This window comes from Humulus lupulus, chromosome X (assembly GCF_963169125.1).
Source record: "Humulus lupulus chromosome X, drHumLupu1.1, whole genome shotgun sequence".
Taxonomy (NCBI): domain Eukaryota; kingdom Viridiplantae; phylum Streptophyta; class Magnoliopsida; order Rosales; family Cannabaceae; genus Humulus; species Humulus lupulus.
Window position 1 is genome coordinate 58,632,249 of NC_084802.1, and position 72,089 is coordinate 58,704,337.

Below are 72,089 nucleotides of genomic sequence, written 5' to 3' on the forward strand. Positions count from 1 at the left end.
AACTTTGTTAGAATTTTGTGTGAACAGAGGTGAATTTAGTGTGAACTATGTCTGAATTTGGTGTGAATTATGTGTGAGGTTGGTGTGAATTTGGGTGAGCTATGCGTGAACCATGTGTGAATAATGTGTGAACCATACAAAGTGTGAATAATGTGTGATTTTATGGAGTGAACCATGTGTGATTTTAGTGTGAACCATGTGTGATTTTAGTGTGAATCGTATGTGAAAAAAGTGTGAATATACACTACTACAAAAAAGGTATTTCTCTGCGGTTTTTTTACTCAATACACTGCGGTTTTCGAGAGTATTGAAAAGCGCAGTGTATTCGACCGCAGATAAAAGTGTTACACAAACCACGGAGAAAAGCTACACTTTTCTCTGCGGTTGTAGTAAGCCAACCGCGGAGAAAAGAGAGCTTTCTATGCGGTTCTAATAAGCAAACCGCGGAGAAAAGAGAGCTTTCTCTGCGGTTTGTTTATTAGAACCGTAGAGAAAGCTCTCTTTTCTCCGCGGTTTGCTTATTAGAACCGCAGAGAAAAGGGCTTTCTCAATAAAAAAAAAATTTAATTTCGGTTGATAACCGAGCATTTTTAATAAAAAAAAAATTAATTTTCAATTTTAATAAATAATTATTTTCAATAGTATAACTAATTTGTTAAATTATTATATATACATTTCATATCTAATACAAAATAAATGGCTAGTAATGAATCAAAGCCTTTAATCATTCTAACCAATATAAGTTAGCACTTTAATCTTACATACATACAAAAATTTAGATTTCATAAACAAATGGCATTAATCTAGCTAACCAATCACTTTGTAGTGGTAGTAGATCATCTTTGACATTGAATTATTTTTTGTCAAACCACTGCAAAATTGAAAAGTTAATATAGATTAGATAATTAAATACAATATCTAGTTTTTCTTAAGCAAAAAAGAGTTTAAAATATAACATACTTTCTTCTTGATAACTTCTGCTGGATTCGGTGCATTTACAAGATCATAGATGTATCTTATTACATAATAACCACATTCATGACTTTCAGGTTGTTTTGGACAAGAACCTCTCACCAATTTTATAAATGTGCCGATGTATTCATTTTCCAAACATTGTGCGTATGCTCTACAAAAATTAAAATTAATTAAATACATATTATGCTCTCAACTTTTAAAAATTAATAATGCATACATTACAAATGAAGAACTTACTTTTCCATAACCTCCGTAAGTATTGGTGGAGATTTATGATTTTTTAAAGGGTCCAAAATTATGGTCATCCCCCGCATCATCACGAGCACCACATCCAATATCGACTAAAATAATAATAAAATATGATTATTATAAAATTAAAATTCAACCATAGTAGTGATAATGTTTAAGTAGTTCGTTCTTACTCAACAATCCAAGGAATGAAATATATTTGGCCTCGTCTATCCATAGTCATCATTCATTTGGCTATAAGATCCACCGTATAGTTTTTACTTTCATCATTGCCAATAGAAAGATGTTCGGTGTCAAAAAATTTATATAATTGTCGTGAATTTGGGTGCATGCTTTCCCAAATGCATCTGTAGAGAATCAATCATTCATATTACATTTTCAATTAATAAATTAATATCGTCAAAATAAATTTGGGCAGAGTTTCCTCTGTTTCTATAGCATATCCAAAATTATTAGAACCTATAAATTCAATTCAGACAAAGCATACAACAAACAACATGCATGTTCTCAACCATAAGCCACCGCAGCACACAAAATTCATAGAACCTACTTCACTAAGACACACATGTTCTCAACCTTCTGTTATCTTCGCAGCACACAATTTCATCTCAGAACTTACTTCACTACGGATGAATATCTAATATATTCAAACTCCTCTAATAGTTTGTAATGACATAACGGATTGATACATACCTCATACCAAACAGCATAGCTGAGGATCCAATATTATCCATGGAGGCTGCTTGATAAACGTCTTCCGAAGTGATGAAGATAGCCTCGCGTTCTCCTATAAACTCCGGGTCAACGGGAACTTGTACAACCCCATCTATTCCTTTATTGGAATAATACTCCTTCACTATAAATTTTAGACTCAGATCAATTTTGTCCCATTGGTTATCTGTTAACCAATTTGAAGGTTCTGGTTGAGTTATTTCAGCGGGGATACTACGTGAGATCCAACTGTTCAGGTGCTAAATCAGTTCGTATACCCATATCAACAAGATCTAAACGACTAGTTAAACCATCCTTAGTTTTACCGGGAATATCAAGTAATGTACCTATAATACTTTCGCACACATTTTTTTCTATATGCATGACATCCAAACAATGTCGAACAAGTAAATCTTTCCAGTAAGGGAGACGAAAAAAAATTGATTTCCTTTGGAAACATCCACTTACTTTCTTATTTTTCTGCATTTTTCCATACTTGAAATCAATTTTCTCTACTTCTTTAAGAATTTGTTGCCCCGAAAGTGGCAAAGGAGCAACACCTTGTTCTTTATCACCATCAAATGTTTTTTTTTGTGTCTATAATGATGATTTAGGGGCAAATATCGTCTATGACCCATATAACAAATTTTGTGCCCATTAGACAGACGAATAGCCTTTGTGTTAGTGCAACATATTGGACATCCCTGGTAACCTTTTGTGCTTAACCCTGATAGATTACCATAAGCTGGGAAATCATTAACAGTCCACAACAAAACAGCTTTTAAGTTAAAGACTTCTTTCTTAAAACCGTCATATGCCTCAACACCATTTTCATACAAATCTTTCAAATCATCAATTAATGGTGCCAAATAAACATCTATATCGTGTCCCGGTTGTTTTGGGCCTGAAATCATTAACGTGAGCATCAAAAACTTTCTTCTCATCACTAACCACGGAGGAAGATTGTACATAACAAGGAAGACAGGCCACGAACTATGCCTACTACTTAGAGATTTATGTGGATTTACACCATCGGCAGCTAGACCTAGACGAAGATGTCTTGCTTCAGTTTTAAATTATGGATTTAAGTTATTAACTTTTTTCCAAGCCTGCGAATCTGCAGGATGTCGAAGTTTACCATCTTTCACTCGCCTAGTCTCATGCCATATTAAGTTTTCAGAGTGTTCTGCACTTCGATATAATCGCTTTAGCCGCGGAATCAAGGGCAAGTACCACATCACTTTTTGAGGAATAAGTTTCCTGATCTCCTTACTCTTGTTAGGTTTGTAGCGGGGTGAATCACATTCTGGGCAAGTGTCCATGTCTGCATACTCTTTACGATATAACACACAATCATTCGGACATGCATGGATCTTCTCATACTTCAAGCCTATGCAATTTAAAGTTTTCTTCACTTCATACGTAGACTCAGGGAAGCAATTATCTAACGGCAAAATCTCTTTAAAAGCAGCTAAAAATTGACTAAAACATTTATCACTAACTCCATTTTCTGCTTTTATGTTGTAAAATTTTACCATCGTTGGTAATCTTTGTTTCAGACAACCATTGAATAATGGTTTATCTGCATCTCTAACCAATTTATCAAATTTTGAAGGATCATCAACAAAATCTTCTTGTGCTTCATCGAGCAATTCCATAGGATGATCGTCAAAATCACTATAACCCAAATCATCAACCCCTCGCCTCCCGAATGGATATGGATTATTATTTTTCAATGATTCCCCATGCCAATACCATGTACGATAACTTGTATCAAATCCCCGACAAAATACATGATTTTTTATCATGGTAATATTTCCTTTTGTTCCATTACCACAATCTATACATGGACAATGAATTCTTTCCGGATCACTACAATTTGTTTGGCAAAATTCTAAAAATTGGTTGAATCCGTCTTGAAATTGTTGTGTTTCTCTATTCTCAAGAATCCATGACTTATCCATAATGATAATATCTACCTAATTCCTAAGTTGATAATGAAAAGAAAATTAGTATAGTAATACTCTAAAATTATGTTCAATTATTAAATTATAAAATGAAATGGACAGAGTTTCATTTATTTCTATGACATATCCAAAATTCATATGTATTTAAAATTTCAACAAAAACAAAAACATTATTATTATATATAGTAACTTATAAAACATGTTCAACTAATATCATCAAAAAAAAATTGGGCAGAGTTTCCTCTGTATTTATAGCATCTCCAAAGTTATCTACCTATAAATTCACATCAAACAAAACATATAACAAACAACATGCATGCTCTCAACCATAAGTCACCGCAGCACACAGAAAATTCACAGATCCTACTTCACTAAGGCACACATGTTCTCAACCTTCTGTTATCTCCGTAACACACAATTTTATCTCAGAACCTACTTCACTATGGATGAATATCTAATATATTCAAACTCCTCTAACAATAGTTTGTAAATATAAAAAATAAAAAAAAAATTAAGTAGTAATTACTACTTACCTTAAAAATTAATATTCACCAATTTCAACCTCGAACAAATATTTCCTACAATAAAAAGTTAAACATTAGTAAATATATGGTAGTTGAATTTATCCTAAAATAATATAATTAACAAAAATATACTTTAAAAAAATCATTACCTAAATAATATACAAAATTATGCAAGCACTAATTTTTAATATAAAAAATTATGTAAACAACATTATTCTAAATAAAATAATACAAAAATACCCTAAACCGAAATATACATTAAATAAATCAAGTTTTAGTGATCAATACACGTTTTAAACAATGAAAATGTCCTCCAATCCTATATAAAATTTAAAAAATATTACAAAAAATAACCTTATGATCATACATAGAAACCACCATTAAACCCACACAATATTTCTTCATTTTTACCCTAAAACTTCAAAATAACTCAAGATTAACTATATATACATGATTTCAAGCATTAATATGCAAAGAAATGGAAAAAAAAACAAAAAGAAATAGACAATGTGGGTACCGTGGGTAGGGACGGCGTGGGGAGAGAGCTTTGGCCGTGACCTTCAACAAAGAAGAAGATGGGAAAATGAGTGGGAAAATAGGTTTTTTGGGCTTTAGTGGGTGGAGACCACCTTTCTCCGCGGTTTTATACCCAAAACCGCAGAGAAAAGTGGACATTTCTCTGCGGTTTTATACCCAAAACCGCGGAGAAAAGTGTCCCGTTCAAACCTTTCACTGCGTTTTTTTTAAAAACCGCAATAAAACAGGGCGCGGACATTAAATATACATTTTTTGACTCTTTCAAACCTTTTCACTGCGCTTTTTATTTATTGTTTAAAAAAAACCGCTGAGAAAGGCTATATTTGTAGTAGTGATATCTGAGTTATGTATTAAGCGCTTATTTAATTTACCTTTTCAGATGTCACTCCTCATGCTTCCTACTGAAAGGCATTATCCAGCAAAGACTGCGTATAGGGGAGGGAGCATTATGAGTACAATAATAACGAAGTTCATGACATTTGACTTGTTGGAACGAGTGAAATAGTCACCATTCAAGAAATTCTTCTTAGCTCCACCTCTACAATATTCTGGAGTTATTATTCACCAGTTACTGCTTAGGAGAGTTGTTGGTAGAGGAAAGAACGAATACTGCTTGAATTTTAATATTTGTGGTTAGAATACAAGGTTTGGAATTAGTGAATTTGGTTTGATCACTGGATTGAATTGTGGAATTTCTCCGGATCAGGAAAAGTATAAAGAAATGACCAAGTGTAAAAGACTTCTCCAGACATACTTGAACAATAAAGAATGTTTGTCTTCTGAAGAGTTGGAAGATGGATTCAAAAGGTGCGATGTGAAAGAAGACGTATGGAAATTAGGTCTATGTTTTTTGGTAGACTCTCTTTTATTACCTAGTGAACCAAAGAAGAAATGCTTTATTGATGTCCTTTCCATGGTGGAAAATGAAGATGAATTCTTCAACTATCCTTGGGGGAGATTATCGTACGAGAAGACATTATTCGGCTTGACAAAAGATATGGAAAGGCTAAGGAATAAATACTTGAAGAATGTTGAGAAAAAGAGAAAAAGACCAGCACCTCAGTACACAATTTATGGTTATGCCATTGCTCTGCAATATTGGGCCTATGAAATTTTCACAAAGTTCTTTGCATTTGCTGATCAACAACCCCTTGCCTTTCCAAGAATGCTTAGTTGGTCAATGCATAAAATGCTGAAAGAGAAAGATATTGAAGGTGTATTTAAGAAAAAAAGTGTAAGTCGTTAAGATTTTATTTGAGTTTGTGATTTATAAGTAATGTTTATACCTTATTAATTTATTATTTTGTTGCAGAATCTTGTGAAAGGCCACGCTCAATCCAAGACCCGAAGAGAAAGAATTTTATGACTCTATTATTCAAGGACCAGATGAACTACTCATGGGTCGTGTTATTATCTTTGTAGACGATAATGTGGAATTGGAGTTTGAAAGGGAAGAACGTGAGGAATCTCCCACAAAGCTCGATGTAGCAGATGGGCATCGTCACGAGCAAGACCAGAAAGAGATACCAACTCCAATTAACACCCACCATGAAAAGTTGTTAGCTGATATTGACACTTTGAAAAGTAACCAACAAAGAATTGAGGAGAAGTTGGATTGTCTAATTGAATTGGTGCTCTCGCAACGTAAAGGTAGTGATTCTAAGGATTCAGTATCAGATGAGCATCTTGCTTCACCACACCATACATTTATTATGGAGCACGTTGTTGGAGAAGATAGCCCTAGCTGTAAGGTGGTATCTCCTGAAGATATGACTGGGGTGGAATTCAAGAGAAGGAGGGTTCCAACGAAAAGAATTTTTGGTGCCGAGTTTACTGATCCAACTAGGAAGAAAAAGAAAGTAGAGAAAATTGTAACTGATCCTTGTGAAATTAATCCCCTACATCCATATGACGAAAAGCAAATGAGACGTTTTAAGAAATGGGTAATTGGTTTAAAAAAGAATGATAAGCATATTTCTCTCTTGGCTGGTTCGTGCACAGCGAAATGGTTTATTCAGCTACTTACACCACGTACATGGCTGGACGGACTGGTAAGACTACTGAAATAATTTTTTTTTTAAATATATATAATTTTGAATGTGATGTATATATACTTATAATATTTGGCATGCAGCACATTGATGCAACTTTAGGGTTGATGAAAGAACGAGTGTACACTTACAAAAAGACTTACTTCGAAAGATTCACCATCGTGGATTCTATGTTCCAACAGTTCTTCGAACCACATTGGGAACAATTCAACAAGAGGAAAATCAAATCAAGCTACATTTGGCCAAAAGAAGTGCTTGATTACTTGGTAGGTGATGATAACAATTTCAAAAGGAGTTGGAAAGACATTGACGATGTGTTTACCCCGATTAATTTTTTTGGGACACATTGGGTGTTGTTAGAGATATCATTGACAAGATATCTTATAAAAGCTTATGACTCTGATATCACTGTGGTCTCCAACAACGAGTTTGAGAATAAAATGAGCAGATGGGGAAAAATGCTACCATTTCTAATTCAATCCAGTGGGTTGTTAAGCCATAGGAAAGATGTCCAACTACAAGCAGAGAAAGTGCATTTTGAGTTCACAAGACTTGGCACAGAAAAAGTGCCACAGACAAAACTAGGTATAACTCTGTTAACCATATTTATATTGCAAATAATCACTATGGTCTTCTAATAATTAAAAAACTTTATTTCCTTTGCAGTGGCGATTGTGGGGTATATGTCATCAAACATATGGAGTACTTGCTAGCCAAAAAACCAATATTCGACGTAAATGACAACAATATGGATTTCTTTAGAAAAAAGACTTGTTTAGATTTGTTTTACCATAACTTACAACCATAGTTGTCTTTTATTTAAATATATGTATCTTACTTTTGAATGTATGAAGAAACTATGTCAACTTCATCTCATTAAATGGTATTGAATGACTTCGTTTATTTCATCCTAATAGTGGAAGGGATAAATCTTTGTCACTTTTATCTTATTAAGTTATGTGTGAATTGGGTGTGAATTAAGTGTGAACCCGATGTCAATTATGTGTGAATTATGTGTGAACCGCGTGTGAAATATGTGTGAATCAGGTGTGAAATATGTGTGAATCAAGTGTGAACCAGGTGTCAATTATGTGTGAACCGCGTGTGAAATATGTGTGAATTAGGTGTGAACTATGTGTGAATCAGGTATGAATCAAGTGTGAACCAGGTGTCAATTATGTGTGAACCGCGTGTGAAATATGTGTGAATCAGGTGTGAACTATGTGTGATTTACGTGTCTGAAACAACAAACTTTAACACAAAAAGTCGTATTACTGAACCAATCTAAAAATTCAAATTCCGCAATTGAAGAGTACAAAGTAAAACAATCAAAGTACAAACTAAGCATGTCTAGACGGCGGGGGACAAACAGTGGTGCACGTCACTCGATTGTGGCCCAGGACACCACATCTACTACATCTACGTTGTTTGCTATTCTTCTCATCCTTTGATAAATGTCGTTTCTTCTTTGGACGACCAGCCTTCTGCTTCACTAAAGGAGGAGCTATCATCATACTTCCTATGTCATTTGGTATCACCCAAGATTCTTCATTACCCAGCGTATATACAGATCCACCATAGGATGACAACCACGCTTCAACTGTGTAGAATCTGGAGCATAAACTATATGGACTAATGCCACGATCTCGAGCACCAGCTAGAGCATGTTCACAAGGAAGACCTGTCAAATCAAATCTTCTACAACTACATTTTTTTCCTCCTCAGGTCGACATCTCCATCAAGATCACCATCCAATACTGTTATTTCATACTGACTAGACGGAAAAGGGAACGAGGTAGTGGACTTGTTTGCTAACTTTCGCAAATCAGCTTCCACTTCTATCGCAAGACGACCTGTAGTCGTTGATGCTGCAGTTCGATGCTCGAAAAACCATTTTTGTAAAGTGTGCCTCATAAATTCCATGAGACAAGTAATTGGCCACCCACGTGCCTCAGCAATGACATTGTTCTAGCTTTCGGCAATACCTGTAGTCATTAAATTATATCGATGACCAGGAAAGAAAGAACGAGCCCACTTTTCAAAACCCACTTGATTCTCTAAGTATTGAGCAATTGCAAGATCTTTGAATTTAATCTTCTCAAAATGGCATAAAAACTCTCGCTTTCTATAAGCTTTCGCTGCAAGGAAGAATTCTTCATGGCAATGGTCAGTTTTGAACTTCGCATGTATATTCATGCTAACAAGATGTATACAAGCACCATGGTGTGCCTCAGGAAAAAATTTAGTCAAGGCACTTGCTGTAGTGGTATGTCTATCAGACACGAATACTAGATTCTCCACTTCACCAATCGCTTCCTTCAACCTCAGTAGAAAAGACAACCATGAGTCATTATTCTCTGAGTCAACTACTGAAAATGCAATTGGATATATTTTCTTATTAGCATCTTGTCCCATGGCACATAACAAAGTACCTCCACACCGAGTAGTCAAGAAGGTTCCATCTACACATATAACTGGGCGAATATATGTTTTAAACCCCATTATAGAAACACCTAAGGCCATGAAGCAATATTTGAACCTACCTTCATTGTCCATCTGCAAATGAGTAACAGTTCCAGGATTTTTTTGCTCCATCATGTATAGAAATGAGGGAAGTTTCTGAAATGATGATTCTGGTGTACCTCTTATGTAAGCCAATGCATGCTCTCGACACCTCCAAGCTTTAGCATAGCTCATATGAACTCCATATGATAAACTCATATATTTTACAATTGACCTTGGCTTGTAATTAACATTATCACCCTCAAATTTTCTCCTTATGACATGTCCAATAAGCCATGGGGATGCCTGACGGTGATCTTTATGTCAAACATCCAATGAACATGTGTGTTCACCAAAAAATTTACGAACCTCGAACATATTGGAATTAACCAATTTTGTAGCCCTCAACCTCCATTTGCATTTATCATCAACACATACTATACACCATATATTTTTCGCAGACTTCTTTACTTTAAACTCAAAGTTTTTCTTTAATGCATAAAGATGAAGTTTCATCTTCAACTCTTGCTTGTTCTCAAATATTTGACCCTCTTTTATTTCCCAAGAATTGATACTCGAAGAAGATGTCAGTAATTGAGCGGTTGAGGCTGAAGTAGAGCCTTTTTCCCCTTGATTCAACAAAAGTGGAGTACTCCATAGATTATCTTCACCAACCTGTCTTACTTTACGACCTCTATTATTTGAGAAATCATGGCTCTTCAATACTTCATTGGAGGTTGACTGTTGTAAATTATGCTTCACAAGTACATCATTGCAGGTAGGCCTATCAATATTTTCATTATCATCTGAGCTTAATGCATCATTATTATCATCATCACAACTGTCTTCATTGCCATCAATGCAAAAATCATCATTCACTTTGGTTTCAACTGGAGGAATAGTATACAACTCACGTGTTTTAGTAACCAAAGGATCATTACTTCTCTTCTCTATAGTAGACACACATAGGGGGTGTCCAATGATTGATAGATGTTCCTATCTCATCAAGAAAAAAAGCAACATCATCATCATTACTAATCAAAGATGGAGGAATACCTTTACTTCCAAAATGATAGATTACATTTAAGTCAAGATCAATACGAGACTTGTCAGCTCTGATTAAAGTATACAATTGATCAACAAGACTATTGTAAGTGATAGTCTTTGGCACCTTCATACTCTTGCTTTGTTTCACACTAAATGACCAACCTTCGTTCAAAACTTGTTCCCACGATCCATTATATAACACCACAATATTTATATGTGTTTGACCTGTATAACATATGACAAAAGGTTCGAAATCCAAAGGTTATTAGGTAAAACTAGCCAAAAGAAATAAGAAATAAATGTGTGAAGCAAGCATGTGTGAAGCATGTGTGAACCAAGTGTGAACTGTGTGTGAACCCAGTGTGAATTATGTGTGAACCAAGTGTGAATCATATGTGAACCAAATGTGAATCATGTGTTAAGTACTCTTGAACCAAGTCTGAACCAAGTATGAATCATGTGTGAACAAAGTGTGAATGCAGTGACCTAAATCGCGAAAATATGAACCAAGTGTGAATAAAGTGTGAACGCAGTGACCTAAATCGCGAAAATCATTCGAAAATTCATCATCTCAACATAAATTATTTCTTTTCACAGATTTTTTAGTGTTAGTAGTTCCAAAATTCTATTTAAACTATTACACAAGACACCCATAACCTATAAATAAAAAAAAAACTTACTCATTATCAAATCAAATGTTCAAACTTCTTCAAGTTTGGGAGAATCTTCAATCTTCTTCAACTTGGGTGAGAAGAAAAAAAAATTATGATAGATTACATCATTTTCCAAAGCTTCGTGAGAAGAAAAATTGTGATGATTTCTCTTTGATGATGATTTGAGAGAGAGGGAGAATGAAGAGTGTTTGTTCTCTTTATGAGAGAGAAGGAAGAGAGAGAAGGGGCTGAAGACGAAATGGGAAGGGAAAAAAAGGGAGGAAGAAGCCTAATGTTAATAGGGGTAAGTTAGTCTTTTCACATGGGTATAAGGTTAAAAATATGAGAAATATTAATGTGGGGTTAGAGTTAGTATTACCCTATAAAATATGGTCATTTCATGGAGTTTCCCAAAAAAAAAATCTGTTCTTTAAATTACTTTAATTCGCTCATGCATGTTGGTCTACGTGAGAAAAACACGCTCTAACTGTCAAATACTTGCGAGGCTTATTTTGATATAATTTATTTTAAATTCTTAACAAAATTATATAAATTTAACTAATTTTAAATTTTAACATTTTGAGCCACTCATTTTGGTCCAAGGCTGATTCTGAATTAGACTTGACATGTTTACCTGAAATGATTAAGAATCATTGTAATAATTCTCATCTACCTACTTGTTAAAAGATGTTGTATAATCAAACTAGAGAAGGTAAACGTAGGGAGAAGAAGAAAGAAACTCGTGGTCCTCTATGTTGTATTTCTCTTAATATCAATGATATATAGTATAGTGATAGAGAAAGAATACATGAAAAGAGAAATAAAACCTAGACACGTGTAGGGCCAAGATAGAAAAGTAGCCATATCCATAAAGCAACAAAATTTATAAAATTAACTAATACTAATTTGTATTAACGAAATAAACTAACAGAGCACTAGTAACACAGTTTGTTTACCATCCCCCTAAACTCATAGGGTGTGTGAGCACTGTATACAATAAGTAAAGCTTTTGTTAAACTTTCAAGAAGGTGTGAACCAAATCTGCAAGTTGTTGACAATCCTTTCACAAATGAAGTGGAAATCAATATCACGATATCTTTGGTAGGGAATGTAGAACCGGGTCAGCAGCAATATAGGCACTGACATTTTCACAAATAAGAACAAGAGGAGCATAATTGATGGTTTATGAATTTGGATAAAGAAAAAAGTGATGATTTGTTGTAGTTTAGAATATATTTGATGAGAAGTAATAGTGGCTAGAGTAAGTATGATGGGTTAGGATATTGTAGTTGATGTTGTTGAGTGGACAAGTAAAGAAAATTGTGTTTGTGTTTTAGAGAGTAAAGTATAGTAAAAAGTAGTAGAGTTTTATTGATGGTTTGTTGTTCGTAGTTACATCATTTGCTACCCATGATGTGGTATTTATAGTGGCTAGTCCACTTTACATTTTTTGCTCGAATTACTTGTTCTAGATCTTTCTTTTACTAGAAGGAATATTAACCATACAAATTTACTTGTTTCTCAAGCATAACAAGAAAGTTCTAGACTTAAGTTTTCTAGAAATGCTTATAGGAAATTCTAGAGTAATCTTATTCTACAAATATCTATAAAGTTGCAGAGTAAAGTATTCTAGAAATGTCTAGCATATTCTAGAGTATTCAAGAAATGTGTAGCGACTTCTAATACTCCTCCTTGGTACACATTTCAGTAACTCCAATCAAGTCTTTTAGTAGCTCGAACTTGCCTCTTGGTAGTGGCTTTGTGAATATATATATATATATATATGCTAACTGCTCTTTAGTCCTGCAGTGCTTGAGTTCTATTTCTTTGTTTGCTTCAGCTTCTCTGATGAAGTGATACTTGATGCCTATATGCTTCGTTCTGTTGTGAAATACGAGATTTTTGGCCATTGGAATAGCTGATTTGCTATCGCAGTAGATCTTTGTAGCTTCATCTTGTGATTCTCCCATGTCTTCAAGTATTATTTTTAGCCATATAACTTGGCTTGTAGTCATTGCTGCGGCAATATAATCTGCTTCAGTTGATGATTGCACAATTGTCGCGTGTTTCTTTGATGCCCAAGAAAATATCCCTGATCCAATTGTGAAGGCATATCCTACGTGCTTTTCATGTCGTCTACGTACTGATGCTACCCAGTCACTATCTGTGTAGCAGATTAGTTTTGAGTCATGGGTGACTCCATACCATATTCCATAGTTTTTTGTTCCTTGCAAATATCTAAGAACTCTCTTGGCTACTCCGTAGTGAACTTGACTTAGATCGTGCATGAATCTTGATAGGAGACTAACTGCATACATAATGTCTGGTCTTGTAGTTGTCAAATAGAGTAAGTTGCCAATTAAGCTTCGAAACTTCGATTCATATGCTTTTGGTGAGTCGTCCTCTTTCTTGAGTGCTTTGTTGTTGTTTAGTGGAGTTGATACTGTCTTACATCCCTCCATTTTTAACTTCTTCAATAGTGTCTCTGTATACTTCTTTTGTAAAATGAAGATCCCATCTTCTTTTTGAGTTATTTCGATCTCTAGAAAGTAGTGCATTAAGCCCAAATCAGTCATCTCGAAACTTTTCATCATGTCTTCTTTAAACTTCTTGACCATCTTCTCATTATTGTCTGTGTAAATGAGAACATCAACATATAAAGAGACAATAAGAGTGTCGTTCCCGACAGATTTTAACTATCTCTATTGAGCAACGACGATAGTCGGATTACAGTCGCATTTGTCTATAGTCGTAGGAATATGTACGCTGACGGTTAAAAACTATTGTTATATTGCTATCTATGCTGACAATTAAAAACTATCATTTTTGCTCTCTACGCCGACAGTTAATTACTGTCGTTGTTGCTAACTACGCCGACAATTAAAAACTATTGCTTTCTACAACGACAGTTAATAACTTTCACCAAAAAGTATATTGAAAATTTTAAAAAAAAATCTTAAAAATTTGTCACTTCTCTTATATATGTTTTAAAAATTACATACATATTGAATTAAATGAGAAAGTACCAAAACATAACATTTCAACCCTAATTTAAATTTCAAACCAAAGGTTCATTTAGTATCATAACTCTAAAAATACATTTTTATTAATTTGTCCAAAATCAAATTCACATATACAAAACATACTCATATTTACTCAACAAATTATCCAAAAACAACAAACAAACATCAAAATGAATAAGGAACAATCATAACAACTCCTATATAACTTCTCCTTTTGACACGGGTACGCCTTACAATCTTGTTACATGAATCCCAAGCCTCAATTTTGTAACTTTCATATCGAGACTTCGTTTACTCTTAAAAGATACAGTGGACAGGATTGAGCAATTCACAAAAGAAAAATCCGATCATCTCATAAATTTGAGCATAATAAATATGGCTATATCCCATCTATAATAACAAGTTTACAAAATGACAAAGTTAATTGCCAATAATCAATAGTACAATTTGATTTCTCTATCAAATGACACAATGTTAATTGCCAATAATCAGCAGGATAATCAATTCTAATATTTTTTTTATCATTATATTCATACCCAAAGTCTATCACCGATGTCACAGCATACCATTTTTATATTTAAAGTTTAAACCATCACATAAAATTTCAAAATTGATACATTGCGAAAAAAATCTGCTCAAATTTAAAACAAAGCAAAAGCTCAAATCATGTTGAGATACGATCCAAAAAGAAAAACTCACAATGAATCCAATATAATAGTTCCAATATATATATGCACACACACCAAATGCAGAGTTCCATTTGACTCTTTACATAAACATCAATTCACACAACCGCATTCATCCAAGCACCTTTGAATTAAAATAGAACAACAGAAGTTATATTATTAAAATAACCATTTTGTAGTATTTTAGTGTAATTCTCAGCCTATATAAACCATGGCACACGAGCTGAGATAGAGGAGATTCTACCTACAGAAAGAATATGACAGCATAACAAGAGAATTTGGCAGAGGAATTTTAATCAAATAGGCTTTTAGTGTTAAAAATGACCATTCAGTAAATGTAGTGTGGTTGTTTGAAACTTTATCAAGCAAATAGATGACATTTAATTTATTAATATATTATTCTAACATCAGTATTTTCTTCAATCCTACCTTCTTGAATTATTGCATATAACTTATCATCATCTCAAGTCATAGCAATGGACATTTAAACCAACAAAAATCAATACTACAAAATTCAAAAAACATGTTAGCACTTTTATCAAACAAGTTGTGTACGACTTTCTATACCGAAAAGTTGATCAATGATGAAACATTTTATAAATCATAACTAAATAATAGCAGCAGTTCTGAATTAAACTGACTATTGATGCCATTTACTTGATTATCCACATGAATTTGCAAGACAAAATGAACTAGACCCAAATTCTCTGACTGTATAATCATCACTCCAACTAATAAACTCAAATCACCAAATGTTACAACCTATTTATATATATAACCACGCATATATATAAATAATGCATGTGTTGTGAAAGACAACTTATTGAATAATCCACTTCTTTGATATTGTTCTCTATAGTCTTGAAAAATGAGCATCTAACGGCATGCAGGTGTGATATCTTCGGCCATATCTCTTTGTTCCTCGATCAGGTCGAGGTTTTCAGCAAATAATTGGAGGTTTTTATCTTATTCATACATACTCCTCCGATGTGATGGGGGGTTAAATCAACTGGTACCATTGCTTCATATGCATAAGCTAGGGAAAATGAAGTATGTCTTGTTGAGGTTCGAGCAGTAGTTTGATATGACCATAATACTTCTAGAAAAATATCCGTCAAATTGCCTTTGGTTTGTTCGAGACGCTTTTTCATTGTGTTTTTTAAGGTTTTGTTGACAGCTTCTACTTGTCTGTTTGCTTGGGGATATGCAACTCCAGAAAATCTCTTAGCGATACCATGCCTTACACAACAGTCTGTGAATGTGTCACTCTCAAATTGAGAGTCATTATCTTAGATAATTTTTTCGTAGCCCGTGTCTGCATATGATGTTTTTGACAATAAAACCGAGCACCTTGTTGGAAGTAATTGTAACCAATGGTTCTGCGTCAATACACTTTGTAAAGTATTCCACTACGACCACCGCAAATTTCACTCCACCCTTTCATGTTGGGAGATGCCCAATCAAATCATTGCCCCATACTGCGAAGGGCAATGGGCTCTACATTTGTTTAAGTTCATTAGGAACTGCTCGAGGGATTTTGGAGAATCTTTGACACTTATCACATTTTCGGACGCACTCCATGGAATCTTCATTCATCATGAGCGAAAAATATCCTTGTTTCAATATCTTCTTGGCTAGAGTCTGCTCCCCTGCGTGATTTCCACATAATCCTTCGTTCACTTCTTTCATTAGCAACTTTGCTTCTGTTTTAGTAACACATCGAAGCAAAGGCATAGAATACTCACTTTTGTACATTACTCCATCAATAATCACGTATCTAGCAGCTTGACTTGGAATCATTTCTATCTTGAGACAATATTCCATGCTCCAAGAACGTGGCTATAAAAGTCATCCAGGAGGGGGTATTATCAAGCAGTAGTATTTGCTCCGTTTCGTTAATACTTGGCTGGGCTAGGTGTTCAACTGGTATTACATTTAGGGTGTCTGCATCTTTGTCACTTGCAAGTTTTGCTATGACATCTGCATTGGAAATCTAGTCACGGGGCTCTTGTTGGATGGTAAATTTTTTGAATTGTGCCAGGAGATATTTTGCCTTAGTGAGGAAGGGTGTCATTTTTAATCCTCGGGCCTGGTATTCTGTTGGGAATAGTGCTCTTAAAGCAATTGTAGTTGACAAGTATTTTAAATAAAATAATAATTGAATTGAATTATTATATATATAGACTTTGTCCGATATTATGTTGATAATATGAAGTAAATATCATAAAATTCTGATGTTATTTATGTGGTCTTAATCTCATATTGGTATGAGAGGATCGAGATTGAGATAATGAATTTGAAACAGTTCGCAGTAAAATAAAGTTATGGAATCTTTAGATTAATTACTGCTAGTACGGTTCACTAGTATTATTAATACAAGTGACGTATATTCAGGTCACTAGTGTAGTAGGGCACTTCAGTGAAGGTACTTTACATATAGAACTGGACCATATGTGATTTTTTAATACTTGTTTAAACACCGTTTCATAGTATTAATCAAACACATCAAACGATGATCATATACACGATGATCTTAGTCCTGAGATCACTATGAATTCCTATGTATTTCATCTGATCCATTGATTCATGCGTTAAAGTTTGTTGGAATGATCAGGCTGAGAACAATTATTTTGGGGACTCAATGATATATATGGCTGGGGGACATAGTTTAACAGATATACAATCTATACCTTCATATAGATTGAATAAGAGTTCCCTATTGGGTTGACTTTTGGAACTGAAAAGGTTATGAGCGCTCACGTCGCAAACTTATTGTGACATAACCTTCACTAGTAAAGTCAATGGTACACTAGAAACTAGATATAGTTAAAAGGATAAAACAATAATTTTATTCCTTTTTAATTATGAACCATTAATAGAGGATTAACGTTGTATGTAATGATTATATCAATGGACACTTTATTCTTTAATAAAGTACTCTGTAAATATATGTCTATAATTATCAAGAGTTCAATCTCATATTTATAGTAGAATAATCATGAGATTAATAAATATAAATATTTAATCAAAGAGTTTGATTAATAATCTAATATTTATTGGAGAGCTTGAAATTATAGGCCCATAGGTCCCTAGGGTGGCTTTATCAACATCATATCAATGTAAGAGTTGATACAAGGGTAAAACTATAATTTGGAAATTTGAGAAGAATTTTATTCTTTGGGTCAAATATACAATTATATGATAATTGAGGTTGAATAATTAATTTAAAATTAATTAATAAAATTTGAAAATATATTTATTTATTTAAATATTAAAGTTTTGAAATATAAATAATAATAAATTAATTCATTTTCGAAATTAATTATTTTATTTGAGTGAGAGAAAAAAAAAAGGGTAAGTCAAAATAGTTTTAATTTAGTAATTTTTATAAAGATGATGATAATGATGATCATTAATTTGAATTTTGAATTTAAAATTTAATTTGAATTATGATTGTGATATTTTCCTTAAAAAGATGATACCATATTTTATAGGAGGAATTTATGTAAATAAATAAATAAAAGAAAATAGAAAAAATGCAATATCCCCTGAATGTGAATAGTGCTACACGCATAACACAGTCCAAGGATTGTGCCTTGTGTGCATGTGGTACTGATAAAGTATCAGTATTGGTTTTTTTTTCTTCATATTTTTGTTTATTTAATTAATAATTTGAAAATATATTTTTCAAATTTAGTAAGTTAGATATTACCTAAATCTATTCCTATTATTATTATTATTATAATGGTGTAATATACAACCTATATATATTATGTGATAATAAGAAAAAGAAGAATAACTATTCATAATAGAGATTCAGAAAATTGTTTGACAAAATATTCTTCATCTTCTTCTCTTATTAATCCAACATTTCTCAAGCCACAATCCAAGTTCTCATGTGTTGAGATAAACTTGTGATTTCAAAATTACAAAATTTGTTCTCTATCTGCCTACCCACATCTTGAGATGTAGAGAACACTCCGGAAGATCGTGGTCTGAGTACTATAGGAAGATCGTTATTTATACGAAAAGACTCAAGGACACTTGATAGGCTTCAAGAGGTAAATATTTCTGTCATTAAATACTTTTATAAGTGTGCATGTAATATATAGTTGTGAGTATTTATATATATATGCATGTATATATATATGTTTCATGATTAATAGTCTCGTATATTAATGGTTCTTGCATATATTCTTGAACGTATAAACTGTTTATATGAGCGGTGAGAATTTTTTTTGTTGTTAATCAATTGGGCCCAATGTGCAATTTCCCTGCACACACTAGATTTTTTTCCAACATATTCTCCCAACACCTGGTTCACGACCAGTTGTGAATCGCTATATATGTCTACAAACATCCAGAATTATGCTCATTGGAGGAACCATCTACAAACATCCTCCATACAAGCCAATTTTCTTTGTTGTCTTCAGGCTCCTTTTCTTGATCATTTTTTTTTGGTATTCCAGTGCATTCAACAATAAAGTCTGCTAAGCTTGCCCTTTGATAGCAATCCTTGGATGGTAGGTGATTTCATATTGTCCGAGCTTAACAACTCACTTAAGTAGTCGACCAGATGCATTTGGTTTTTGTAGAACTTGCTTGAGAGGTTGACCGGTTAAAACTGTGATAGGATGAGCCTGGAAGTAAAGCCTTAAATTCTTTGCTGCGAGCAACAAACAATAGGCCAGTTTTTTTCAATTAATGGGTATCGTGATTTTGTCCTGACCAATATTTTGCTTATATAATACACTGGATGATGGATTTTATCTATTTCTCGGATAAGGGCTGCACTAACAACGTGTTGAGTAATTGCTAGATACAAGTATTGATGGACCCAAAACGGGTATGTTTAAATATTTATAAATCGCAAGCGCACGAATCGTTCATAACGAATAGTGATCGTGTAAGCAAGGATGTTGAACCCAAAGGAGTTGTCTAAAATCGAAAAGAGAAAACTATTTTAAATCAAAAGTAATAAATTCAAACCTAGCTCCAAAGATTGATGAGAATTTGTAACAATAAAAATCAAATAAAAGATAATAATAAAAAAATTAAAGACAATATATATAACATAAATTAATAATAGAAATGAAGATGATAAAATAAGATTATTAAGGATTAGAATCCACAAAATATAAGTTCAATAATATTTATAAGTACATTGATTCTCAGGTTTTAGTGATAGTTAAAATAAATCAAACTATCATTCTCTAAATAGATTTATAATTTTAAGCACAAATTATTTCTAAAATGATAGGATTTTTCTTCACTTTTCAAAATTATAATTTCAAAGCATTTAGTGTAAATCAATCTAATGAAATAACAAATAAATCAATGAACATTACTTATAAGGCAAAACATAATATTTTTGTTCTAAGCATGGATGTGCACAATTTAATGACACATCTTACACAAAGAATATTATGTTTTAGCACTAATGAAGAGCAAAGTGTAAATATGTGCTAACAATCCAAAATACATGATATTTAAGATGAAAGAAGATATTTGAAGAAGAAAATTCCATAAACTTTGTTGCACAAAATGGGAAATCAACATACAAAATAGATACTATCTAGTTACATAATGTTTCATCATCACCTTAATAATCTTAAAAAGATTAGAAACACATAACTAGAATAACAAATACAAACTAAAAATTACAAACATAAATATGAAAATTTGGAGGAGAAACCCCCAAAATTTCCTCTAAAAATACATAGAAAATAACCAAAAAGAAGAAGAAGAAGAAGAGAATTGAGAGGTTTTGAATGTGTAGAAATTATGGTATAGTAACCCCCCCCCCCCCCCCCTAAAAATGGACACCAAAATCCCTTATTTATAGCAAAAAATGAGGTATTAAAATAATCAATTTAAATTAATTTAATTGATTAAATTAATTTAATTAATTATAATAGGGAAAATAAGGGTAAATTATAGGGTGTAATAATGATGTTTTGGGGTAAAATATGTAGAAAGTGAGATAAAAAAGTGGTATTTTTGAACATAGGGGACAAATGGTACACTTGAGTAATTTATGGGCTCAAGAAGAACATAGCATGCAATTGGGTGGCTTTGGCAAATGCTAGGCGGCTGGGCAGTGATGGCATCAGGTGGGAATTAGGTAGCTGAATGGGTGCATCAATGTGTTGGTGCAAGCTGCTGGAGTGGAGTCAACGTGGGAAGGCAGGTGGGCTTCTGGGGGTGGGCCTGGTTTGCTAAAGGAGGCCCAAGTGGCTGTGGAGAAAAATGCCACAATTTTACTTTCTTTTCCTTGAAATGCCACTTTTTTTTTTCATTATTTTCATTGCTTTTCAAAAACATAAATTCCCTACAAAATAAATATAAAATAAATCATAATACAATATTTTCAATTATAAAATAAATCAATTTAATTCTTTGAAAATATTAATTATAACTTAATTATAATTTACATTTAAGTTCAATAATACAACATTTTTTTACCACTAACTTAACAATAACAATTCAAATAATTAACTACAATATTTTACAACAAAATACTATAAAAACACACAAAAATCATGATAAGACTAATAATTTCAAAATTACTTAAAAACTTAATAAATTACTTAAAAACTCAAGAATTAAGCAACAATTAGCACATAAAAAGTGGTAAAATAACTCTATTTTGTAGAGTTATCAAGTATAGAGTTTCCCCATCGATTGGCTTCGATAAGACTGAAGGTTGAGCCAAGTGTTCCTTAAGTGGTTGGAAAACCTTTTCACATTCTTCTGTCCATTCAAACTTGCTATTTCTCCTTAGCACATTAAAAATGGTATGCACTTTTCGGTGGATATTGAGACAAATCTGCTGAATGTTGCAATCCATCCCGTCAGACTCTATACTTCCTTTATATTGGTTGGGGATTTCTTATCAATCAAAGCTTTGATTTTCTCTTGGTTAGCTTCTATACCTCTTGCATTGACAATGAAACCAATAAACTTTCCCGAGATTACCCCAAATGAGCACTTTAAGGGGTTAAGCTACATATCCTAATGCTTAAGGATGGCAAAACATTTTGGTAGATCCTTCATGTGCCCCCAGCCTTTTTTTACTTTACCAGCATGTCATCAATTTAGACCTCCATATTTTTGCGCATGTGGTCTCTGAACATCATGTTTACTAGTCGTTGGTACGTAACGCCACCCTTTTTTAGACCAAAAGGTATTACTTTGTAATAGTACAAGCCTACGTCAGTTCTAAAACTAGTATGATCCTCATCGGGAGGGTGCATACTGATCTGATTATACCGTTAGTAAGCATCCATAAATGTGAGGACTTCATGTCCTGCAGTGGCATCGACTAGTTGGTTGATTCTTGGTAGGGGAAAGCAATCTTTTAGGCATGCCTTGTTTAGGTCAGTGAAATCGACACAAGTACTCCACTTGCCTTTAGGTTTTGGTACTAGGAGGGGATTAGAAACACACTCGGGGTAGAAAGCTTCTCTTATAAACCCATTTTCTTTTAGCCTTTCGACTTCTTCTTTTAAGGTCTTACCTTTCTCTATTGAGCAACCTCCTTTTCTATTGTACATGCTTGAAGTTGTGTTTGTCGATATTTACGGAATGACTGATAATAGTGGGGTTGATGCCTACCATGTCCTTGTGCGACCAAGCAAACACGTCTTGATTGTCCCTTAGGAAGTTTATAAGTTAAAACTTGACTTCCTATGCTAAAATTTTTCCAATCTTGATCGTCTTTGTTGGCTCGTCCTGCTCAAGTGGGACTTCCTCCAGTTCTTCAATAGGTCCCACTCCAGTATCAAATTCCCCAAAGCGAGGATCAATATCTTCTCCTTCACTTTGGGAAACTCCCTATTTGGAGTTGCTTGCCTCATCTGATGAGGTATTGCCTTGTTGCTCGATGGTGCTTATATTTTGTTCCTGTTGTTGGCTTGCTTATTGCTGGTCCAACAAATATCATGTTGTTCATGGCCAAGCCTTTCTTAGCAGTTATAATTGAGGAATTATAGCATTCCCGAGCCTCTCTCTGTTATCCTTTTGCATATCTGATTCCGGTGTTGGTAGGAAACTTAATCATTAGGTGAAACACATATGTTAAGTCGCTCAAGTCCATTAGGATCGGTCTTCCTAAGAAGGCATTGAAAGCTAAGTGAATATCACCCACGACAAAGGTAACCATAACAGTGTTGTTCGCAGGTGCAGCTCCCACTGTTACTGCTAACTTGATTGATCCTATTGGAGTCATTCCTTCTTCAGTAAAACCATACAAAGTTGGTGTGCATGGTTCTAGGTCCCGAACAGATAACTTCATCCTTTCAAGGGTTGTTTTGAAAATGATGTTTACTGAGGAACCATGATCTATCATTGTCCATGCTATGATCATGTTATCAATCTGGGCCCCGATTATTAAAGGATCGTTATGTGGAAATCTAACGTGTGCGGCGTCATCCTTAATGAATCTTATAGGCTTACATTCATAGCAAGGGATTTTGGGAGTAAGCTCCTTGACTACTAGCACTTCATCTTCTGGTTTGTGGTGAAGTGTCCGGGCATAGCATTCTAAGGCTTTTCTACTTTTACCTGCCAGGTGTGGTCCTCCGCATATCATATCTAGTCAACCAACTATTGGAGTTGGTTGCAATGGTTGAGCTGGTGCATCCATATTGGCCGCAGCAGCTTGGTTTTGATCAACAAGACATTGAATATATCTTCTCATGGCCTGATGGTTTTGGCGGATGAGAAATTTGATTTCGTCCTTAAGCTGGTTACATTCGTTAGAGTCATGTCCGTAGTCATTATGGAAACCACAAAACTTTTTCATGTCTCTCTTACTTATATCTTTCCTTATGGGATTAGGCTTCCTATAAGCTACCTTATCTTGTGTAGCTTGAAAGATATCTGCTTGTGACCCCAAGAGCGTAGAGTAAGTGGTAAAACGAAGAACATACTCTCGTGGTTTATCGTTGGTTTTGGCCCTTTTTTTGTCGTTGTTATTGCCACTGTTCGAGTTGTTGTTTCGTTTTCCACCTCCTTGGTTATTTTTTATTTCCATTACCATTACCATTAGCTGTCTAGTTTTGGTTCTGGTTTGGAGCTCCATTACTCTTCATTGGAGCAACAGTACTAGTATCGGCCTGATTGGCTTAATCTGCTCTTTTAATGGCACCCCCTAGTTTAATAAACTCGGCTACTTGATCTAAGAACTCCCTCATTGAGCAGACGTTTTCTCTCCTTAGGTCAGTCCATAAAGGACCCTTTACTTGGATTCCAGCCATTATGGCCATCTGCTTTCCATCATCGTTGACTGTTTTCGATCGGGCAGGCTCTTGCATGAAGCTCTACACATAGTCCTTCAGAGGCTCATTTAGCCGTTGCTTAATGTCGACATGGTCATTGAGTTCAACTGGTGGGATAAGAGCAATAATGAATTGTGAGTAAAAGAGCCTCACAAATGTATCCCATGATGTAATGGTTCCTGGCTTCAATTTAAATAACCATTGTTTAACAGAATTTGCTATAATAGGTGGAAAGATCCTACAACGGACGTCATCTCTAACCCCTTGAGGTCCATTTGTATCTTGAAATTGTTAACATGTGAGATGGGATCTTCCCTTCCAGTATACATCTTCCAAGTTGGCATCTTGAACCTGGGAGGTACCATCACAGCATTGACCCGTTCGGAGAAAGGAGATTCTTTCCTTCTTTCAGGTCGATGTCGGTGAGCATTGGGCTTGTTAGCTCTCGTACCATTTGGGTAAGAGCATCCAATTGCGTCTGGATTGCAGGAACAAATAGTGACACAACAGCTGGTGCTGCAACTGTGATTGAAGCAGCCCTTGCTTGTTGTGCATGCCGGATTCACGGTGCAATGGGTCCAGCAACATTGGTCATGTTTCCTTGCCTAAGCAGATCGAGGACATCAAAGAGGTCAGACTCTCTATTTCCCAGCCTATTAAAGAAACTTCCCCCTCTTGGTCGTGCCCTAACATTTTGACTGTCTGCTTGAGGAGGAGCAGGAAGTGGCCTTGCGTGAAATTTTGCATATCTTGAGGCCCAAGTGGCTTTGGCGGAACAAACTCTCCTCTTGGATTTTAATTATGTTGATGGTCACGAGGTTGATAGTATCGACTATCCCCTTCATCATCATCATAACCATCTCTATAAGTTGTTTAATAACTACTATTGTCCTCTTTGTCATTTCTCCTTCTGTTTCTTCTATGATGACGACCACAGTTGTGTCCAGCATAGTGAGGTGGTTGGCCTCGGTTCTGGCTAGCAAGTCGCTCATTCTTTATTTGTTGGAATTGAGGACCAGCTTCAGGATTTGGGGGCTGCCCTCTTCTCGAGGTTGCTCGCCTCAGATGCTCATTAGCAGGCCTTCTAGTTCCAGACACTTGTCTGGCACATCCTTGTTCTCTATTAGGCAGCACCTGTTCATCTTGTTGGAGCGGTCACTGCACTCTTAGCTGAGCTCCCCTATGGGAGTGATGAATTTTAGCAGGTCTAGGAGGGACCACTTGATCACGAGATCAAGCTAGTTGGACTAGATCCGATACCCATCCGGCTGGTCAAAGAGTGTCAGGTTGTGCCTGACCACTGTTCTCAAGTTGAGGGTTCACTGCTCGAGGCATTGCTTCTTTGTTTTGTGATAACACACCCTGCAATAGCCTTGCCACCTCAGAATTACAACAGTCGGCTTCTTCTTGGCCAGCTTCAAAGGCTCGTTTCCTTTTATCCAACCAGGTTTGAAAATCTTGTCTTTGTTTATTAATGGCTTTAGATATAGCCACTTGAGCTGCTGCTTGACTTTCATGCATGGCAATGAATTGTTCCTGCATCCACCCCACGACCCCTTTTACCTGTTCAAGGTCGGGGTGCAGATCTTCTCCTAAGTCCACATGGGGCTCATCATGCCCAAATGTGGCTAATGGAGGCAGGTTTCCAGGGGGTGGAAATTGATGAGCGGGGCGCAAAGGAGGGATCAGGATGGGTAGTGTTAGGGTTTCCCACTTGTTGTTCTTGACTCTAGCTTCTAGTAGTGATAGTCATTGCTTCAGATGGATTTAGTAAAATAGGATCTTGCATTTCAACTCTCAATGAGAGCACAAAAATGTTGACCAACGTTTTGGTCAACGACACTGAATCAATTTATATGATGGAATAAGAATTAAACGAACTGAAATCAAGTAAATGACATAGAATTTTATAGTGGTTCGACCCCAAGAGTTGGTAATAACCTACGTCCACTTGCACTTGTATTTATCAATGAAGTCTCAAGCTCGAGATCAAGAAGAAACAAGGTTCAACTGAGTTTCTTAAGCTGAAAAAAGAATACAATTCGAAGGGTTTTGTTTGTGAAGTGCGTATAAAAGAAATCTCTAGCATTTTCTCTTGTAATTTTCACTTACGATTAATGATTGAATGAACTCCCTATTTGTAAAGAGTCTTAGTGAGCTATGGACCCTTACAAATGAATCTAGGCCCAACATGTGCAGGTGAAGGATTAGTACATTCAATAACAAATTCAAATAACATGAGCATAATACAATTTAAATATCAGTTACATAAAAATCTTGGGATATTCGTTGGTATCTTGTGAAATCTGAATCTTTGGGTAAAAGTGTCCTGCTCATCGAGCAAGTCTTGCACTCCAAGCAACTTCATGGAATGGTATTAGCCTGCTCCATTATCGAGCAAGTTACTTGAACTTCAATGAATAAGCTTCTATATATTGATGTGGTCGTCTTGATCAGCTACTCCTTCCGACCAGCTCTCTGAATTTAATGTGATGTAATGCCACGTGTCTCTTTCATAGATGCCATGTCATCAAGTCCAAAATTGGGTAAAACAAGACTAATCCCAATCATATCTACATGGGACCAAGTGAAGACATCTTGGTTTTCCCTCAAAAAGCGTGTTAATTGCTATTTCACCTCCTTAGCAAGATTCTTTCCAATTTTTACCACTTTGGTTATGTCCTTCTTGTTGAGCTAGACATCTTCGAGCTCTTCAATTGGTCCGAGTTCAGTTCGGTCTTCGCCCATTCTAGTGTCGATTTCATCTTTGACCTCAAAAAATATTTCTTCTATTTCCTCAATTACAACCAATGTTTGGGAACCGGATTGACCCTTTTCTCTCATAGAGATGCTATAACACTCTCGAGATGCTAACTGGTCTCTTTTTAGTGTCCCAATTCCACTTGGTGTTGGGAATTTAAGGGCTAAGTGCCTCATAGATGTTGCTGTCCCCAACCCAGTCAAGGCTGATCTACCGAGCAAGATAGTGTAGGAAGATGGTGTACCAACCACTATGAACTCAAACATGCTAGTGATTAAGACTAGATATTCCCCAAGAGTTACAGGGATCTTGATAGCTCCTGTGATGCTATCCCTTCTCCTGAAAATTTGTAAAGGGTTATTGCACGAGCTTTTAAATCTCGGATCAATAGACCCATTTTTTCCAATGTCGCTTTATATAGGATATTCACCGAGCTCACATTATCAATTAGTAATCGATGGACTCTCTTATTGGTGACCTGGATAGTTATGTCTAATGGGTCGTTATGGGGGAACTGTACATGAGAGGCATCTTCTTACGTAAAAGTTATTGGTTGGGATTCGACTTTTTGGTTCTTTGGACCTCATGTCTCTGGAACATAGGGCAATCTGTCTTCAATTTAGTTCCTGTACATATATCTTCTGAGCATTCATGCTCGCTCCAGCTATATGGGGTCCTCTGAAGATTGTTATCACGCTTTCTCCATCAATCGGAGGTGGGTGATTGTCTTCTCGAGCAGGAGGTGATGTGACCTAAGGTGGAGGCGCAGGTTGGGTTGGTGCCACTCTTTGGCTCTGTGGAGCCTACCCTTGTTTATTGCCTTTATTTGTGACATAGTGCCCGGGGTACCCTCTTGATAAGTTCGTATTTGGATTATGCTAATTTGGTGTTTTAAGAGATTTTAGCTTCATTTTGTAAGTTTTCGATATTTAAACTAAGTTTTAATTTTTTGTTGATAGCACTAATATATTTGATGCAATTTTGGATTAAGAATCTTATATGCTAAGTAAAGGAGTTTCAAGATGAACTTGAAATGTAATTCTAATGTGTTTTGAAGTCTCTAGGCATATATGGTGATGTTGCGGTAAATGAAGCTTGAGTAGAGGCTTACAAAATCAAGAGAAGTGAAATTTGGAGCGTCGGTTGGGACTCAAAGAAGTGGTGGCCGCAACCTAATTACAAGGAAATAGGATTTTGGGAACAACAAGTTTTGGCCGTGATGAGTACTTCTTCAAGTAGCGGCCAAAATACGAATTTTTTAGAGAAACTATGCACTGGCTGCGACCACTACTTTTCAACACCATGGCTCAAGGCTAAATCAGGAATACTGGCCGCGACAACCACTTTTCCAGGCCGCGGCCAATCAACACGATTTTAGTTTTTATGTTATTTTTAATTATATTTTTAAGAGGATTATAAAGAGTTTTACGGCTAAGGTTTTCATAAGTTTTTAATTAGGAATCTTGGAGATTAGAAGAGCAGAGGAGAGGAGAGGACAACAATCTTTCCTACATCAAACTAGTTTTTCCTTCTTCACTTTAAAACTCTTTAATTTCAATTATGATTATGTTATTGGTTATGTTTGTAATCATGGAGTAATCTTCTTTTAGGTTAAGGGTTATTTCAAAACCCAAAACATGAATTCTTGATTTTCATTAATGAATGTTATTTCTTGATTTCTCCAATGTTTAATTGCTTCCATTCTTCTATGATTAATGTTATGGATTATGTCATATCTTGTTAGATGGCCAACTAATTAGGATGTTTCATTGCTCTACTATCATCTTAGAATTACTATTCACCTAATAGTTTAGGGTTCTAAGTGTATGTGATAATTTGCAATTGATAGTATTGGCATAGGTATTATTGATTGTGATGAAGTTTAGAACCTAGGTTAAATGAATTATATGCTATTGATTTGTTGCTGAGATTAACCTATCTCCACAAAAATTAATGTTATTCCTAGGTTTAATAGATTACATACTTCATGGATCTATTGCTTGGTATAAATATTTAATTATTGAGTGCTTCGCCTTGATTAATTATAATTTTGAGATTTTAAAAATTGATTGCTTCAGTGTTAACTACGGGGTTAATAATTTAATTTGGAAGTTAGAATAATGTTTATTATTGTTGGTCTTGAATTATTGTGGAGGGTGGAGAATGACTCTTAACTATTTCTTTAAATCTTAATATCAACTCATTATTGCTTTTATGTTTATGCTATTTAAGTTTCAATTTGAGAAAAAATATCTCCTTTAATTTTTGTTGTTAATTCTTGAATAATAATTTGAATGTAGTCCTCGTGGGTTCGACTCGTATTTATTGTTATACTAATATAATTGGTAATACTGAAAAGAAAATAATAATTAAATTTGACACAGCACACGACACCCATCAAATTGGCGTCGTTGCCGGGGACTATTGTTATTCACTTTATTATTCAAATTTATTTGTTTGCAACTAATTTTTTTTACTGTGGAATTGTCAGGTTTATATGTCTGGTGAAGACGATGCACAAGATCAACTACAAAAAGTCAAAGATTATCTTGAGGCATCGTCCGCGCCACACTCTTCCAGAATTATCACTGATAATCCACTCGTTCAACGTCATTATCAACTTGTAGAGTTTGTTAAAGAGCCATTACCGTCTGACAATGAATCTGATTCTGATGATTTAGTTCGATCCTATTGAACTATGGCCCAGCAAAGGACGTTGAAAGAGTTGGCAGCACTGGATCTTGACCAACAACCGCTTTGCATCCAGTATCCACCTTTGGATGTCAACTTTGAGCTGAAGTCGGGCCTCATTCACTTATTTCCCTCTTTCCATGGTTTGGCCGGTGAGGACCCGAATAAACATTTGAAGGAGTTTCATATTTTTTATTCTATTATGAAACATGCTGAAGTGACTGAAGAACAAATTAAGCTGCGAGTTTTTTCCTTTCTCCCTGAAGGATGTTTCTAAAGAGTGGTTATACTATCTTCCACCCAGTACTAAGTTCTTGGGATGATATTTTCCAGCATCTAAAGTTGGAAGCATTAGGAAAGAGATCTGCAGTATAAGGCAATATACAGGGGAGTCTTTGTATGAATATTGGGAGAGATTTAAGTTGTTGTGTGCTGGTTTCCCTCATCATTAGATAAGTGAACAACTCCTAATCCAACACTTTTATGAAGGATTACAATCATTGCATAGGAGTATGATTGATGCAGCTAATGGGGGTGCACTAGTTGATAAGACTCATGCTGCAGCCAGGAGCTTGACTTCTAATATGGCTGCCAACTCACAATAGTTTGACATTCATCAAGATCCTAATCCACGACCAAAGTCAGTTAATGAGGTGAGCAATTCAAACGGATACCATCTTGGTCATCAATTGGCTCAATTAACTGCAGTGGTACAACAAATTACTTTAGGCCAACAGGTGTGGCCATGTGAAATATGTCAGGTTGTGGGGCATGCTATTGATATTTTCCTTACTCTATTTGAGGGGGAGACTGAGAGTGTTAATGTTGTAGGTAATTTCCCACGTCAATTATGCCAGATGTTTTATGAACCTTTTTCACAAACTTATAATCCTGGCTGGCGTGATCACCCAAATCTTCATTATGGAAATCACCAACAAGCTGCTCCAAACTACACCTGTTTGACCGCCTAGTTTTTCTCTTCAACAGCGATCTCAAATGAACTATGCACCTAGACCATCGCAAGCACCGCAAGCTGCTCAACCACCAAGTAAAAAACCCTCTATTGAAGATTTAATCAATGCAGTTGCTACAAATATGCTTCATTTTCAGAAAACTACCCAAGCGTCCATCAAAAGTTTGGAGAATCAGGTGGGGCAACTAGCAGCAGCATATAGCAGGTTGGAGGCTCATCAATCTAATAAATTGCCTTCACAACCTGAGAAGAATCCCAAGGAGAATGTAAGTGCAATAACACTACAAAGTGGTATAAAATATGAGCCACCTACACAACCTTCATCGCCAGCTCCAGTGGAAAAAGCAAGTAGTAGACAACTCCATCCATGATGCAACATCAATGCAGAAAAAGTCAGATAAACCAACTATGCCAACCTATGTCCCTCGTCCACCTTTTCCAAGCAGATTGAAAAAGTTTAAGAGAGAGGAAGTTGACAAGGAAATTATTGAGACTTTTTGCAAAGTTGAGATAAACATTTCATTACTTGATGCTATTAAACAAGTGCCACATTATGCTAAATTTTTGAAGGAGTTGTGCAGGAATAAGAAAAAATTGAATGGTGATGAAAAGATAAGTGTGGGGGAGAACGTCTATGCTCTTCTCCAAAAGAAGCTGCCACCAAAATGCAAGGTTCCTGAAACATTTACAATTCCTTGTATGATTGGGAATGAAAGGATTGAGTGGTCTATGATAGATTTGGGAGCATCGATTAATGTCATGTCATATACATCATATGCTTATTTAAATCTTGGGCCACTAAAGAAGACATGAGTTATTATTCAGCTGGTCGATCGCACTAATGCTTATCCTTTAGGGGTAGTTGAAGATGTGCTGGTAAAGGTTGATGGACTTGTCTTTCTAGCAGATTTCTGTATACTTGAAATGGGGATGTTGTTGGGAATAGTGCCCTTGAAGCAATTGTAGCTGACAAATATTTTAAATAAAATAAATAATTGAATTAAATTATTATATTTATAGACTATGTCCGATATTATATTTATAATATTAAGTAAATAATAGAAAATTCCAAAGTTTTTCTATGTGGTCTTAATATCTTATTGGGATGCGAGGATCGAGATTAAGATAATAAACTTAAAACAGTTCGCAGTAAAATAAAGTTATGGAATCTTTAGATTAATTACTACTAGTATGGTCCACTAGTATTATGAATACATGTGACCTAGATTCGGGTTACTAGTGTAGTATGACACTTTGGTGGGGGTACTTTGCTTGCTGAGAGTATGTAGAACTAGACCAGATGTGATTTGTTAATACATTTTTAAATACTGTTTCATAGTATTAATCAAACACATCAAACGATAATCATATACACGATGATCTTAATCCTAAGGTTGCTATGAACTCCTATATATGTTATCTGATGCTTTGATTCATGCGTTAAGGTTTGTCAGAATGATCAGGCTAAGAATAATTGTTTTGGGGACTCAATGATATATATGGATAGGGACGTAGCTGTAACGCCCTGGATAACCAGAACCGTTACACTGTGTGGTTAAAATAGTGCAGGACTTGCTAATCAAGTCGTTTGAACATAAATGTGATTCTAAAGTCAACTGACAGGTTAGGGTTAAAAGATTTTGATCATAAAAGGGTAATTTTCATTAAAACAAATGTTTGATACATGGGATCCAAAAACAGGGTTTACATGGCAAATACAACTCTTAAAGACTGATACAACAAAAGCCAGTCTAACGGCAAAATACAGTTTAGAGTTCTAATTCTTATAAAATTCCCTCGACCGTGGCAATCGAGCAGCAGACAATGTACACTCCGCCCCCAGAGCTCTCTAACTCATGGTTGGTCCAGCTTTCCTTTGCCGCACCACGTAGCACCCACGAGCCAAGGCCCAACAAGAAAACCATAATAACCAAGCATAGATAGCAATAATAGCATATAAACAACTTCAATCCAATCAGTTCAATTAATCAGCAGAATACAGATATAAAGCTAGACAATAATAAACATATACTTTCAAACATATATCTCGATCATTAATACAAGTAATTAGGTGTTGGCGCCCTTAGGCCGAGCCCTTTGGTTATTTAGCTGATCCCGACTCACTTAGGCCGAGCTGCGTTCAGTATGCTCATCATCAGCCCCACCACCCTTAGGTCATACTTTTATATTGCACATAACAACCATACAATTACAGAATACATACGTTCAATTATAGGGAATCTTAGCCCCAAACACAACCATATGGGTGTAGTTTTCTTACCTCAAATCTCGAGCGATAGATAAAGAGCGATCCCGAGCACGATCCTCAATCCTGAGTCGTAACGGTAATCCTAGTCACAATCAACAATGAATAACGATCAAACTCTAATCCAATTAAATTTTTTGGAAACAAGTACTAGCCTCCGAGACCTCGAATTCTACTAAACTGGGTAGTAGAATTTGTCCTAAGCGCTTAGGCTTAAATCCCCAAGCCTCCTCGAGCCTAAAAACTAACCTAGGCCAAAACTGTGTAGGCAGGGCATGACCTGGCCTTGGGGGTCGCCGTACGCCCTCAAAATAGCAAGCCCTCCCAAGGCCTTCTAGGCACACGGGCCGCGACGCCCATGAGCTGGGTCACGGCGCACCTCCGCTTACCCAGAAATCCCTGGGTTTCCAGCATGTTTACCCAACCTTTAGCCCCAAAAATCCAACCTTAACATGCATCCTAGCCGAAACCAGGTCCAGATATGAGTCTAGGACTCTTAATCATATATCTTAAGCATAAAACACCCGAAAATTCTACTGAAACTATCATCTCAATTAAGCTACAATTCATTACTCAAAACCTAGTCAAATTCATCCTAATCATCTAAATTCCCAGCAAAACAGAAATAGGATCCTTACCTCAGTTTGAAGCCTCAATCTTTAGTGATCACTTAGTTGTTCCCAACTTTAATTCCCCCTGGTTCCTAGATCAACTCCTTCATTTTGACTCCTTGAGTTTCCTTAGCTTTAAGGCATAAGAGAGAGGGAAACAGAGAGAGAAATTGTGAGTGAGAGGGAGAGAGAGAGAGAGAGAGAGTTGAGAGTCTTCCTGTGGTAATTCTGGTCTCTTCCTAAGTTTTCCACTCAGTTAATCAACCTTATCCCCTAACCAAAAGACCAATTTGCCCTTGACTCTAACCCAACCCTCTAATTACGTCTAATGGGTAAAACGGTCATTTTCCCAATTCCCGCTAATTCATCAAGTCATCCTACCAATTTCCAATTAATCCCGACATGCCCCATTAATCACCAAATACTTACTCATTACTCAATAAATCCCAAATATACACTGAATTTCCCAAAATACCCCTAAGTTCACCTTAAGCCGGGCATTATTTCGCTAATCCGCTCACTAGGATCGTCTCGAGCCATATTCTCTAAATATATTCACATAATAATGTGATCTCAACCATTTGACACATAAAATCACGTTTATGCCCTTGACGGGCCAAAATTACAGATATGCCCTTATAATCAATAAAGGGCCCACATGCATATCCAATACTTATAAACATGCATATAAACATATTCACATCATCATATATATCATGCATGCCACATAGTCACGCATTTAAATCATGTAATCACATACATATCCAATTATGCCCTCCCAGCACGTTAATCAAGGCACTAAACCCTATTAGCATTTTTGGGTCGTTACAGTTGTTTAATAGATATCAAATCTATACCTTCATATAGATTGAATAATGGTTCTCTATTGGGTTGGCTTTTGGAACTGAAAAGGTTATGAGCACTCACGTCACAAACTTGTTGTGACACAACCTTCACTAGTAAAGTCAATGGTACTCTCGGAACAAGATATAGCTAAAAGGGTAAAACGATTATGAACCATTAATAGAGGATTAATGTTGTATGTAATGATTATATCAATGGACACTTTATTCTTAAATAAAGTACTCAGTAAATATATGTTTGTAATTATCAAGAGTTCAATCTCATATTTATAGTGGAGTAATCATGAGATTAATAAATATGATTATTTAATCAAAGAACTTTGATTAAAAATGTAATATTTATTGGAGCTTGATATTATAGGTCCATAGGTCCCCAGGGTGGCTCTATCAATACCATATCAAGGTAAGAGTTGATACAAGGGTATAACTGTAATTTGGAAATTTGAGAAGAATTTTATTCTTCGGGTCAAATATGCAATTATATGATAATTGAGGTTGAATAGTTAAATTGGAATTAATTATTAATTTTCTAAAAATATATCTCTTAATTTAAATATGTGAATTTGAAATTTCATATATATAAATAAATTAATTATTTTATTTGAGTGGGAGAATATAGAATTGGTAAGTCAAAAATAGTTTTTGATTTATTTAATATTAAAAGATGATGATAATCATGATCATCAATTTGGATTTTGGATTTTGAATTTAAAATTTAAATTTTGAAATATAGTTGTCATCTTTTTCCTTAAAAAGATAAATACTTTATTTTGTGGGAGATTAATTTTAATTGAATAATTAAATAAAAGAAAAATGAAAAATCACTCAAAAGGGAATAGTGGGTCATGCATGACACAGTCAAGAGACTGTGCCATGCATGTATCACATATACTGATATTGTATCAGTGTAATTTTTATTTTGTTTATTCAATTATTTAATAATTTGAAAATGGTTTTTCAAATTTGGTAAGTTAGATATTTACCTAAACCAAATCCTGTCATCATTATGATATTTTATAATATTACTATTATTATTAGGAATAATAAGGTAATATAATTATATATATATGATATAGAATAAAGAGAAAAGGAAGAGAACATAATACACTGCACATATCAGATGCAATTCAAAAAAGTTCTTAGAATTTTTGTTAGACAAAACCTCTTTCTTTCTTCTTCTTTATTCTAGTCATTCTTAGACCATAATCCAAGTTCTCATCTGTTGAGAAATACTTGTGATTTGCAAAATTACAAACCAATGTTCTCTATGTGCCCACACATATCTTGAGGTGTAGAGAACACTCTGGAAGATCGTGGTTTGAGTGCTTAATGCTTTGGATATGAAGATCGATAAATATACGAAAAGACTCAAGGACACTTGATAGGCTTCAAGAGGTAATTGTATATGTTCTTGAATTTTTTTGTGTTTATATGTTATATATAAATATATTGTATATTTATATATTTGTTTCATGATTAATAATATTGTATGTTAATGTTTCTAGATTGTCTTCTTGGTCATATAAATTGTTTATATGATTAATGAAATTTTTTATTGTTGTTGTTCTTATAAAAATGGGCCCACCACGCCAATTTCGCTGCGTGCTCTGAATATTTTTCCAACAGATGCATCAATACCCAATCCGTTGCCAGTTTTATTTGGGAGACCATTCTAGATAACAACATATACAAAGCTTGATGTTAGAGCAGGAATACTGACAATGGAATTTTATGGTGAAGTTATCAAATTCAATGTGTTTGATTCTCCTGGTCAGATCAAAGGGAAGGAGACTTCAATGAAATACCCAACGTAAAGATCTTGAGAGCAGCATTCAGTCGAGCTAACAACGTCAAACAAAGCGTCCTTGAGGGAGTTTTCTTTTCCTTATCTTTCATTTTATTTTCATTGAGGACAATGTAATGTTTAAGTGTGGGGGAAGAGAACAATTTCATTTTGTCTGTTGTTGGGTTTATATTTTCTGTTTTTTTTTTCATTTTTTTAGTCTGTTTTTTTTATTTGTTTGTGTGTTTTCTTATGTTGGTTTTGTTGAATGTAGTGGTTGATGATGAGAACTATAGATTGTACTGAATGTGATGCTAGATAATGATGAATTCTATATGATTTGTGTGCTTAACCTATGTGTGATTGCTACTTAAGCTTGAGCTTTTATTTTGGAATTTATGTACACAATTGATTTTACTTCTTATTTGTATTTGAAACAATTTTTGCATGTTGGAAATTTAAAGTCGATATCACTCTAGAAAGCATTGATTAATTATTTGAGGCTAAATCATGAGTACACATAGTTACGGTGATGATTAAGGCAAGTTTTTTTGGATCGTTTGAGCCTTTCAAGCCTACCATTGATTTGTTATTCCATAGTTTTCTATTTTTGAGCCATAATGACTATTATTTTTATCTATAAACCTACAATCTAGACATTTCCAGCTTTGAAAATTTTACTCCTTTCTTGTAACCAATTGCACCATAGTCATGAGTGAATGTTATTTTATGGGATTGATATTATAAAGAAGGGAGGGAAATTATGTAATGATTCTTTTGTTTGGGTTGTGCTCTGAATGTAAAAGATCTCCTATTTCCCTATGAAATGTGAATTGAAAAAAAACTGTTTGCAATGAAAAATTTCAAAAGTATATATATTGCAAAAGAATAAGTGTGGGAAGTTATTCTAGATTTGTATGGAAAGTTTGTGGGAAGATCTAAAGATTGGAAAAAAAAAGTGTATCCTATGGTGTGAATTGAGCCTAAATATAACTTTTTCATCTACCTCTAACCTTAGCCTTACATTACAAGCTTATAAATACCTTTTGATTCTTGGTTATGTGTATTTATATTAGTGGAGAATAATTGGTCAATGTCTATGGAGTGAATGTTCTTTCATGAGAAGTATTTTAAATCCAATGGACATATATATGCATATAAATGTTTGACATGCATGGATTGATTTGTATACATCTAAGTGGGTAAGATTGATTGTGAATGAGGTTATAAAGATTGAATTTAAGTGGCGATTCACTCTGGGGTTGAAATTCTAATGAATATAGAATTTGGATTTATTCTAGCATTATATATTTGTGTGATTCTCTCAGACAATCATCACTTTCAACAAGACTGTTGCTTAATTGAGTCTAGTTTATTTTGTTTGACGTTATTTTTATTTTAGTTTTAGTTAGTTTTCCAAGGGACTAGCAAAGTTCAAGTGTGGGGGAATTTGATAATTTCATTGTTATATATATATTGCAAGTTCCTTCTTATTTGGATGATGCTAATTTGGTGTTTTAAAAGATTTTAGCTTCATTTTGTAAGTTTTCGATATTTAAACCAAGTTGTAATTTTTTGTCGATAACACTGGTATATTTGATGCAATTTTGGTTTAAGAATTTTATAGCCTACAAAAATGAGTTGCAAGATGAAGTTGAGATGTAATTCTAACGTGTTTTGAAGTCTCTAAGCATATATGGTGATGTTGAGGTGAATGAAGCTTGAGTGATGGCTTACAAAATCAAGAGAAATGAAATTTGGAGTGTTGGTTGCGACTCAAAGAAGTGGTGGCCGCAACCTAATTACAAGGAATTAGGATTCGGGAAACAAAACATTTTGGTCGTGGCGAGTACTTCTTCAAGTAGCGGCCAAAATACAAATTTTTAAGAGAAACTGTGCACTTGCCAGGACCACTACTTTTCCAGGCTACAGCTCAAGGCTAAACCAGGCATACTGGCCGCGACAACCACTTTTACAAGCCGCGGCCAGTCAACGCGATTTCAGTTTTTATGTTATTTTTAATTAGATTCTTATTGAGGATTATAAAGAGTTTTAGGGCTAAGGTTTTCATAAGTTTTTAATTACGAATTCTGGAGATTAGAAGAGCAGAGGAGAGGAGAGGACAACAATCTTTCCTACATCAAACTAGTTTTTCCTTCTTCTCTTTAAAACTCTTTAATTTCAATTATGATTTTGTTATTAATTATGCTTGTAATTATGGAGTAATCTTCTTTTAGGTTAAGGGTTATTTCAAAACCAAAAACATGAATTCTTGATTTTCAATAATGAATGTTATTTCTTGATTTCTCCAATGTTAAATTGCTTCTATGATTGATGTTATGGATTATGTGATATCTTGTTAGATGGCCAACTCATTAGGATGTTTCATTTTTCTACTATCATCTTAGAATTACTGTTCACCTAATAGTTTAGGATTTTAAGTGCATGTGATTGTTGACGGTGAGAACTCGTCAACGAAGTTAAGTTAGAAAAATCGAAATATAGAGCTTATCAATGAAGAACTTCAAAAACCTAAACAGAAACTTAGATAATACTTGCAGAAAGAAAATGGTGAAAAGAACTTGTATTTCTTCTGGTACGGTGCTTCAGTGTTTTTTCCAACCCCCTTCCATGTAGAAGTGGGATTCCTTTTATAGTGGGCTCTAATGACCTCTGATACATTGTGGTCCAGGGGACCAGATGGTACACAAGTACACTGTTAGGAGAGTGGTCTCAGGGGTAGTGGTGTTGGTTCCAGTACATGGTCAAATTATGTGGGGATATCTCCACTACTTATTTAGTACGAGTGTCAGAGGAGTGGCACCAGGCGTAGTGGTGCTGGTGGTGGTGTCGAATCTGACATCTGGTTAGAAGCATACACCCCGTGTCCCTCTCTCCTAGTACTCCCACTACTTGTTTAGCGTGAGTATTCAAATCAGACGTACGAGGTCTAAAAGGTCGTACCCCGTACAAGATTGTACTGGTACGATCCTTTTGAATTATACTTGGGCCCTTCCCGAGGCTCTAATGGTGGGACACGGGTGGCACGAGGCGCCCCCCCTCGCGAGGCCTTGGTGGCGCGGCACGGCTGGCGCGAGGCGCCCCCTCGCAAGGCTCTAGTGATGCGGCACGGGTGGCGTGAGGCATCCCCTCGCAAGGCCATGGTGGTGGGGCATGGCTAGCGCGAGATGCCTCGCCTCGCGAGACCTTGGTGGTGTGGCACGGCTGGCGCAAGGCGCTCCCTCGCGAGGCCCAGGTGGCGTGGCATGGATGGCGCGAGGCGCCCCCTTGCGAGGCCCTGGGGGCACGGCACGGGTGGCGTGAGAAGCCTCCTTCGCAAGGCTCTAGTGGTGCGGCACGGATGGCACAAGGCGCCCCTTCGCAAGGCCCTAGTCAGGTACGGGGCACACGAGACGCTGAGCCATCTGGGCAGGCGTGCGGGGTGTGGCCTTGCTGGGTGCGCTAGGAGTAGGCAATCGCGAGACGACGATGGCCCGAGGGTCATCATGGCTCAATCATGCATTTAGACGTTCATGGGCCTAAGCATGTATTTTGGGTCTTTTACAAGCATGAAATTTTGAGCATCTACACTTGGCCCCCAGTCTAGGAGAGGAGCTTTAGGTGCTCTGGTAGACTCTCCTATTTTATTCTTATAAATAGGTATTCATGTCTAGCCTATTATTCACACCTTACCTCTTCAGCTTAGTGGTTTTGGGATCCTTGCTCCTTTCTAGAGGTGGGGGGGTTCAATTCCCCACAACCTCATTTTTGTTATCTTTTCCCTTTTTTTTCTTTTATATATATATATTTGAGTTCATTTCTTGCATGTCTATATCCATGCAGGCATTTGAGGACTAAAACACCCTTTTCCTTTGTTTTTGCAAACGCGTACATTCGACTACTTGCCTCTATATGACTGTGACGGTGCTTTTGTCCCTTGACCTATTTTTTACCACGACAGCACCCAATTTTACTTGCTTGAGGTATACTTTCTTTCTCCCTTATGTTTATTGGGTCCAAATTAGCACCACTCGGGAAGGGGTATTTTGGCCTGAGCTTGTCGTGAGTTAACCCAGTTGCATGCCCTTATTCATACCCAATAGTGGGTTATTTAGAGCGCTTGTACCTAGAGGTTTTGAGCCCATTCCTTTGTGTTTTGTAGCAATCCTCTCATTTATACGTGAACCCTTTTTTCTTTCGGGACGAGGTCTCATGGCATGTGAAGGTCCATTCGACGCTCCTCCGGGGGTTGAGTTTGTTGACTTGTCTTCGGACTCGGAGTCCCTCGAGGACAATCCTCACCATGACTATGACACCTTAAAGTAGGCCCGTATTCGTTATCTTGAGCATATGGCTGAACTTAGGTGTAAAATTTGGGTGGTAGAGAGCGAAATAGACTCGGTGTTGAGGGGAGACGGTGTACCTTTCCCCCTTGACCTTAACGACCATGTAGCGAACCTTAGGGTGACCCTTTTAGATTTGCAGATGGAGTTGGAGTTTATGGAGGGACATCTCCCGCCTGAGCCTCCTAACCCCTTTTCCCCTAATGACGGTCATGGGGCTGTCCCGTCTTCTCCTCAACCCTTATTCTTGATCTACCCTTGCTTAACGCTTTCAAACCCAGTGCCTCGGTGGAAGACCCTTGCTAGGAAGAAAAAATGGAGGGTAAAGTGCTCTGTTTCCACCTCATCTTTTTCTTTTGGTTTTGCAGATATGCTGAAGAGAGGGCGACGACAGGTGACCGATGATTAGGACACTGGCCCCTTGTTGGCATCCACTCTAGTGTCCCATGTGTCTGAAAATAAACTGTTAGAAATAACGGAGAACTACCGTGTTCCCCTAGACTACACATTATATGTCCCTTCAAACACATGCCGGGCTGACTGCCCAAATCCGGGTTACGTGGCTATGAGCGAGCATATCTTGAAAGCGGGTGGTACAATCCCATTTCACCCGTTCTTCATCATGGTTCTCAATTATTTTGACCTTGCTCCACTCTAGCGGGCACCCAACAGCTGGCTCACCTTGAGTTGCCTCTTCATCTCGTTTATGGATCACATCCAGCGTGCTCCTACGACCTAAGAGGTGCATTTCATGTATAATCTCATGTCCTCTCCTAAGTCCAAGGGCTTTTATTTTCTGCAAAAATCCAATACTTCGGTCCCCTTGATAGAGGGCGCTGTGTCCAACCCAGGGTCCTAGAAGCAGGACTTTTTCTTTGTGAAGGGTCCCCTCTCTGTTCGTGAGAACTTTCGCTCTGCTCCTAGTAAGTACTTCAAGCCCCCCCCCCCCCCTTTTTTTTTTGAAACTTACTATTTTGGAAATTATGTTTGTGTCGGCAACTGTGTGGATTGTGCATAGAATTTCGCCACGCCTGAAGTTGTTAGGTCGGAAGTGAATGCAGTGGATACATTCCTTGAGGCTAACCCTACCGAGAAAATGGCTACATACCTCTTCACCGTGGACAAACTAAAATTTCACAAGCTATCCCCGGTTTCTGATCCCAGGTTGTTGTGGAGTATTTATGGATCAAAGAAGAAGAAGGCTACTTCGGCTGAACATCACTCGGACGGAGGTGAGGTTGAGCATGTCCCAGAGGGCGTTTCCCTTGGAGATGGGCAACCCCACCAACCGTCTTCGTCTCTCAGGGGGTACCCTCCTTTAGCCCCTACAGACCATGATATGGCTTCCCACTCTCAGAATCAACAGGCCATGCCGAGGAGTTTCATCTGTCTTTATTCTAAGGACTTCGATGCTTTTCCTCAGGCTTCCCTTGACTCTGGTCCATTGGGGGCTCATTTTTCTGATCTTCTTGCGCCCCCTCCTCCTTCGACGAGCAGGTCATCTGTCCTTACTCAACCAAGTGCCCTTGGCTCAGAAGGGGCGCCTTGGGTGGGCCGCATGGCGACCTCTTACGGGCGACGGTATGTCTAGATCGCCACAGACCTTCCTGAAGCCGATTGGAGTGGTCTTGGGAATTTTTCTATGTCGGAGCTCGGGGAGACTTTTGAGCGCTCTGCTGCTTGGGTGAGTTCATGCATCTTATGTCAGCCTTATCCCCTTTTTCTCTCTTTTTTGTTGCTTATCATTATTATTGTTATTTTTCTTATGCAAACCTATACAGTGGCTCAGTGATTTTCCGACTCGGCTCAAGACCTCTCCACGTCGAATGCTGAGAGGGACCGTCTTACGGTCCAGGTCCAGGAGCTCGAGAAGGAACTTGTTGAAACCAGGCTTAAGCTAGAGAAGGCCTTGGCGAAGGCTTCTTCCTCGTCAAAAAAGAATAAGAGGGAAATTGCCAAGGCCACAATGTTGTAGGAAAGGGTCACCAGCTTAGAGACCTAACTTGAGGGTGCCAAGGCTACTATCACAGCGTTGCAGGGGAGGGTCGCTTCCTTAGAGGTAGACAAGGCGGTTATGGAGGCGGACAAGGCGGCTATTGAGTATAGATCCATAAAGCGCGCCCTTTATGGAGTATGGAGGCAGAATCCTAACTTCGATTTCTCCTCCTTTGCCGAGCACGCTGTTGCTCGAGTGGCTGAGTGGAACGCCCCTGGTAGGAGGCCTTGAGATTATCATTTTGCGATTTTTACCAGTTAGTCCAGTGTGGGTGTATGCTCGTTTGAGCCCTATTTTTCTTGTAATTTCTCCGAGTCTTGTTATGTTATCAAAACTCTTTTTTATATATACATATGCGATCATTCATCTTTCATTCCTCTGTGTTCGAGGTCCTTTTGAGCCCGCATGATGGGGTTTGATAGGTTCTCTTTTTTATTTATCAGGCTTGAGGTCCTTTGGAGCCCATGTGAAGGGGTTCAATAGGTCCCTTTTTGGTGCCTCTTGATTGTTCTTATAAGGAACTATTGACCCCTTGGGTTCTAGTTATCATTTTATATATTTTCGTGCGCGCTTATTATTTCTTGCGAGAAGTGTCCTTGTCATTATTCATAGTACTATTTTTGCAATGGTCTCTTTTAGGACCCTTTTTGGCTAGACGGCTTGGTGGCCGCTCTAGGATTATTGGTGGGTGCTCTTTCTGAGGCCTTTCCTCTCGTGGGAGTATCTGCCTTTATTTGGAAGCTTTTTTTTTTTTTTAGGACCTTTTGGCCTCCTTGATGTTCACAAGGGTAGCTAATCATTGTGAACTTAAGTGATGCCTTGCAAGGTCTTCTTCCTGTTTATAAGGGTTCATCACATTTATATATAAGGGCCTCGTTTAGGGTCCTGATATAAGGGGTCCTTTTAGGATCCTCCTGATAAGGGGGTCCTTTTAGGATCCTCCTGATAGGGGGTCCTTTTTAGGTTCCTGATAACTCTATATTTTAGAGTTATTAATTGAGCTTTTGAACTTAAAAATTTAAGTGAAATAGAGTGTTTGTGTTATTATTGTGTGGTTTTAGTCATTTTGTCTTTTAATTTTTTTTGTGTATTCTGTTTTAATTAATGATAACTCTTGTGAAAAATAATGAGATTATATTCTAAAAATGTGGTATCTATTTTGAAGGCAAAAATAAAGGATGCTTGGAAAGCTTAGTGAAACATGTGCAAGGAAATCATCTTGGAGCTGAAATTCTGGCATTTTGTTGCAGCATCAGTCAACTTTGCTGCAGCAAAGTGTGTACAGCCAGCAACATAAAGTTTGCACACTTGGCAAGTGATTAAATGAGGGGGAGAGACTTGAATAGTGTGAGGATGAGGTGGAAAGGAGCTGAAAATTTCTGAAAAGAAGAGTGGTCCCCACGTGTAGAAGAAAAAGAAAGGGTTTATACCCAATTTTGGAGCCCTAGAGAGTTAATTTTTATATTCTTCAACCTTGGAGCAGCCACCATTTTGGAGAGAGAGCTGCCATTGTAGAGAGAAAAACACCCAGAAAAATGAAGAAAAAGAAAAAGAAAAAAATATTTTATTTGAGTGTTAGTTTTAGGTTTGGTATTTTCCTCCAGTAATTTTATTTAGAGATTTGGCAAAAATCAAGAGGAAGAAGAAGAGGATTATGGGGGGAAAGCTTGGAGTCTTGTGACAAACTCCATATGGGTTTTTCTTTTTATCTTTCTCTAATTTAGAATTTTGTATTTTTGCACATCTATTTATGAGTTAATTTGTATTTTGCTAGTATTATTTTTTTGACTTGAAATTGTGATTTGGTACTTTGTTGCATGAATGTTTTGGTGGATGAGTTTTGTTCATTCAAGTGTGTATATTGCCTAATGCTTACTTTTGTTTGATCACCAATTGTGGGTTGATGAATTAATATTAATTATGGAAAGGTTAATGTTAATGGACACAAACTGAAATGATGCAAGTTCTTAATTTCTTATATTTGGATTTGTGATTGTATAGGGATATATTATCACCTTGCATGACTTAGAGGAATTGTACTTATATTGGTGTTCTTGAAATTAATTGGGCATAGGAATATGTTAATTAATTAAAGAACCAAACCATAAACATTTTGGAAAAAGGATTATGAAATTTAAATTCCTAGTCAACTTTGCCCAGTTGCTAAAGCATTCCTTTGCAACATTGTTACCATAATTACATTTTTAGGATAATTTAATAATTCTAGCTTGTTTCTTCTCTTAGTTTTTGTTTGTTAATTTTATTTGTTTTTCATTAATTTAGTTTTATCTTATTGTTTTACTTTTATTTGAAACCAATTTGTGAGTAATTAATTTTGTGAATTAATTTCCAATTTTCAATCCCTGTGGAAACGATACTTGACTTATCACTTTATTACTTGTTTGACGACTGTGTATACTTGCACACACTATTAATTTCGCAACAGTTCCCTCTGATATAAGGGGTCCTTTTAGGATTCTCCTGATAAGGGGGTCCTTTTTAGGTTCCATATGATATAAGGGGTCCTTTTAGGATCTTTTTGATATCAAGGGTCCTTTTAGGATCCTCCTGATAGGGGGTCCTTTTCAGGTTCCCTCTAATGAGGGAGTCCTTTTAGGATCCTCCTGATAGATGGTCCTTTTTAGGATCCTCTTCTTTGCTGTATATTTTTCCTTCTGTCTTACCCCCCCCCCCCCCCCAAGTGCTTGGTGAAATTTATTTCAGCAGGCACTTTGGCGGATGCTATAGAGAAGAAGAATAACACGTGAAGTTGCGAACAGTTTCATTCATAGCATGCGGGTTACAATGACATACATGAAAGGGTTACATCTAATTGGGAGGTTACCCAGGTGGGCTCTTTGATTCTTACTCACTAAGTTAACATAACAAGGAACAAACTAAACATAGGTCTTCTTTGCACCGGGTGCAGAAGTCTCACTCGTAGTATTTCTTGAGTTGTTCCGCATTCCATGCCCGGGGTATAACGGTGTTATCCATGCAGGTCAGTTTGTAGGTGTTTGGTGGTATGCACTGAGCGACCTGGTAGGGTCCTTCCCAGTTCGCCCCTAGTACCCCCGCCTCCAGGTCTCGCGTGTTGGGGAGTACCTTCCTCAGTACCAAGTCTCCTACCCTAAACATTCTCTCTCGTACCCTTGAATTTTAGTACCTTGTTGCTCATTGCTGATATGTGGCTAACCTCAGTTGTGCCCTTTCTCTCTTGGCTTCTAGCAGGTGTGATGTTAGCCTGGTCATCATATGCTTGTGTGCGGATGGAGTTAATCTTCATTTCTATCGGAAGGACAGCCTCGCAGCCGTAGGCCAAGGCGAAAGGTGTCTCCCCAGTGGTGGAATGAGGGGTGGTCCTATAGGCCCAGAGTACATTTAGGAGTTCCTCGACCCAGGCCCATTTCGACTTTTCCAACTTAGTTTTCAAGTTCCTTTTCAGGATTTTGTTGATGGCCTCTACTTGTCCATTGGCTTGTGGATGTTCTACTGCGGAGAAACTTCTCTTGATTCCTTTTGCCTCGCAGTATTCTTCAAACATTCCTCCTTCAAACTGTGTTCCATTGTCGGAGATAATCTTGTAAGGTACTCCAAATCTGCAGACAATATACTTGTTGACAAAGGTGGTGATCTGCTTAGCCATTATGTTGACTAAAGGCTCCGCTTCCACCCACTTAGTGAAATAGTCGACTGATACCACTGCGTATTTAGCTCATCCTCATCCTGTTGGTAGTGCTCCAATCAAGTCAATCCCCCACACAGCGAAGGGCCACGGACTGGTCATGCTCACTAGCTCATTTGGTGACTGTTGGGGGTAATTCGCATGTCTCTGGCACTTGTCACACCTTCTCACGAAGTCGCTCGCGTCCTTTTCCATGGTTGTCCAACAATACCCCTGGCGGATGGCCTTTTTTGCCGTGCACTGCCCCCCAGCATGATTTCCACATTCCCATTCATGTATATCTTGCAAAAATTTTAAAGCCTCTCCCTTATCTATGCACCACAGGAGTGGGGTAGAGAAGCCTTTCTTATATAAGGCTTCATCTACTAGGGTGTATTGAGCAGCCTTGTAAGTCAGTTTATGGGCATTTTTTTTGTCCAAAGGCAAGGTCCCGTCATTTAAGTACTTCACGATGGGTGCAAACCATGGCTCCTCAGTGTTATTGACCATATTGATTCTTTCTTCTTCTATGCTTGGCTTGGGGAGGTATTCGACCGGTATGGACTCAAACGTGTCTTCGTCTCGTGTGGAGGCGAGTTTCGCAAGTGCATCGGCATTTGTGTTTTGCTCCCTTGGGATCTTTTCTATGGTGTATTTTTCGAACTGATCCAAATACCCCTTCACCTTGGTGAGATATGCAGCCATTTTTGGACCCCTAGCTTGGTATTCACCCTTCACCTGAAACACTACCAGCTTTGAGTCACTAAAGACATGCAAGTGGGTTACCTTTAACTCCTTAGCTAGCCACAGGCCAGCCAACAACGCCTCATATTTTGCCTCATTATTGGAAGCTTCAAATCCAAATCTCAAGGCACAATACATCGTGTGCCCTTCAGGTCTCGTCATCACTATGCCAGCGCCGACTCCTCCTTCGTTAGATGCCCCATCTACATGGAGGCTCCATTCTTCAGGGTGCTTTTCCTCTTCATGCGCCGGTTCATTCTCTTCTATTTCCCCCTCCTCTTGGGGTCAGTATGCAAACTCGACTATAAAATTTGCAAGTACCTGCCCGTTATTGGAAGTCCTTGGGGTGTAAGTGATGTCGAACTGACTCAATTCAATTGACCATTTTAACAACCTTCCCAAAGTCTTCGGCTTGTGCAAGACTTGATGCAGGGGGTGTTTGTGAGCACCTCAATAGCATGAGCATGAAAATAGGGCCTCAACTTTTGAGAAGCCACTATCAGGGCATATGCTAACTTCTCTATTTCTGGGTACCGAGCTTCTGCGTCTATCAACCATTTGCTCACATAGTACACAGGGTGCTGGTGCTTCTTTTCCCCCTTGACCAAGGCGGCGATTATGGCATGCTCTGATATAGCTAGATACAAATACAACTTTTCCCCCTTTTCTGACTTGGCCAAAAGGGGTGGTTTTCCAAGGTGTTCCTTTAGTTTGGTGAAGGCATCCTGGCATTCATCATCCCAAGCGAACTTTTTGTTCCCTTTTAGGTTGTTCAAGAAAGGGAGGCATTTGTCAGTAGACCTAAAGATGAACCTATTGAGGGCTGCTACTCTCCCCGTTAAGCACTGAACCTCCTTTTTGCTTTGTGGTTGGCTCATTTCCAGCAAGGCCTTGATTTTTTTTAGGATTAGACTCAATACCTCGGGAATTCACCATTAAACCCAGGAACTTTCCTGACGAAACTCCGTAGGTGCATTTGAGTGGATTCAACTTCATTCTAAACTTTCGAAGGGTGTCAAACATTTCCATGAGATCGTTGGTGAGCTCCCCCGCCTTCTTTGTCTTTACCAACATATTGTCCACGTATACTTCCATGTTCCTTCCTATTTTATTTGCAAACATTTTGTTCACTAGCCTTTGATAAGTGGCACCTGCATTTTTTAAACCAAAGGGCATCACTTTATAGCAATACAACCCCTTGTCTGTTATGAACGAAGTGTGCTCTTCATTAGCCGAGTTCATGGGTATTTGGTTGTACCCGGAATATGCGTCCATGAAGCTAAGTAGCTCATGCCTCGCTGTGGCATCTACTAACTGGTCTATCCTAGGAAGCGGGAAGCTGTCCTTAGGGCAGGCCTTATTGAGGCTGGTAAAATCCACACAAGTCCTCCATTTTCCATTGGGCTTCGGGACTAGCACTGGGTTTGATACCCATAGTGGGTAAAATGCCTCTCAGATGAACCCATTTTCCTTCAACTTGTCAACCTCCTCTTTTAGGGCCGCGTATTTTTCTGGGTCCAGCGCTCTCCTTTGTTGCCTCACCGGCCGTGCTTTTGGGTCGATGTTCAGATGGTGGCACATGACCGCTGGGTCTATCCCTACCATATCCTCGTGACTCCAGGCAAATACGTCGAGGTTTGCTTTCAAGAACTCTACTAGCTTCTCCTTCACGTCACCCACAAGGTTTTTTCCTACCTTCAACTTTCTCAACGACTCATTCATGACCGTTACTTCCTCCAACTCCTCTACCGGTTCAGCTCTGGGCTCTTATGTGACTCGTGGGTCTAATTTGTGCGGGTTCACGCCTTCATGCACAACCATTGCCATAGGCGTTGATGGCTTTGTGGCCGTGCAGAAGGATGTGTTATAGCATTCTCTCGCTTCCTTTTGCTCTCCTTTCATGCATGTTATCCCCTTGTGAGTTGGGAATTTCATAGCTAAATGGTATACAGAAGTTATCGCCTTCAATTCTCTTAGGGAAGGTCTCCCTAATACTGCACTGAAGGCTGAGGTGCAATCTACCACAACAAAGTTTGCCATTATGGTGGTTTGTTTGGGTTGTTCTCCCATAGTGAATGCTAACTCGATTGCCCCTAGGGGCTGTATTGAATCTCCCGTAAATCCATACAAAGAGGTGTTGTAAGGCTTTAGGTGTTGGATGTTTAGTCCTATCTTCTCTAGAGCTGGGCGATATAAGATGTCCACAAAGCTTCCGTTATCCACCAAGACCCGATGCACCCTCATGTTAGCAAGCTGAACATTCAACACTAGGGGGTCATTATGGGGGAAATGTACACCCCGGGCGTCTTCCTCAGTGAAGGTTATTGAGTCATTTTCACCCTTAAAACTCTTCGGGGGCGTTGCTCCAGACTTAAGACACATGGTGGTGGACTTCGTCTGGCCTCCTTGGCATATCTATCTCATCCCTTCCTTGATTCTCCCCTGAATCCTGGTCCTCCAAAGATGGTCCTGACCTCTCCTTGTACTTCTGGGGCCACCTCTCGCACCCACGATGAGGATGCTCCTTATTCTGGCCTTTGGTTCTCCTTGCGAACATATCTACCCAAATGTCCCCTCCGGATGAGCTCCTCGATTTCCACCTTCAAATGGTCCGCGGTGGTGTGGCCGATATCTTTGTGATACTGGCAATATTTGCTGGGGTCTCTTTTGGACCGGTCTTTTTTCATTGGCGAGGGCCTTCTGAAAGGGACTTGGTTTTCGTTCGTAACAAAAATATGCTCTCTTGCATGGGTGAGGTCAGTATAAAAGGTGTAGGGGCCCTATCTGCGCTCATCAAAGCGCTGATGCTTCCGGGGTCGATCATCTCTCGTTCCCTCATAGACCCTCTTCTTCTTTGTACCACTTTGGCTTTCTTAGAATGAGGGTTTTGGTGGCGACTGGCCTTTTCTGGCCTTGAGGCTTTCGTGACCATCTTCCACGCGAATATATTTTTGCACCTGCTCGTAGAAGTCATCCAAGTCTGTGACTTCCCTCTTGAGCATGTTATCCCATAACTTGCTTCTCGGGCGTACTCCGGCTGTGATGGCCATTTTCAGCTCTCTACGGGTCAATCTCCCTACTTTGGCCGCCTCCATATTAAACTTGTGAATGTAGCTCTTTAGACTCTCATTTTCTCCTTGCTTCACGTTGGCGAGGCTGGTGCCCGGCATCGTGTAGTCCCGCACCGTGTGGTGTTGCTGGAGAAATTCATCAGAAAACTTTTGCTAAGATCTGATGGACCCTGGTCTAAGTCTTTTGAACCATTTGTACGTAGGTCCTTTCAATGTGACAACAAAGCAATGACATCTGACCCCGCTACTAATCCCCCTTAGCTTCATCAGGTCGTTAAATAGATCCATATGATATTTAGGATCTGTGCTTCCTTCATATGGGGTCATATAGGGGCTCCTTGAAGTTGGCCGGCAGCAGGATGGCTTGGATCTCCTTGATGAAGGGCGACTCATGGTCGAACTCATCCTTAAAGGCTTGTCCTCCAGAGGCGATGATGATTTTGCTTCGTAGGCTCCTCATTTCTGTGTCCAAGTTTTGTCTCCTCTTGTTCAAGGAGTCTCTCAATGTGGATGGGTTAGGATCCCCCTTTCCTTTGCCTTCTCGGGGTGCCATAGGAGGTGTGGTCCTTTTACCCTCCCTCTTTTTGTTGAGTTCTTCTCATAAATCTGAGGGTGTTCTCCTTGAGGTGACCTCCACATCGTTACGAGGGGCAGCGTTGGTCTTCGGCTCTGGCCCCTGGGGCTGCTTCGGTGGTCCGAGACGTTCGTGCTACTTCATTCGGGGGGTGTTGCTAGTGGAGAGTCGGGTCCTTCCGTCGTCTACTGGGACGATGGTTCTACCCCCTCCTGGCCTCTCTCTTTCCGCTTAGGGAGTGTTATGTATGATCTCCCTTGCAATAGGCCATTTATCACCTCTTGCATGTTTTCCAGGGTGGTTTCTAGCCTCTGATTCTTGCGGTGAAGTTCTCGTATCTTGTCTTCGTAGAATCAAGACTTAGAACTCGAGCTCACGAAGTGGACCCGAGGGTGCTTGTCAGGCCTGCGCGTTGATGGGCCTAGATCCTGCCAACCGGAGTTTGGCACCTGCGGCGGCCTTGGAGGCAGGAACTCACCGACACCCCTTGCTGGGGCAGCTACTGGCCTTGGAAGATCCTACTCAAGTGGGATCGCCGGGGATGAGGTCTCCCTTTCATCTCTGTGAACCTCAGGCTCCTTTGGGGCCTCCACGTTTGCAGGCAGAGGAGGATCCTTCATAGAGGCTTTTAGCTGATCTTCGTCAAGATGGACCTCCACCTCTCGCGACTCTCTCAATCGTTTCGAATGTCGTGGCATCTTTTTCTTATCGGGATTGATGGAAGAACAATGGCTTGATAACTATTCTCCCCGACAACGCGCCAAACTGCTGACGGTGAGAACTCGCCAACGAAGTTAAGTTCGAAAAATTGAAATATAGAGCTTATCAATGAAGAACTTCAAAATCCTAAACAGAAACTTAGATAATACTTGCAAAAAGAAAATGGTCAAAGGAACTTGTATTTCTTATGGTATGGTGCTACAGTGTTTTTTCCAATCCCCTTCCATGTGGAAGTGGGATTCCTTTTATAGTGGGCTCTAATGACTCCTGATACATTGTGGTCCAGGGGATCAGATGGTACACAAGTACACTGTCAGGAGAGTGGTCTCAGGGGTAGTGATGTTGGTTCCAGTACATGGTCAGATTCTGTGGGGATATCTCCACTACTTATTTAGTAATAGTGTCAGAGGAGTGGCACCAAGCGTAGTGGTGCTGGTGGTGGTGTCGACTCTGACATCTGGTTAGAAGCATACACGCCGTGCCCCTCTCTCCTAGTACTCCCAATACTTGTCTGGCGTGAGTATTCAGATTAGACGTACGGGGTCTAAAAGGTCGTACCCCGTACAAGATTGTACTAGTACGATCCTTTTGAATTATACTTGGGCTCTTACCTCCAAATATTGGGGTCTCCTTAGGTCCTCATAGGATGCACCCACGTGAGGTGCGAGATGCGAGACACTTGGTGCATGTAGGGGTTGTGGCACGAAATGGGGCTCTTGGGTCCTTAGCACAAGACACCCGAAGCACCTCAGGGCAACCCACGAGGCGTGGGTGATGGGTGCTTGAGACGCCACTCTTGGCGAGATACCTGTTTGCGTGCAAGATGGTCGTGGATGTCCGTGGCAACGCGGCCTCGTAAAATGCCTGGGCGTGCGAAGCGAGGTCCTTGGTGGCGCGGCACGGCTGGCGCGAGGCGCTCCCTCACAAGGCACTGGTGGTGCGGCACGGCTGTCACGAGGCACCCCATCGCGAGGCTTTAGTGGTGCGGCACGGCTGGCGCGAGGCGCCCCCCCTCGCGAGGCCCTGGTGGCGCGGCACGGGTAGCGCGAGGCGCCCCCTCGCGAGGCTCTAGTGATGCGGCACGGGTGACGCGAGGCACCCCCTCGCGAGGCTCTAGTGATGCGGCACGGGTGACGCGAGGTACCCCTTCGTGAGATCCTGGTGGCGGGGCACGGCTGGCGCAAGGTGCCCCCCCTCGCGAGGCCTTGGTGGCATGGCACGGCTGGCGCGAGGCGCTCCCTTGCGAGGCCCAGGTGGCGCGGCATGGATGGCGTGAGGCGCTCCCTCGCGAGGCCCTGGTGGGGCGGCACGGATGGCGTGATGTGACCCCTCGTGAGGCACTGGGGGCGCGGCAGGGGTGGCGTGAGACGCCTCCCTCGTGAGGCTCTAGTGGCGCGGCACGGATGGCACGAGGCACCCTCTCGCAAGGCCCTGATCAGGTGCGGGGTACGCGAGACGCTGAACCATCTGGGCAGGCACGCAAGGTGTGGCCTTGCTGGGTGCACTGGGAGTAGGGAATCGCAAGACGACAATGGCCCAAGGGTCGTCACGGCTCAATCATGCATTTAGACATTCATGGGCCTAAGCATGTATTTTGGGTCTTTTACAAGCATGAAATTTTGAACATCCACAGTGATAATTTTCAATTGATAGTATTGCCATAGGTATTATTTATTGTGATGAAGTTTAGAACCTAGGTTAAACGAATTATATGCTAAATTGATTTGTTGCTTAGATTAACATATCTCCACATAAATTAATGTTATTTCTAGGTTAAATAGATTACATGCTTTATGGATCTATTGCTTGGTATAAATATTTAATTATTGAGCGCTTCGCCTTGATTAATTGTAATTGGGAGATTGGGATAATTGACTGCTTCAACATTTTCTACAGGGTTAATAATTTAATTGGGAAGTTAGAATAATGTTTATTATTGTTGGTATTGAATGATTGTGGAGGGTGGAGAATAACTCTTAATTGTTTCTTTAAATCGTAATATCAAATCATTATTGCTTTTATGTTTATGCTATTTAAGTTTTAATTTGAGAAAAAATAAATCCCTTCTTTAATTTTTGTTGTTAATTCTTGAATAATAATTTGAACGTAGTCTTCGTGGGTTTGACTCGTATTTACTGTTATACTGATATAATTGGTAATACTGAAAAGAAATTAATAATTAAAGTTGACACGCAACACGACACCTATCGTATCCCAAATTTGCTAATAAGGCTTGGGGCCTTGATTAGCGTGCCTGGAGGGTAATAAGTGATTTATTATTATTGTATGTTAATTTGATGAGTATGTGATTAGAAATGCATGTTTAGGTTAATTAAATATGCATGTGGGCCCCGTTTGGTTATTAGGGGCATGTTTGTAATTTTAGCCTGTTGAGGGCATAGATGCATTATGTTATCCCCAAAAATTGGAGATAAATGACGTGGCAATAGAGGTAACAAGTGGCAGTACATGGTCTATAAAAGACACATTAAATAGTCAATAAATACATTGACTCCTCAAAGTTGTGATAAAGTTACCCGGTAGACTGATGAAGAATTTTGACTGGCTTGAGAAGGGTCATGACCGACCAGGAGTGACTTGTCTGCCCAGTAATGACTTTGCTGCCCAGTAATGACTTTACTGCCCAGGAGTGACTTTATTGCCCAGGAGTGACTTTACTGCCCAGGAGTGACTTTGCTGCCCAGTAATGACTTTGCTACCCAGAAATGTCATGCTAGACCAGTGTGCCATGTTAGACCAGAGATATGGCATGCTAGACCAGAGTGCCATGTTAGACCAGAGATATAGCATGCTAGACTAGAGTGCCATGTTAGACCAGAGACATGGCATGCTAGACCAGAGTGCCATGTTAGACCAGAGGAGTGCGTGTCCTACCAGCCAAGTGCGTGACTGTCCAATAGAGGTGTGTTCGACCAGATTGAAGGTGATATGGATCAACCAGGTAGAACAGACTATGTCAAGATTCCCAAAAACGGCTTCAACAAGAATCGGTCTTGGCATACGCGGGAATATCTCATTTTTCCCACAAATTGGGTGTTCTGTTACTTTTTGAATATTTTTGTAATTTAAATATAATAAGAATAATAAAATATCCCGATTCTAGGGGATATCAGATGTATGATCCTAAGCCTATAAATACATGGCTTATGAGATCAGAAAGAGACTTTTGGGGGGAAATTTTGGGTCTGAATTTTCTAGAGAGAGAAAGTGCTTGTATTTGAAAGAATTCTTGTGTTCTTATAATCTGTACTGAAGAAACTCAGTTGGCTCAGTTCATCTGATCTTGAGTACAGATCTATAATCACAACTCTAAGTGGATTAGGCTATTACCAACATATTGGGGTTGAACCACTATAAAAATTGCGTGTGTTATTTACATTCTTTAAAAAACCGTCTGTGTCGTTTAATTTCTCTTGAAGGCTTTATCGTTTTTGACGTTCTCACGTCGTTGGCCAAAAACGCGGACAACACATTGTATGTGATATTTGTGATATATTGGTGATATATTTGTGATGCCAATCCGAGACAGTCCTAGGGAGCGATTTAGCTAGAAAGTCACAACAGGATCAAATACCCGGCTCGGAAGGAGCTTGGGGATAATTCAAAGATATTATAATGTGTTAGGGAATTATTTAATAGCGGGTAGTAATTATGTAATGGTTGGGATATGTCGGGATTAATAAGGATTTATTAGACTACTCGGGGACTTAGTGGGGTATGACAAATGACTGAAATACCCTTGGGTTACAAAAGGATTAGGGACAAGCTAAAGGGCTATTTTGGACATTTTGGTTAAGGGATAGGTTTATGTTTAGGCAGCTGTGTTTCTAGGAGGGGTTAGAATAATTAGAAGGAGCTCTCTATCTCTCCCCCGTGTAACTCTCTCTCTCTCTCACTCTCTTGAGGCTTGGAAGGTTCTTGGGATTTTTGGAAGAGAAAGCTTTGAATTTAAGGCTGATAGTTGAGGAAATCAAAGCTTGGAGCAGATTACAAACAACTGAGGGTTGAAACCATTCTTGAGGTAAGGATCTAAGCTTGAATTTTGTTTAATTTTCCTCTGATTTGTTGAAGTTTGAGGGGTTAAAGCTTAGATAATTAAACTTGAGTTATAGTAGGATTTTGGTTGGTTTCTCTGGGCTTATGTGCTGCTTAAAGTGTTTTACGATGATTATGGGACTCAATTATGTTGTTGGGGTGCGTTTGGGATGATTTCCAGGGGAGTTAGCTTGTAAAAATTGCATGGAATTTCTGGGTTTCGGGGTTGAGCCACGACCCTGTTCATCAGCGCCGCAGCCTGCTTGAGCTTATAGGCTAGTGGGGCTTCGGGAAATTTCCCAGGCGCCGCGGCGCAAGGTTTGGGCGCCGCAGCCCTAGGCTGGCAGATGTGCGGCAATTTTGCCTCTGTTTTGGGGCGCGCCGCGATGTTTAAGGGAGGCTAGGCCACGACCCAAAAATGGATTTTTGGAAAAATAAGGGTTTTTAGCTCGGGAACTTGAACGTTAAAGCTCGGGAAAGTTTCTACTACCCAGTTTGGTAGAAACCAAGGTCCCGGAGGTTAGAATTATGACTTGAAACTATTTTATGGATTAGAACGAGATGGTTGATTATTGTTCATGCGTTGTGACTAGGATTTCTTCAAGGCTCGGTTTAGAGGACTGTGCTCGTGATCATGGTGCACGGATTGCTCGGGACACAGGTAAGAAAACTATTGTGCCCGTAGAGCAGGGCGAGGCCCTATAGTTTGTATTGCGGGGCATGACCCTATTTGATTGTGTTGCAGGGCGTAGCCCCTTTGATTGTGCTTATGAAGGTTTAAGTATTTGTTTAGTTATGCCATATGAGATTGAACGACATGAGCCAGGAACGGCGAGGGCAGAGAACGACGAGGGCCGGGAACGAGGAAGGCCGAGAATGGCAAGGTCGAGTACGGCGAGGGGCCAGGAGCAGCGTTTAGCACGCGGAGTGCGAGTTTCCAGGGCGAGACCCTATAGGTTACCTGGGATATCCTTACGGTGTAGACCGCAAACCCAGGGCCTGGTAAAGCACCTAGGACGGCATGGCCGTATGTGTTTAGCTTTTTGGCGGCTTGAATATATGTTGAATGATAAATATGTATATGTTATTTGTTTGTGAGGATTTTCTTGGTGGGCTTCAGCTCACGGGTGCTCTATGGTGCAGGTAAGGGCAAGGGGAAAGTTACCAACCATGAGTACAAAAAGCGTGAAGCGGCGTGTACATGTTTGGCCTGCCTGGCTGCCATGGCCAGGGGTATTTTGGGAGATGGTTGTACTAAACCTAGATTTTTTCGTTTAGCCGACTTTAGTTATATTTTTGAGTTGTAAATATTTCTAAACAGTATTTTGGGATCCAAAATGTTAAATGCTTTATGTTTTTCAATGAATGGAATTATTTTCAAAATATAAGACTCTGTTTATGGTTTAATTACACTTTTGCCTTAAAACCTCGATTAGCGAGTTGATGGCACGTTTTAAACTCACTTAGCAACGGATCTAAGGAAGTAGGGCGTTACAACTTGTTATTAGAGCAAGCCAAGGTTTATGGTTTCTGGAGAATGACCGAACATGTACGCTCCTTGTCAGTGACAAGCTCGACTTAGGGTTGGATGGTAATAATTGACTTATATGCTTGAATATGTGCTTGAATACCCTGTTTTCCTGCTTACTTTATATAGAGCATGATGAATGATTTAACATATGCATGATGCCAGGGCATGGCCTGTTGAGTGTTATATGTTATTTGTATGTTCTGTGGATTGTTGTTTATGGTTGACTGATATGAATTGGGAGGTGGTTTTGGATGTTGTTGTCTTGTCTTATGAGCAGCGTCGTTGATTGCAGGCATATTGTTGTGATGCCTCGACAATCATCTAGACTCCGCGGCAGTAGGGCCAAGGATGACAACCAGGGTCAGGACCCTCCACCTGCCCCACAGAATTTGCAATAGATGTTTGCCGAAATGGAAGCAAGATAGCAACGAATAGAAGATGAACTTCGACAGTTGAGGTAGCAGGCCCCTCCACAGGTCACTGGGTTGCCAGTTCAGCAGGTTGTGGCACCAATGCCGGTTTAGCCTGTTATGGAGAATAGGTGGGAACCTTTGTATAAGAGGTTCAAGAAACAACATCCTCCCACCTTCGAGGGTGGACCAGACCCACTGCGGGCAGAGCAGTGGATGAATATGGTTTCCTCTATCCTGGATTTCATGAGGGTTGAGGGGAACGAGAGGGTAGCTTGTGCCAGCTACATGTTGAGAGAGGATGCCCGCATCTGGTGGGATGTAGTGATTCAGAAGAGGAATGTGGTAGTTATGTCTTGGGAAGAGTTCAAAAACATCTTCAACGAGAAGTATTACAGTGTAGCATTCCGAGCTGCAAAGGTTGACGAGTTCATCAACCTGACTCAGAATCGGTTGACAGTTACTGACTATGCTTTGAAATTTGACCGGTTGGAAAAATTCGCGCCGGATTTGGTGCCGACTGATGCAGCAAGGAGAGACAAATTTGTACGGGGGATGAATGTTATGATCGCCCGTGATGTAAAGATCACCTTAGATCCAGAGACTACTACTTATGCTCAGGTTGTAGACAAGGCCCTTACAGCTGAGGGGGCTGAGGATCAGATTTGGAGAGAGAGTGTTGTTAGGTGCGAGGCCAGGAGGACGGTGCCTCCTTTTATTGGATCCAGTCGGGGTTGTGGCTCCAGTGAGCAGAAGAGAAAGGCCCCAGATTCTTTTGTTCCTCCTAGCTTGGATAGGAGGGCGCGGGATGCTTTTGGTGGCCGACAAGGCGGAGGTGACAATTAGAGGATTTTTCCCGTGTGTCCTCAGTGCCGACGACGTCATCAGGGAGAGTGTAGGATTAGGGCCTGCTTTATCTGTCGGAGTGCCAATCATTTGAAGAAGGACTGCCCACAAGCCAGGAAAGAGGAGTCGAAGCAGGGCGATAGTCTTGCTCCTGCCAGGGTGTTCACTTTGACTCAGACTGAGGCGGAGGCTAACCCCTCGGTTGTGACAGGTCAGATTTCTAGTGTTGGGTTTTCTTATACTGCATTGATTTATTTGGGAGCTACTCATTCTTTTGTGTCTGCTAGAGTGATATATCAGCTGTGTAGACCTAGTGTTTTGTATGCTAGGGGTTTTCAGACTTTGTTGCCGACTGGGGAACTGGTAGTCTCCTTGAGATGGATTAGAGCATTGCCAGTTGAGATAGATCGTAGGGAGTTGTCTATTGATCTGATTGAGCTAGTGATGGATGACTTCGATATGATCCTAGGGATGGATTGATTATCGAAGTATGGGGCGATGATTGACTGCAAGTGCAGGATGGTGACTTTTGAACAAGAAGGGGAGGTACCCTTTGTATTTGTGGGGACTGTTAGTCGACCGCGAGTACCTATTATTTCAGCACTGAAGGCTAGAGACCTGATGCAGGAAGGTTGCATAGGATTCCTGGAGAATGTTGTGGATACCTCTAAGGTTGTGTCAGTTGGACCGGGGGAGACCAGATTGGTGTGTGAGTTTCCAGATTTATTTCCAGCGGATCTACTGGGGTTGCCGCCACAGTGGGAGATTGATTTTGTTATAGAGTTGGTGCCAGGGGTGGAGCCAATATCTAGGACACCTTATAGAATGGCTTCAGCTGAGCTGACGGAGTTGAAGATTCAGTTGCAGGAGTTACTGGATTTAGGGTTTATCAGACCAAGTTTCTCGCCATGGGGTGCTCTAGTGTTGTTTGTCAAGAAGAAGGATGGATCTCTTAGGATGTGTATTGACTACAGGGAGTTGAACAAGTTGACCATTAAGAACAAGTATCCACTGCCTAGGATCGACGATTTATTCGACTAGCTACAGGGAAGGACAGTGTTTTCCAAGATTGATCTTCGATCAAGTTACCATCAGTTAAAGATTAAAGAAGAGGACATTACCAAAGACCGCTTTCCGAACGAGGTATGGACACGACAAATTCCTGGTTATGTCATTTGGATTAACCAATGCCCCAACAACTTTTATGGATATGATGAATATGGGTTTCAAGGACTATCTGGATAAGTTTGTGATTGTGTTCATCGATGACATTTTGGTGTACTCTCAGTCAGAGATAGAGCATGAGCAGCATCTGCGATTGGTATTACAACAATTGAGGGAGCATAAGTTGCACGCTAAGTTCAGCAAGTGCGACTTCTGGTTACCGCAAGTTACATTTTTGGGCCATATCGTTACTAAGGAGGGGATTCTAGTTGACCTAAGTAAGATTGAGGCAGTGAGAGATTGGCCTAGACCGAGCAATGTTCCTAAAGTGAGGAGTTTTCTGAGATTGGCAGGATATTATCGGCAGTTTGTTGAGGGGTTCTCCAGGATAGCTACGTCGTTGACAGAATTGACAAAGAAGAAGATGAAGTATGTTTGGACAGACAGATGTGAGAACATTTTCAAGGAGTTGAAGCGATGACTGATCACCGCGCCAGTGTTGAGTCTGCCAACAGATAATGAGAAGTTTGTGGTTTATTGTGATGCTTCCAGACAGGGTTTAGGATGTGTGCTGATGCAAGCTGGTAAGGTGATAGCCTACACATCAAGATAGTTAAAGGAGTATGAGCAGAGATATCCCACGCATGATCTAGAGTTGGCATCAGTGGTATTCGCACTTAAGATTTGGAGACATTATCTATATGGTGAGAAGTGTGAGATATACACCGACCATAAGAGTTTGAAGTACTTCTTTACTCATAAGGATCTGAATATGCGTCAGAGGCAGTGGCTAGAGTTGGTTAAGGATTATGATTTTGATATCCTATACCATCATGGGAAGACTAATGTAGTGGCTGATGCATTGAGTCAGAAGGGCCTAGGACAGTTGTTCAGTTCGAGGCAGATATCCAATAAGTTAGCAGAGGAGATGACCAGAGCGGGAATCGAGTTGGTGGTTGGTCAGTTAGCCAACATCACTCTTCAGTCTACACTCCTTGAGAGAATCAAGCAGGCGCAGGGGAAGGATTCCCAGTTGAGAGGCTACAGGGAGAATGTCTTAGTCGGAGTGGCTAAGGACTTCTCTATCTCGGAGATGGGGTTACTAAAGTACAAGGGTCGGATCTGTGTTCCGATGGATTCTGATATCCGGTGGGAGATCTTGGATGAATCACATACCACTCCCTATTCCTTACATCCAGGTACGACGAAGATGTACCAAGATCTGAGAGCTGTGTATTGGTGGTCAGGCATGAAGAGGGATGTGGTGGATTATGTGGCCAAGTGTTTAACTTATCAGCAGGTCAAGGCTGAACATCAGAGGCCAGGAGGGTTGTTGCAGCCTCTAGGGATTCTAGAGTTGAAGTGGGAAGATATCACCATAGACTTCTTGGTTGGTTTGCCGAAGACCGTGGGACAGCATGACTCGGTGTGGGTGATTGTGGATAGGTATACCAAGTCCGCCCACTTTTTACTTGTTAGGATGACTTATATTGTGGAGCAGTATGCTGAGTTATATGTGAAGGAAATTGTTCGACTTCATGGGGCTCCGAGGTCGAAAGTATCCTATAGGGATCCCACCTTCACCTCCAAGTTTTGGGAGAGTCTACAGAGAGCTATGAGCACGCAGTTACTGTTTAGTACCACTTATCATCCTCAGACAGATGGATAGTCTGAGAGGATGATTCAGATATTGGAGGACATGCTACAAGCCTGTGTGTTAGATTTTAGGGGATATTGGAGTAAGTATCTCCCTTTGATTGAGTTCTCGTACAACAATAGTTATCAGGCGACTATCAGAGTGGCTCCGTATGAGATGCTTTATGGGAGGAAGTACAGGTCACCTATCCATTAGGATGAGACGGGTGAGAGGAGTTATTTGGGTCCTGAGATGGTTCAGAGGACCAATGAGGCGATTAAGAAGATTAGAGCTCAAATGCTCACCTCCCAGAGTCGTCAGAAGAGTTACTCAGACTTGAGACGCAGAAGTGTAGAGTTTCAAGTCGGTGACCATGTGTTTCTTAGGGTTTCACCTTTGAGGGGAGTGCAACGGTTTGGTGTTTGGGGCAAGTTGAGCACTAGGTAGGTTGGCCCCTTCGAGATTTTGGAACGGGTTGGAGAGGTAGCTTACAGGTTGGCAATGCCTCCAGCCTTATCAGGGGTTCATAATGTTTTTAATGTATCCATGCTCCGGAAGTATGTATCAGATTCGACGCATGTACTGAGTTATGAGAATTTGGAGCTGGACCAGGATTTGTCTTATGAAGAGAAGCCGGTTCAGATTCTTGACCGGAAGGATAAAGTCTTGCGGAGCAAGACCATTGCCTTGGTGAAAGTGCTGTGGAGGAACATCAAAGTTGAGGAGGCGACATGGGAACTTGAATCAGAGATGCGGGAGCAGTATCCCGAGTTGTTAAGGTAATTTTGAGGACGAAATTTCTGTAAGGATGGGATAGTTATAGAGTCCCAAATTCGCTAATAAGGATTGGGGCTTTGATTAGCGTGCATGGAGGGCAATAAGTGATTTATTATTATTATTATTATATGTGAATTTGATGAGTATGTGATTAGAAATGCATGTGTTAGGTGAATTAAATATGCATGTGGGCCTCGTTTGGTTATTAGGGGTGTTGACGCGGTTCTTTGCCAACGGGTAATTAAGAAAATAAGAGAATGGGATTGATGTTAAGTAATGAACCGAAACAGATGAATGATCTTAAAATGAACTGATGATACGAATACTTTTTTAGGTGGTTCAACGGTTAAAATCCTTCTACTCCACCAGCCAATATTATTGCTATATTTATGGTATTCTTTATAGGGCATTTCTTTACACAATAGAATCCAACCCTTTGCAACTTCCAGGGTCTCCATATTTATAGGAGAGGACATCTGGGGGTTGGCAAGGGGGGTCATCCCATGAACTTCTTACCCATCATGTCACTTATGTGACATTCATGATTAATTCCTAAAACCTGACAAATGAAGTGTGGTCTAATCAATAGGTAAGGGGGATAATGGGCCGCACGGCCCAACCCAGTCGTGGGTGCCTGAACACGCACGTTTATGCTGCGTGTCCGAGAATTCAGGGATATATCAGACACATGATGTCTGATATATGCACGTTTATATTGCGTGGTTGACTTTATAAAGGGTCACAGCTTCCAACTCAGGCCCGTGCCTTGAGCTGGATGCCTGCTTAACCCGCGGTCTTCATACCTCTGACTCTGCACCTTAGTAATCTTAATGAACTTTTGGCTACCTCGAGCTTAAGAGGTAGGACCTGATAACAGCAGCTCCGGCCACGTGGCTGATATAACTATGCCATATCTCAGCTCGCTAATAGCCCGTGGAAAATTAGGGCGTACAAGGGGCATGTTTGTAATTTTAGCCCGTTGAGGGCATAAATGCATTATATGTGATATTTGTGATATATTGGTGATATATTTGTGATGCACGATCTGAGACAGTCCTAGGGAGCGATTTAGCTAGAAAGTCACAACAGGGTCAAATACCCGGCTCGGGAGGAGCTTGGGGGTAATTCAGGGATATTATAATGTGTTAGGGAATTATTTAATAGTGGGTAGTAATTAAGTAATGGTTGGGATATGTCAGGATTAATAAGGATTTATTAGACTACTCGGGGACTTAGCAGGGTATGGAAAATGACTGAAATACCCTTGAGTTGCTAAAGGATTAGGGACAAGCTAAAGGGTTATTTTGGACATTTTGGTTAAAGGATAAGTTTATGTTTAGGCAACTGTATTTCTAGGAGGGGTTAGAATAATCAGAAGGAGCTTTCTTTCTCTCCCACATGTAACTCTCTCTCTCTCTCTCTCTCTCACTCTCTTGAGGCTTGGAAGGTTTTTGGGATTTTTCGAGGAAAAAGCTTTGAATTTATGGCTGATAGTTGGGGAAATCAAAGCTTGGAGCAGATTACAAACAGCTGAGGGTTGAAACCATTCTTGAGGTAAGGATCTAAGCTTGAATTCTGTTTAATTTTCCTCTGTTTTTCTGAAGTTTGAGGGGTTAAAGCTTAGATAATTGAACTTGAGTTATAGTAGAATTTTAGTTGGTTTCTCTGGGCTTATGTGCTGCTTAAAGTGTATTAGGATGATTGTGAGACACAATTCTGTTGTTGGGATGTATTTGGGATGATTTCCAGGGGAGTTAGCTTGTAAAAATTGCATGGAATTTCTGGGTTTCGGGGTTGAGCTGCAGCCATGTTCAACAGCACCGCGGCCCGCTTGAGTTTATAGGCTAGTGGGGCTTCGGGAAATTTCCCAGGCGTCGCGGCCCTAGGCTGGCAGATGTGAGGTAATTTTTCCTCTGTTTTGGGGCGCGCCGTGGCGCTTAAGGGAGGTTGGGCCACGACCCAAAATTGGATTTTTGGAAAAATGAGGGTTTTTAGCTCGGGAACTTGAACGTTAAAGCTCGGGAAGGTTTCTACTACCCAGTTTGGTAGAAACCAAGGTCCCGGAGGTTAGAATTATGACTCGAAACTATTTAATGTATTAAAACGAGATGGTTGATTATTGTTCATGCGTTGTGACTAGGATTTCTTCAAGACTCGGGTTAGAGGACTGTGCTCGTGATCGTGGTGCACGGATAGCTCGGGCACAGGTAAGAAAATTCTTGTGCCCGTAGAGTAGGGTGAGGCCCTATAGTTTGTATTGCGGGGCACGACCCTATTTGATTGTGTTGCAGGGCGTAGCCCCTTTGATTGTGCTTATGTAGGTTTAAGTATATGTTTAGTTATGCTATATGTGATTGAACGGCATTAGCCGGGGAACGGCGAGGGCCGAGAATGGCGAGGGCCAGGAACGACGAAGGCCGAGAATGGCAAGGCCGAGTACGGCGAGGGGCCGGGAGTAGAGTTTATCACGCGGAGTGTGAGTTGCCAGGGCGAGACCCTATAGGTTACCTGGGATATCCTTACGGTGTAGACCGCGAACCTAGGGCCTGGTAAAGCACTTGGGACAGCATGACCATATGTGTTTAGTCTGTTGGCGGCTTGAATATTTGTTGAATGATAAATATGTATATGTTATCTGCTTGTGAGGGTTTTCTTGCTAGGCTTCGGCTCACGAGTGCTTTATGGTGCAGTTATGGGCAAGGGGAAAGTTGACCAACCATGAGTACAGAGAGCGTGAAGCGGCGCGTACATGTTTGGCCTGCCTGGTTGCCACGGCCAGGGGTATTTTGTGAGATGGTTGTAGTAAACCTAGATTTTGTCGTTTAGCTGACTTTAGTTATATTTTTGAGTTGTAAATATTTCTAAATAGTATTTTGGGATCCAAAATGTTAAATGCTTTATGTTTTTCAATGAATGGAATTATTTTCAAAATATAAGACTCTGTTTATGGCTTAATTACACTTTTGCCTTAAAACCTCGATTAGCGAGTTAATGGCACACTTTAAACTCACTTAGTAATGGCTCTAAGGAAGTAGGGTTTTACAACACCCATCACCTCTCGAGATCAAACCCGCAATCTTGTCCTTCAATTTTATGCATTCCTCAGTCACGTGGTTGTTGTCTTTGTGGAATCGACAATACTTGTTTTTATCTCATTTAGCGCATTGGTTGCGCATCGGTTCATGTCATCGAAATGGGACCTGATTCTCATTGGCCATATAAATTTTCTCCCAAGTCTCTATTATATCGGTGTACATAGTATAAATGGAGATATATTTATCTCCCTTCTTTACCGAGCTCTAAGCAGAGTTAAAGTTTGTCATTGTAGTTATTGGGACTGGAGGCGCTAGCTGCAATGCCGACCTAGCCTCTTCTACATTGATAAACCTCTGAGCTCGCAGGGTAAACTCTATTATAGTACAAACTGGCTTTCACTGAAAGTCATCCCAAATGGGTCTTGCTGGTAAGATTTCAGCTCAAATTTCCATTAGATGGTTGTTGTCATCAACGTCTCGGGCTTGAGCAACCTCTATATTGAATCTTCTGAGATAATTTTTGAGTGATTCTCCTGGATGATGTTTAATGTTTCTTAAGGATGATGCTTCGATCTTGATGCTCTTCGTAGCTCAGAATTTATTTTTAAAATCCTTTGAAAATTGCTCCCATGATGAGATAGAATTCCTCTAGAATTTATCAAGTTAGCTCTTTACTGCTCCTGATAACGTAGTTGGGTAAAGCATGCACCTAATCTCGAGACCCACGTTACTGGCTCTCATTACTGTATTAAAAGTGCTTAAGTGGCTACTAAAGTCAAAGTTTCCATCATAAGGTGCCACATGGGATATTTTGAAACCATTCAAGAAAGGTGTACTCAAAATATGAGAGGCGAAGGGCTCGAGCTCCTCATCTGAGTCATATGCTTTCTCCTTGTTTTCCCCCTGCACTACTAGGAGCTGGTTATTATTCAAAGGAACTTTAGCTCCTTGTTGTAGTATTAAGTTATAATGATTCCTATAAACATGTTGTAATGGCTCCCTCTGGGCAATTAAGTGTGCCCTCAGATCTAGGTTTGGCTGGTTGTACTACCCTGGGTTTTGATTTAGAAGATTCCAAAGATTGGAACCATTATTAGGATAATTTTCGTAGTACCTAGGCTAAATATTGTACACACTTACAAACCTACAGATATCCTGGTTGTCTTCAAGAAAACTAACCATCTTTTGCTGCTGTTGGTGTTGAGCAAAATTTTGAGGTGGATTATCCGCGTGTACTCTAATCCCCGTGGCTCGAGATCTTGAAAAGTGACTTCCTGAAGGCTGGGGTTGTCTCGTCTGCCTTCGGGATTTCTGTCTCGACTAGCATTTCTTACACTTGAGGATGGCCATTGAGGTACTCCCTCGCGAGTTCGGGGTCCGCCTGGGGCCTGTTGCAGTATGTTTCGAATTGGTGATGGATGTCTAATGGGAGAAGGAGGATGCCTGATTGGAGATGGTAGTGTTCTCTCATTTTTCGAGACTGGCCCCGCAAGTTCTGGTTTATTGTTTCGAGCTACTTGTTTGGTAGCTGGGTTATTCCTAGTATTGGCAAGAGCTTCCCTTGCTTGGATCGCACATGGGGGATTTTTAGATGAACCCTCAGCTGGTTAGCTCAAATATTTACCCCAGATCCTCTTGCCTGGTTTTGTTGAGTTCTTTGCTTGGCCATTCGAGTTACAATACTACCCCGAGGACGTCCCCTAGTCCTTCGTGGGGGTGCTTGGGCTTCAGCTACCCTTCTCGCCATTTCTTCGTTCAGTCGAGTGGCTTCAGCTAGCCTCTCTCACAGCTTTTGGTTCCCCAACTCCACCATTGGAACGAATCTCTCAGGATTGTAGTAATCCTAACGTGGTGGCTAGGAACTTTGGCCAGGATCTCATGGCGTTAAGTAAGCACTTCCTTCATCTAGAGTCCAATCTTCATTCATCGGTTGCTTGCTAGCCTATCAAGGGTGTTCCTCAGTCCACGAGGTATTTTCCTCTGAGATTCTAGGGAGTGGTCACCCACTTCTAGATCCAAGAATGTTTCTAGCAGGTGTAGCAATTTTTGTGATGAACACATATTTGGATGGGAGGTTTGAAAGTGCTTAATGCTCTTAATGAAAGCACCAAGTTGTTGACGAAGTTTTTTGCCAACCAAAAATAAATAAGAGCAATTAAGCTAATTTCAAAGATTAAGGAAGAGAATAAATGAACATAGATTTTTTATGTGGTTCAGTAGTTAAATCTACATAGTCCACGAGTCACTTTTATTGATGTGTTATGTGTTAAAGCCAAGAAGCAATTTCACAGAGTTCTTAGAGTACAAGAAGTGAGTGTACTTTACAAATAACATGACCAAGTATTTATGGACTAGGTTTGTTATGATTGGTTAATTACAAATGGTAAAGTGTTAAAATACAAGCAAAGTATAAACACTTAGCAGAATTCACATAGTGAAGATGTGAAATTGAGTTTCAAATTGTAGGCACTTATAAAATGCAAATTTGGGTCCAAAGTGAGACATAAAAGTATCTGAGGGTTCCCAAAAAGTGTGGTGACATTTGGAGAATTTTTTGGACCTTTGGAAGTGTCCAAAGTTAGAGGGGGTGGTGATACGTCGCCACCCAGGAGGTGACACATCGCCTGAAGGCTAGGGTTTCTAGAAATCCTAGCAAGCGACACGTCGCATGCTGTAAAACATGGACTTACATAAATGTTCTAAATTACGTGTTTTACAAGTCTAATCCTATTGGTTGGACTTAATGACGGTGCCTACTGTATATATGGGTAAAAAATAATGATTTGGGAGACGTGATAACTCTCTCCAATCTCTCTCAAGCTCCAAGAATTACTAGTTTTCTCCAAGAACTCTCCAAGAAAGTGCTTGACTTAGAGAGTTGAAGGCTTGTTCAATATCAATCCTCATTTCCTCAAGAGAAGACCTCAAGCATCAATGGTGGCTAGAAAATAGAGTATTAAGACAGCGTTTCTCAATGTGTATAAGTCTTGGTTTTGTGGTTTGAATTGCTTGAAGGATTTTCTCAAAGAAAGTAGTGGTCTTGCCTAGGTTTTTGAAGCTTCATCAAATATTGAAGAACTCTATTGATCTACTTGGGTTCGCAAGTTCTTTCTCAATCTTTTTAAAGTATCTATCAATCCAAATTTTGTGTAGATTCTATTTTTTGTGGTGGTGTTATCTCACTCTCCCCCAACAGGGTTCATATATTACTTCCCACGTTTTTAGGGAAGTTACAACAATGTATAATTCAAATTCAAAATACAAATTAATATTTGAAATTAGAATATCCCATAAATAGGATTAATTAAATAATTCTATAACTAAACCCACGATTGTAGCCTTGTATCACAACTACTTGTTGTCCACCGAGCATACACTTTCGAGCCTACACCATGGTTCGATCTGACAGTTACAATGCTATCCACATCACCATCCTTCGAGGTCGTCCTTTGGGTTGGAGCTAACCCCTTCGCTCGAGTCAAGCTAATGACATGACATTTGTATAAGTTTTATATGTTCATCTTACTTATTCATTTGGTCCTTATCTATGCGAGCCTACATTTCGAGATTAAATAAACGTATCTTGAAATTTGGAGTGTAACAATTATTATTACTAATAATAATTAAAGATTATGTTAATGCATGTTTGATTTTTTTTTTTGGTATTTTTTATATAAGTACAAACATTTCTTACGAAGTGATTACAAATTGCAGAAAATATTTTTTTTATTTTCTGTTATTATTTTAATTAATTCGGTATCCCTCAATAATGGGAAACCAATCTGTACACAATATATTTTTTCCTTTTTTGGAGGATTTTAGGTTGATTTAGTACCATTGTAATTACCCTAGAATATTTGGTATTTAATACCAAATTAGTCTATAGTTTGTAAAGTGCCTATTTAAATGGTAGTGCTCTCAAAGAAATAATATATCAGAATATATTTTCCACATGGTATCAGAGCTGATACCCTCACCCTAAGGAATCACAATTTTTTCTCCCTCATAAATCGTAGCCTACCCTCAGAAATTGCAGCCTTTTTTTCCCTTCAATATCATTGCCTTCTCTTCTTCCTCATGGCCACCTTACCTGATCCCACCATCTCTGATGATACCACAGCCGACTCCACCATCAACAAGGGCTCTTCTAATGCCTCTCCTTCTTCATTTGATCACCAAAACTCTAATCGTAACAATTCTGACAGCCAGGCCTTGACAGCAGCACCGCCCGAGCCTTTCCCATTTTCTCCAGCCCAAATCACTCAACTCCATCAGCTATTGAGCACGACAACCAATGCTTCCGCATCTGATCCTTCGTTTACTTCCACTCAAGGTACCTTTGCTACCTTCAATGCTCAAAAATCTATTTGGATAGTAGACTCTGGGGCTTCAGACCACATGACTAGTCAGTCCAGTCACTTTACCACTTATACTCCTTGCCTAGGTACTCAAAAAATTAAAATAGCTGATGGTTCTCTTTCTTCTGTGGCTGGTAAAGGATCTATTACATTATCATTTTCCATTATACTCCATGATGTTCTTCATGTTCCCAATCTTTCCTATAATCTTCTTTCTGTCAGTAAAATAACCCATGATCAGCAATGTTTTGCTTCGTTCTCACCACTTGGTTGTAATTTTCAGGATATGTCCTCGGGGAAGATGATTGGGAATGCGAAGGCATGTAGGGGGTTGTATTACTTTGATCCGTTTCCTTCTGCTCAAGTTGATAACGCTTTTATTTCTGGTTGTATTTATACCAATAATAATGATATAATTCGGTGGCATTATAGGCTATGTCACCCTAGTTTTTCATATTTAAAATATTTATTTCCTAAGTTGTTTCAGAATAAAGACTTGAGCTTACTTAAATGTGAAATTTGTCAATTCGCCAAATATACACGTGCTGTTTTTCGTTCTATCCCCTACAAATCAACTCAGCCTTTTAATCTTATTCATAGTGATATATGGGGACCATCTTGAATAACCAATACTACAAATACAAAATGGTTTATAACTTTTATTGATGATCACACACGTGTTAGTTGGGTGCTTTTGCTTAAATCCAAATCTGATGCTGCCATGATTTTTAAAAAATTTCCACTCTATGGTCAAAAATCAATTCAATGCAAATCTCCAAGTCTTACACACTGACAATGGAACTGAATATTTCAACTCAATCTTAGGTGATTATCTTCTTTCTCATGGCATTGTGCATAAAAGTTCATGTGCAGGCACACCCCAACAAAATGGGATTGCTGAACGAAAAAATAGACACCTATTGGAAATTTCTAGAGCAATTATGTTCACAACCTCAGTTCCAAAACATTTTTGGGGTGAGGCTATCCTCACTTATGCCTATGTTATCAATAGAATGCCCTCTCGAGTGTTGAACTTTCACACTCCTCTATCTATGCTTCTCAAGGTATATCCAAATACACCACTGGTTTCTAATCTTCCCTTGAAAACATTTGGGTGTGTTACTTATGTTCATGTTCTAGGTCCAAACTGATCTAAGTTTGATCCTAGAGCCCTTAAATGCGTTTTTTTGGGTTATTCTTCTACAAAAAAGGGATACAAGTGCTATCATCCCCCTACTCGTCGCCTCTATCTCTCCATAGATGTTACATTTCATGAAGAAACACCCTTTTATCCCAACCTTTCACTTCAGGGAGGGACAGTGAGTGATGTTTCTAGTTGGGATACCTGTCTTCCCAAGGCTTTTCTTGAAATGTCAAAGTTTCCAAACTCATCTGAGCAACAACAATCTCAGCCACCTAAGACTAAGGAGTTCTTAGTCTACTCTCGGCGACCAAAACATCATCAAGTAATATAGTCCACTAATGCTCCAACATCTCATGAATCTGATCCACAAACTACTCCTGATGTAAGTAATCCTTCTCTTGAACCTATTTTACTTGATAATATTCCTAATGTTGAGTCTTCCAGTGTGATTGAACCTAAGTCTGAGTTACCTATTGCCAAAAGAAAGGGAGTTCGGAGTTGTACTCAACACCCAATGTCCAGATATGTTTGCTATAGTAAACTCACTCCTCACTATAGAGCCTTCCTGTCAAAAGTTGAGCAAGTGGTAGTTCCCAAGGATATTGCCGAGGCACTTGCACAAAAAGAATGGAAGCAAGCAGTGTATGAGAAAATTGGGGTGTTAGAAGCCAACACCACATGGACAATTGTCAATCGGCCTAGAGATAAACATGTGGTAGGGTGTAAATGGGTGTTTATAGTTAAGCACAAGGATGATGGAACAATTGACCGATACAAGGCAATATTAGTTGCAAAGGGGTTCACTCAAACACATGGTGAATTTATAGTTATATATATTTTTATAATTGGAATTAGTTATGAATTTTTTTTGAATGAAAATATGCTAACTTTCATTAATTAGAAATGTCATACATAAGCATAAAACACAAGTACTTAAGTAAGATAGCTAGCCTTAACATTAATACATTTAAATAAAACTAAACTCAGAACTAAACGAACTCATAAGCAAAATAGGCTTACTAATAAATGTATTTCATCAATCGACCTAACCATTCGTGTTGGATTGGCAAGAGGTCTGCATTCTCACAATATTCCTTCTTCCCATCAAATTGTGAAATTAATTAATAGCAACATTGATTATTTTATAGGTTATTGATACCAAAATAAGTTATAAAAAATAAACTTACTTTTTCTTTTAGGGTTTCTATTGCATTTGATGCCCGTACAAGATCTCTAATGCACTTCAACACATAAAAACCACATTCATGACTTTGTAGTTGTTTTGGACATGCAACATTGAATATCTTTGTAGGATTGTCGAGTAATTCATTGGAAGAAGCCTTATAATATGCACTATTAAAAAAGATAAATTACAAAAGTTATTAAAATTTAGTAACATGTAATAGTTGTTGCATATTAAGAAATATTTTTACAATTTTAAAACTTACCTCATTATCATTGAATAAATTTCTTTAGGACGTTTGTGTGCTTTTAGTGGATCCAAGAACACGATTTTTCCTTTTGGCATAGCAATCACCAACATCCAATGTTCACTAAAATAATAAGAACGTTAAATAAAATAATTAAATTTTTAATATGAATAATCAAATAAGAAAAGTTTATAGTATTTCTTATCGTATGTTCTAAGGTATAAAGTATAGTTGACTAACTCTATTCATGGTCATCAGCCAATTTTCCAAGTCAATGGTTGATCGTTCTACACCGTTGGCATTATTAATGCTAAGATGCTCAGTGTCAAAAAACTTGTAAAAAACACGTTGATTTGGAAATAGGGACTCCCAAATGCATCTGCAAAATTTTGTTAAGTGTTAAATATTTTTGAAAATTTTTGGCAGAGTTTCCCCT

The 72,089-nt window shown here is 39.0% G+C and overlaps 1 protein-coding gene and 1 non-coding gene across 2 annotated transcripts; both read right to left on the bottom strand.

Annotated features, from left to right (window-relative positions):
- Nucleotides 1–8,354: 8,354 nt before the first annotated feature.
- On the bottom strand, nucleotides 8,355–9,735 carry LOC133805862 (uncharacterized). Its single transcript, XM_062244011.1, has 3 exons — nucleotides 9,000–9,735; nucleotides 8,763–8,882; nucleotides 8,355–8,671 (listed from the first exon to the last, which is right to left on the bottom strand). Exons 1-3 carry the CDS (start codon nucleotides 9,733–9,735, stop codon nucleotides 8,355–8,357), a joined length of 1,173 nt encoding a protein of 390 aa, XP_062099995.1.
- A 20,270-nt stretch (nucleotides 9,736–30,005) lies between these two features.
- LOC133807469 (small nucleolar RNA R71) lies at nucleotides 30,006–30,112 on the bottom strand. Its single transcript, XR_009879381.1, has one exon. It is a non-coding gene; the product is annotated as a small nucleolar RNA R71 (small nucleolar RNA).
- Between the last annotated feature and the right edge of the window lie 41,977 nt (nucleotides 30,113–72,089).

What these genes read in the sequence shown, in the direction of transcription:
- LOC133805862 (XM_062244011.1), bottom strand. Translation starts at nt 9,735, where the DNA reads ATGAGTTTATCATATGGAGTTCATATGAGCTATGCTAAAGCTTGGAGG. An exon ending in ATATAATTTAATGACTACAG is followed by an intron (nt 8,883 to 8,999) that starts GTATTGCCGAAA and finishes ATCGAACTGCAG; the next exon opens with CATCAACGACTACAGGTCGT. An exon ending in TGAAATAACAGTATTGGATG is followed by an intron (nt 8,672 to 8,762) that starts GTGATCTTGATG and finishes AACATGCTCTAG; the next exon opens with CTGGTGCTCGAGATCGTGGC.